General features: G+C 47.5%; 3 protein-coding genes across 7 annotated transcripts; 1 reads left to right on the top strand and 2 right to left on the bottom strand.

The window, feature by feature from the left end:
- The first annotated feature begins 10,570 nt into the window (after window positions 1-10,570).
- LOC135442461 (homeobox protein NANOG-like) lies at window positions 10,571-15,075 on the top strand. 5 transcript variants are annotated; one of them, XM_064702323.1, is made up of 5 exons: window positions 10,571-10,819; window positions 12,199-12,282; window positions 12,593-12,867; window positions 13,611-13,700; window positions 14,085-15,068. In XM_064702323.1, exons 2-5 carry the CDS (start codon window positions 12,204-12,206, stop codon window positions 14,505-14,507), a joined length of 867 nt encoding a protein of 288 aa, XP_064558393.1. In that variant the 5' UTR covers window positions 10,571-10,819; window positions 12,199-12,203; the 3' UTR covers window positions 14,508-15,068. The 5 variants fall into 5 exon arrangements, with proteins under 5 accessions (XP_064558393.1, XP_064558376.1, XP_064558402.1 ...); XM_064702306.1 differs by lacking the exon at window positions 10,571-10,819 and adding an exon at window positions 10,934-11,060; XM_064702332.1 differs by lacking the exon at window positions 10,571-10,819 and adding an exon at window positions 11,071-11,226 and having other exon boundaries at window positions 14,085-15,075.
- Window positions 15,076-18,839: 3,764 nt separating this feature from the next.
- On the bottom strand, window positions 18,840-26,331 carry LOC135442485 (homeobox protein NANOG-like). Its single transcript, XM_064702345.1, has 4 exons — window positions 26,143-26,331; window positions 22,748-23,022; window positions 21,339-21,428; window positions 18,840-20,930 (listed from the first exon to the last, which is right to left on the bottom strand). The coding sequence occupies exons 1-4, from the start codon at window positions 26,297-26,299 to the stop codon at window positions 20,568-20,570; spliced, it is 885 nt and encodes a 294-aa protein (XP_064558415.1). The 5' UTR covers window positions 26,300-26,331; the 3' UTR covers window positions 18,840-20,567.
- A 19,960-nt stretch (window positions 26,332-46,291) lies between these two features.
- On the bottom strand, window positions 46,292-57,113 carry LOC135451563 (solute carrier family 2, facilitated glucose transporter member 3). The gene is made up of 10 exons (XM_064720910.1): window positions 56,955-57,113; window positions 53,963-54,058; window positions 52,583-52,743; window positions 52,070-52,310; window positions 51,754-51,916; window positions 50,926-51,113; window positions 50,448-50,552; window positions 49,924-50,025; window positions 49,499-49,702; window positions 46,292-49,001 (listed from the first exon to the last, which is right to left on the bottom strand). The coding sequence occupies exons 1-10, from the start codon at window positions 56,967-56,969 to the stop codon at window positions 48,825-48,827; spliced, it is 1,452 nt and encodes a 483-aa protein (XP_064576980.1). The 5' UTR covers window positions 56,970-57,113; the 3' UTR covers window positions 46,292-48,824.
- Window positions 57,114-70,301: the final 13,188 nt, after the last annotated feature.

Here is a 70,301-nt window from a genome sequence, read left to right on the forward strand (position 1 = left end):
GAGTCCCCCACAAGGGAAGGCTCTGAGTTTTAAGTAAGAAATGAATACTGCCATAGCTGAAGGGACTGCTGAGCAGTCAGTGTGCACAATACACTGAGAATAGTTTGGATATCAAACATTAGGGTGGGAAAGTCCTCCTGCCCCCCCCGGGCTATGAAATCATAACTCTCAAATCTCACTCTGCTACAGCTGCAGAAACTTTCTGGGACCCTGTCATCCTTACTGTTAGGCAGCAAAGGACTACCGGTGACACTTTCCAAGAAACTACATATTTTGACACAAAAAAAAAAAAAAAAAAAAAAAAAAAAAAGAAAAATAGGATCAGCACACAGGAGAGCATAGAAACGGCTGAAAGTCAGAGATTAAAAAATATTGTTACTTTGGCTCCTCTGAGCACACGAAGAAACCTGATGCAATCCGTCTGTGATCTAGGAAGCAGAGCTGGAAAGCAGATGAAGCTGCCAGGCTGATAGCATTGCCTGGTTTGATTGGGCAGATTGTCACCATGCCAGAGAGGCTGTCACATGGCAGAAAGTTCTCAGCACTGATGTCCTTAATGGTGCCAGCAACATGCATGCTGAGAGCATCTAACCATCCCCACAATATAAATAACAGAGAAGGAGTAGCATAAAACCATGAGAATTTTCTCTCTCCATGAAAAAATAAATGGTGTCTGCATCCTTGCAGGTGACAGCAACTACAGTTGCAGCTGCAAGCAACTGGTGCTTCAAAATCAGCTCTCTCAGAGATTATGTTTGTCTTCAAATGAAGATCGCTTTGGTTACTGGCCACAGACTCCTGCACATCACACAGAATCAAGGAAATGTAACAAGGAGATACAGTCAGGAAGGAAAAAAATACAGGGGGATGAGAATTTGAAGTGACAGACCATCTGGAGAAGAAAATCCACGGGAAAAATGCAGGGGAGAAGTGAAAGCAAATAAGAAAGAGAACAAAAATAAGTGGGAAATCATGAGGGGAGATCAGTGATGTGCCAGAGATAGCCACACTTCCATCCTGACTGTGCAAGGGGAAGAAAATGCTGGATAATCTACAACACTACAAAGTTTATTCAGTCCATGCACAGGAGGGACAGACCAGAAGATCTTGACTGCTGGCAGAAGAAAAATAAATCCTTCTCCTACCGCGAGTGAAGCCCTTAATCTTTGCCAGACTGGATTCTGGCATAGGCTGCAGTCCTGCTGGGAAATGTTAGCAGCACCATCCTAAAGGAGGGGAAGTTCAGCCTGCTTTCATTTAGCCTGCTTGATTCTCAAACTAATGAGCCCTCCAGGACCTGAAGCCACATACCCCCCAGGGTTTACACCCTACAGATTAAACATCTTCTGAAACTGTTCTGGCTGAGGTGTTTATTTGCACAGGAAACTTCTCCCACTTGGAGCTCTTACTGTATGGGTCGAGTGGAAACTCTAGGCATGAGTCACTTGCCTGCAGCACAGGGAGCAAAAACATGCACCCATTGAGAATCTGAACGGCCTGCGGCAGAGCCAGGAGCTGGTAATGGTGTCATACCGAAACAAACACAAAAGGAGCGAGTCTCAGCTGCCAGCAGAACAGAACAGCCAAGACAACACCTGCACAAGATTCCTAGAGTCATACTGGAGGCTGGCTTGTCATGCTCTGCAGGATGCTAGTCCCTCCCTCTGTGCAAGCAGGCGAAGATGCGCATTTTGCAGCGATTAAGCTGGGCCAGCTTGCAGCCGGTTCATTTACAGAGGCTGCGCCTGGGGTTGGCTCCCAGCAGCAGGAAACCGTGTCCCAAGCACAGGGGCGAGCTGTGAGCCTAGAGAAGGGAAGTCAAGGGTGAAACAGATAAAACCTCTTGTTCGTTACACAAAAACCTCAGGAAATATAGGATGTGGTTAACTTGGATGTGGATCGTTTGTTTAACTTGCCTAGCTTGACAACTTGCTTGCACAACTTGTTTAGCTTACACAAGCGCGTGGTAATCATAAGATCTTAGCAAACTTTATAGGGGAAGAACCAGGGCTCTCCTACCAAATACGGAATTAGGTCAAAAGACATAGCCGAGGAAGACTACCAAGATCTTCATCTTCGACCACCAGGAGGCAGAAGAAGACCCCCTAGCAACAACAGACGCAAGCGCAGAGTACTTCAAAGTGACATGTCAGTCCGGAAGCACAAAGGACTTAAAAAGGGGGTCACTGGGGGATGAGGGTGCGGCAGTTGGTGGAGCGGAGACTGCCCTGTCGCCCAGCGCTGAATCTTTTGCTTATGCTGTATGCCATAAATTAATAAATTCAAATTGGAAATCTCACTCCTTTTGAGTCCATTTATAACAATTGGCAAGGGCCCTGAGAAGCACAAGAAACGTCGTGCTGGGCCAGAAGCTGTGGTGTGAAGCTCTTATTTTGGCTGCAAAACTGTGTAAACACAAATCCCTGGATTTAGGTGCTGTTGTGGCCGATATCACTGCACATCACGGTGGGGTTCACCACGCTCCCTGCATGTTGTTGTGACACGTCCTCGACAGCCATGAGGATGGCGCAGAAGCCGCTCGGGACCAGCGCGATGGGGAGGGGCGGGAGCTGGGAGGCGGGATGTGAGATGCAGGATGCGGGATACGGGATGCAGGATGCGGGAGCCTCCCTGCGCTGCGGGCGCGGCTGTCTGCTGCCGCTCGGTGGCCGCCGCACGGTGCAGCGCAGCAGGGCCGCGGTGGGGGGATGATCCCCGGCCCTGCTGCTCAGCCTTCCCGCCGCCTGTCCCAGAAAGCGGCCGTGCCGTGCCGTGCCGTGCCGTGCCGTGCCGTGCCGTGCCGTGCCGTGCCGAGCCGTGCTGTGCCGCGCCGTGCCGGAGGAGGAGGCTCAGGTTTCCCAGAAGCGACCCGACTGTGAAAGGCTGACCTCCTCCAGGGGTCCCTCTCCACCTGTTGGTGCGTCCCTCACGCCAGGGTCACTGCCACCGAACCCGGATGGCTCCCCGCTGCGGGCTTGGGATGCACACAGGGTTACCCCTTTTTCTTCTTGTCGGCTGTGGGATGGAGCTGATTGCATAATGCAGAACCCCCGAGGAGCCGAGTACTCGGGTCACCGCGCTTGCTCGGACTGATGTGAAGTGACTCATTCTCTGCCTGCAGTGGCGTTCCCTCGGAGGCTTGGAGGGGTCTGAGGGTGACGCCAGGATGGCCCCTGTCCCTGGGCAGCAGCAGCACACGGCAGGAGCACACCGTGGAAGCTCCACGGCTCCCTGCGGCTGTGGGTTGGGATACGAACCAGGCAGCTGCCACACTGCCCTCCTGGCAGGGCATATCTGTCCCAGCAAGGCTCTGTGGGAGATGCTGTCATAGCACGTGTGTGACAAACCCAGCCAGGGCAAACTCCTCTGTGCAGTGCCCAGGGCTGGGGCACAGACAGCAGCAGTGCCACAAGCCTGTACACTCCTTTCCCAAATACAAACGGCAGCCTGGCCAGAAGTGATGCCATGGCAAACCCTCACGTTACTAGAACAGGCATCTTCACTTCTGCTCAGCCTAAGGATGCAAGCTGCCAAAGATTTGTGAACTGCCTGATGCTTGCTCCAGGCCTGGCAGGAGGGCTGGGCCACCACACAGCCTCGTGCCTCAGTTTCCTGGCATGTGGGTGGGGGAGACAACAAACAAAGCAATTGCAATTACACACTGCTATGTGCCCTGCTGAGGGTGGGGAGGTAGGCAGGGACCAGTTTCTGTGAGTAATTAATTGAGGCTGTATTTTCCTTTTGTCAGTTATACTGAAAAGTTTATATGTTATTTTCAGTCCTTCCCCATACCTGATAATATGACCATTTAGCTCACACCAGACCAGGCCAAGGGCAAATTATTTCACCACAGAACTACTCAATGTCAGCCCATGGCATTTTCTTGCAGTTTTGACACCTCTCTTTCAGATCACTGCCAGAGTGTTTAACCAGCATCTCAGCTGGTATATTTTAGCTTCAAACTGTGCAAACTCCATCATTATCCATAACCAAACCACAGAGTTAAGAGATGGCTTGGAGATGTACCCTAGAATAGCAGTTCCTGGTAAGGTAAGGTCCTTCTCTAACATGGAAAGTTGCCTGGTGAACATGGGTTTGTGATGGACCCAGCACAGTGGAACAGCAGACATCCCTCAGTTATCTTGGACATTTACTGTATTCTAAGTATTCTACATCCCAAAATAGTGGATCAGACCAGCCGGACAACTGGATATTTCTGCTGACAACTCATATAAAGCTAAACTCTCCTCCGCTCCAACATCAGCTGGCAAACAGTGTAGGCAGCCTCCTAATTCAGTAGACTTCAGAGAGCACAAGGGCAGGGCTGGGAGTGTTTCACCCATCCCTGCTGACCTGCTTTTCCTTGTATCTGAGCTGTGTTTTCTAACTGAAAGAAAGAATTGGCCCCTACTTGCCGCACTGCCCAGCTCAACATCTTGATGCACCCAGTGGCCTCAGGCCAGTACGTGGAGGTTCCTTTACCTCTCTGAAGGTGACAGCTGACATCTATTGGTCTCAGCAGTTCCACTGTACTGATAGCAGGGAGCTCCCTAACCCTGTGAAAATCTAGTCTGAGCAGGAAGCAGAGGTGTCTCAGGGGTCATAATAAACCCGTGCTGCAGCATGCCCTGGTCTCACCGCTTCACTTCCAAATAAAAGGTGCACGTTTCCAACACACTCCTCAAATACAGACAGCTGCAAGCATGTTATGAACAAGCCCCAAACTCAGGCCTGCCGAGCCTAAGTCAACTCTTCCACAACAAGTGCAGCTGTCTCCCTGAGGAGAGGATGAGAAAGAGACAGAGAACCACATGTGGCAGATCTGAGTCAGGCCACTGAATACTCCACCGGAAAATGCTCAGACACCATAACGATGAAGGCAATCTAGGAACCTGGACCTAATAAAATGGTTTTCTGTTCTCTTTTTCTCTTACCTCCCCTCTACTTATTGTGGCTCAGCTTTTTCTCACTGTGTCTAGCTTTATTTCTTTGTCCTGGAATGCATGTATTGCCACATGTAAATAAAGGGCCAGTGTGCCCCCAGGTGCGCTATTTCAAGAACAGAACAAATCTCGAACTTCAGTGCTACCCAAGTCGAGATGTTTTGATTGTCATGGGACAAGAATCCCTCCCTGTACTCCTGGTTACACGGAGGGAACAGAAATCAGCACCTGTCCCACCGAGTGACACTGTCACTCCCTTTGGGCCTTGACTTCAGGAAAGACTGAAACAAGATGTTCATGTCTTTCACCATAAGGGAAGTTTTAAGGCTACAAAGAGGATGTTACATAGAACAGCCTGATTTTGAGAATTTGCTTCTCCTCCTGTTCCCTGGTGCCATAGCAGATTGCGGCTAAGCAGGCTGCCAGCAGCCCTTGGCACTTCCATGAGTGCATCATTCAGCACCTCGAGGACAGCTCCAGGTGCTCCAAGGAGCTCTCTCAAGACACAAGAAGGTCAGCACATGAAGAAGACAATGTTGAATCCCATGACCAGTGCACATGTATTCTCTGGGGATCAAATCACAGGGAAAGAGTGCCAGCACATTGGTTCACAGAGCAAGTGGTTACTGATAGAAACTGAAATCTTTGGTGGTTTGTGTCAATGTCTGTGAAGTGCAGTGGCTGAGGAGAGGTGAATTACACCTGACTTGACCATTTCTGCTGGAGAATTGGTGAAGTTTGATGGATGCAGTGAGTGAAGAGAGACATCTGAGGCACTATCATATCAGAAGGCCCTGCTGGATCACAACTGACACCTGCATCTCTGCACCAAAGTCATTAAATAGTCTGCAAGGTTACTTTGCATATGCAAGCACTTTTGACACTATTATTAGGCTGTTTATAATTACAGCAAAATAATATAGTCGTGAGTGGGATTAAGAGAAGTTGTTCTCAGGCCTGTCTTAACCCCAGACTTTGCATGAAAGACACAACTGGGGTTAAACAAGGAATTTTTAGCAAAATGTTTTTCTCAACACAGAGTCATGGCTCCATCATGACTAAGCTCTGCTGGAGAAGCATTTGTCTTTTGTCACAGTAGTCTGGGAGTCTGGAGCTCTTTCACTGTATGATTCTGTGGCTTCTGACCTTGCACCTCGGGAGAGATGCAGTCCATACCATGGTCTCTTTGGTGTTTTGTTGCTGTGCCCACAAGATGTGCTTTCACAGCCTAATTTGAGCTCTATGGAATTTTAAAAAGATGAAGTACAGGTAATTTTAACATTTATACCAATAATGACGGCAGTGTTCCCTTGCCCACTTTCCAGCCTTCACTGGATTTAATTCCTAGACAAATGACACCCAGCTAAGAAAGCTCCAGCCTCTCACTGTTCGTCTCTTCTTTGTCTCTCTCTCTTTCCATCTCAGCCAAGCCGGCCATCTAAATATTGTCAGACAAAGGCAGGTAAATCTTTTTCTTCCGTCAGGCGGCGCAGACAACATCCACTTGCAGATCCCATTCCACAGCCCTGGGCTTAGCGGCTCTGCCATTCAGATGTAGAGCGGGTGCCAGCCAGGGAGCCTCAGGCTCTAACACTTGCTAATCGCTCAGAATGCATGTGCAAGAGCCGGCCTTGGAGAAAAGCAGACGGTGCATAGGTGGGGGCAATGGGGGGGATCCCTGTCTCAAGCCCTGACAGATTTGAAAACTGAGCACCGTTTTTCCTAATACTAGCATTCGCTGTAATGCATCACAGGTGATCTGCTCCTTTGGGGACTTTCTGAGGCTTAAAAAAACACAGCACAGATTTGGCACAGTAAGCTGCCTGAAAAGTATGTGCTAACTTGGAAGAATTTGGTTGTGGGATGTGTTAGAAGCACTTCCACACTGAGTGCCCACTTATGGCCTGCACGAGTGTGATTACAGCCACCCACTTGGCACATAATCCTCATTAGCTCTGTCCTGACATTAATTTACCATGGGCACATACATGGGATCATCCTCAGGTGGGAGATGTGGGATAAAGCAGGTGCCATAATACCTGGTGAACTCGAGAGAGCAGAGATTGAGCCACCACTTCAGCGTCCCGCTTGAACTGAAGGCTCTGGCAGCACTGCTTTTTGTAGGAAGCTATCCCTAGAGAATGAGGGAGACAAAGAAGGCTCAGGGGAGGGGGGAAAAAACCCTTCTGTGTAATTTCAAAGTTCATGACTGGTGTGTGTTTGGAGAACAAAAGACCAAGTGCTGGATGTAGAGCAGCTTTTCGAGAAGAGTGGGGGAGGTGGCTCATGCCAAGCACGGGGCCTTGGTACAGCGCAAAACACGAGATTTGTCATTCCCCCCTTAGGGTGGAAAGCATTTGAAGACAGCTCTGTCTGTGCTGTCTGCTTTTCCTAACAGAGCCTATGGGAACAACCACACCAGGAAGGGCAGGGAGGGGGGAGGATTCCAGCAGAGAGGATGCTTGGAAGGTTTTTGCCTGACATGCACATCTCCAACCCATGTTCCTCAGGATTTCACATAACCCTGGCTCCAAGCTGCTTGCAAGACTGCTCCATATTCCAGCTGATGGGCGCTGGTAGGGGATGCTTCTTGAGATGAGTGCTCACAGCTACAGCACTCAGGCACAAATGCATGGCCGACATGGAAGAAGGGTGGTAAAGAAAGAACAGACCTATCAAACCCTAGAAATTTATGTTCTCGCTGCTTGCCACCTGCTCTATGACACGCAGCTTTCTTGCCTTTTCAGGGAAGCACTTGGCCTTGTGCCATGGATGGCCCGTGCCAGTCTGCCCCTGCACTGCTGACAAAGGGCCACATCACCCAGCAATTCTCAGGGCACTGAGAGACTGGGCTGCCAGGGGGAGGGAGGAGATTTGTCCTTTTCTCTACCTGCTCCCCTAAAGAGTCGGGAGAAAGGAAAACTGTATTTTAATATGAATGAGGGCCTAATTTTTGTTATTCTTTCTTGATTCCCTTCCTTCTACAGTCTGTCATCTTGGGTCCAGACTTCAGGCTATGACCATGCTACAGGGGACAGGCTGTCCAGAGCCAAGTGCTGGGCAAGCACTGAGGTCTGAGGGGCAGGAGTGTTTTCATATGCCTCACCAGGGGAGTGTTCACTTTAAAATAAAATAAAAAATAAACGAAACGAAACGAAAGTAAATTAAACTAAACTAAATTAAACTAAACGAAATGAAACTAAGCTAAACTAAAATAATTTTTAAAAAATGAAAAAATACATTAAATAAAATAAATTAAAATAAAATTTTAATAATTAAAAATAAAAAATAAAATAAAATAAAATTTCAAAAATTTGTAAAAATAAAATAAAAATAAAATTAACAAAATAAAATAAAATAAAGTAAAATAAAATAATAAAAATATAATAAAATTAATTAAATAAAATAATTAAAAATAAATTAAATTAAATTAAAATATAATGCAATTTTAAAAAATAAATTAAATTAAATTAAATTAGAAATAAATAAAAAAGAAAAAGGAAATAAAAAGAAAATAATTTTTTTAAAATTAAAAATAAAAGAAATACAATTAAATTAGATTTTAAAATAAAATAAAACTAATAAAACTAATAAAACTAATAAAACTAATAAAAATAATAAAAATTAAAAATAAATAAATAAAATAATAAAATTTCACAGAAATAAAATAATGAACTTGAAGGTGCCTGCTTGGGACGAAAGCTCAGACAAGCTCAACAGAACACAAGGCAAGGATTTCTTTTCCAGTTGCCTTCCCCAAGCACACACATCGCTGTCAGAGGACGGTGGCTCCCAGGAAAAGCTCCGAGGGGCAGTGGGGCTCTGGCCGTGGCTCCCCGTTCAGCAATAGCCAGCCAGCGCCCGGCTGCCCCGCTGAGCATCCCCCGCACGGGCAGAGTGGCACAGCGACACGCAGTGGCACTTCACAGCCTCTACCAAAACACAGGCGACCCACATCGCACCCAGCTGCAGGAGGCGGGAGAGCTCCTAATCTATGTAAAATTCGAGACAATCTCTACCGCTACAGCATCATCCTGTTGATCAAAATGAGTTTAGCGAGGCTCTGAGGTAGGAAAAGCCCAGGATTTCTGACCCAGTGGTGTGAGCTCCAGAGCTGGATTTATAGCATTAGCCAGCTGGTGCTTCCCCAGCCTCCATCTATGTAAACTGGAGGTTTTGCATCACTTCAGGGCAAGCTTGAGCTCCAGCCCTCTGCAGGTAGGGACCCTACTGAGAATAAGGGGAGATCCTTGTAGGGGGAACTTCCTGGTTGAAACACCTTCCAGCCACTGTCCCATCTCACTGTGCTTAGACAAAGAGGCCAAGACTGCTTTTGGAGCTGAGCTTCTGTCTCTGCTGCTGAAGCACTACAGAAAGGGTTTGTTGGAGCATGCTAAGCCCAGTGAGTGTCTGCGTTCGGCCCCACACACTTAACAGGAAAGATGTGTGCTGATGTCCTTACAAACAATCCCATGGATGAGGGTATGGGTGTCAAGAATTAGCCAACTTATCACTCACCTAAATAATGCTCCTCAGTACATAATGAGTGCATAATGAGCTGAGAACTGAAAAATAAGGGGGTAGCCACAGAATGAAGGGAGAGGGGGACACAATCCAGGGTCAAAACCCAAGTCGTTCCTGCTATTTGGCCCTGTTGGGAAAAACAGGATTAGACTAGATCTGACCTGTGTTGCAGTTTCAGCTGAAAACAGTTCCGAAAGAAACACAAGTGGCTACTTGCATCTGCTCTGTGAGTCATTCCCAACACTTTTTAAAAGCATGTAATCTCTAGAGATTTTAAAATTTTTAAAATTTTAAAAATTTTCCCAACATTTTTTAAAAGCACATCAGCTCTAGAGATTCATGGGCAGGATATTCAGTCTGAAGGCTGATGGTGCCACAGGCAGATGTTCCAAACCTGATCACCCCATGAGCTTCCCAAATGTCCACATCATGTTTCCCATACATCCTCTGTGTCTGTATGACTTCTGGATTTACCTTTGCAATATGTTTTCATGTGTATCATTTATTTGGGGGAAAATAAATGAATTTCTTTTCCTTAATAAATTCTGACTTTAGATGGTATGGTTTTATACATTTGCACAAGTCTTATTTCTCTCACAATTGCATTTAAAAATATATGTTTGGTAAGCTGATTAGAGGCATTGTTAGGGTGAGGGAGCAATTTATTCTCACTGGAAGGGGATATGTGGAAAAGCGCTTTGGTGGTTAAAGCATAAAACAAAGGGAATGGAGGACAAATTGGATGAGAAAATGAAAATATGACAAAGACTTAAAAAAAAAGGGAGGAGGGAGAGAATTAAATCAGCTGCATGCTCACTACAAAGCATGTCTGACCCTGGCACAGAAGCGGATATATACAAAAAACCATGATCTATGTATGAAAATTGCCGACTGCGAGCAGTCCTGCTGCCTTTCCAAGCACGCACACGCGGCTCTCCGAGGGAGGGAGGACTCGCTGGCAGAGGCGGCGTTACTCCGTCCTTAAAACTCGAATTCCCCTGGTTCCCCCTGCCAGCCGTGTGTGCTCGCACGGCTCGGGGCTCCCCGGGGCCGCCGAACGCCAGGGCTGGGCCATAAATCCCGTTGGATTTCCCGTCCTTGCCAGGGGCTGCCTCTGGCCAGCTCGGGGAGACCCCACGCGTGTCCCGGTGGACAGGGCACACGGGCACTGGCGGCTCCCGGCCCCGCCGAGGGCAGCGGGACGGCTTCGCCCCCAGGGAAAATCCCTTTGCGATCGTGCCTCTGCTCTGCGAGCCCGGGACCGGCCCAACCCGCAGCCCGGCTGCCTCGGCTTGCTTCGGGACCAGGCTCTGCCTCGGTATTCTCATCCCTCACACCTCGGTATTTTCATTGTAAGAGATTACAACCTCTTTCTCCCACACTCCTAACAGTCCTGACTGGCTCTTGTCCGGATTCTGAGAAACTAAATCATTAATTAGGAGGTGATCAAAAGTAAGGGCGGCAAGGACCCTTCCTTTCTGGCTCAGGGGACCAGCTGGGGCTCATTAGGAGTCAAGATAGGAGGCGGAGATAAATTGAAATCAAGGGAGGCCTTTCTCTGTCAGGCCCTAAAGACGTTTAGCAGTGCAGCAGGTTAGTAGCTACACCCCTGCCTGTGCCCGGTTTCCTTGCGCTGGAGGAGGTGGGGGATTTGCTTGGTGCGTCACGTGCCTTCACTCGTACTTTTTCCAGGTGGTTTTCCAGGTTTTGTAACTCCCGGGGTGTGAGAGCCTACCGATAAGTTTTTAATTTCTTTAAAGTAAGCAGTAATAGCTGGGGCAGGAGGGTGGCAAGGGAAACAATTTATTCTCCCCAAGAAGGCCATAGACCCTAACTTCAAATCCTCAAGATCTGTAAAGCTCTTTTACAGCGGCAGTGCTCTTGTCTCCTTTTGAATTTGACCCGGTGATTCCCATCCCACCCTGCTGAGTAACAAACTTTTTTTAAAAAATATTTTTTTGTTTATGATACTACTTTTTAGAAAGTCTTAAATGGCCGGGAAAAGAAGCTTGGGAAATGCGCGGAACAGGAGTGCCTGGCTCAGCCTTGGGCGAGCCGCCAGGAGCAGCAGCCCGGCTTTCTTTGAGCCCTGTTCCCCACACACAGACACGGCTCTGAGGGGCCATCCCCCTGCCCCCGTCCGGATTCACTCGCGGCGAGGTGCAGGGCTTATCTCTTTGCAATGATGGCTGCGATCTGCAATGCAGACGCGCAAAGTCTCCTCATGCCCCGCGGCGGGTTCCGGGGACATTCCCTCTGTTTGGGTGGAGAGCTGTGAAATGTGCGGGTGGGGGATGTCTGCCCAGCTCCGGGCAGCTCACCGGGCGGCTCCGCTCGGGCCTGCTGCCCCGAGGGGCGAGCAGGGACCTCCTTGGCCCGCCCCAGCAGGGAGTGATGTACTCATCCCCGCCAAGCTGGCAAGCGCAGTCCGGTGTCCCAGCCCTCCCCCGGTCCCTCCAAGACCCTTCCCCCCAATCAACCAGCTTTTAACATGACAATGGCCATGACAATACCATCCAGCCAAGGCCAGGCTGGGGGGATTTAAAGCATCCCCCCCATCTCCCCCCATAGGAGAGCCTGTCCTCGGGCTGCCGGCAGTCTCGGCGGTCACCTCCACTCATGCTTGGGGCAGGGACACCCGGCCCGGCCATGAGCGCCCACCTCGCCCCGCCGCAGTATGTGCTGTACCCGGGAGCGGCCAGGTACGGCGACTATTACTGGTTCTCCGCAGGCAGCATGGACAGCGTGCCCACCGAGGAGGCTCCGGCGCTGGACGCGCTCCCGCTGCCCGCGGCCAAGACGCCCAGTCCCTCAGGTACGTGGCGGGCCGAGCCGTCGGGCTGCCCTGGCCTGGCCTGGCCGTGAGCCCTGGGGCTGGGAGGCGATGCCAGTGCTGCGGGCGGGAGCCGGGTGCCAGCGGGGCCCTCTGCCCACACGGGACGGGGCACAGGGGCGCAGCGGTTCCGCTGCCATGAGGCGACCTGTGGCCTGCTGCCCACGGCTACGAGCCCCGGCGGGTCCCCAGGGTACCCGCAATCTCGAATTGTCCCGATAAATTGAACTTGCAAGGTGTTGTGAGTCTTGCCTGAGTTATTTTGTTCACCGCAGTTGTCTTTTCTCCTCAGTTGACTCTCCAGCTTCCTCCAGCTCCGGGACGCTCACGCAGTACCACACCCCCGACTCCGCCACCAGCCCCACGGCAGCGGGGAGCTCCTCTCCCCACTCCTCCCTGCAGAAGGCCAAGGCGCAAGGCAAAGGTGTGGTGAAGTCGGGCAAGAGCCGCACAGCCTTCTCGCAGGAGCAGCTGAAAGCCCTGCACCAGCGCTTCCAGAGCCAGAAGTACCTCAGCCCCCAGCAGATCCGGGAGCTGGCCGCTGCCCTTCAGCTCACCTACAAGCAGGTGAACATCTTGCTTTGAGCAGCACCTGATCTGGGGTCTTTTTTTTGTTGTTTTTTTTGGTGGGGGTTTTTTGGTGTGTGGTTTTCGTTTTTCTTGGACCCCAGAGAGAAGTTACTTTCATTGTCTTGCAAGTGTTGCCTCTTAGGTGAGAGAGCAGAGGGTGTGAAAATCCATGACTCAGTGTTACGTTTGGTTCCAGCACTATCCACCCACTGCGTGCGGGTGCTTGGAAGGCCCTGCAGAGCAGCGGAGAAGGGCTGTGCAGAGTCAGGTTCGTGTTCTGCATGGACATGTGTTATCTCTGAGTGTAGAAAGACCTGCGCTGCTCTGCAAGTGGCCTTTCCTGGCCGGAGTGGCACCGTGAGCTCTCCCTAGAGGAAGGAAGGGTCCTTGCCTCAGCAGCTGCGTGTGTGTGACTAAAGGAGCTACCGGCTCCTGAGCCCTGACCATGGCACAGCAGTGAGACGGTGCTCGACAACCTGATTCCTGCAGTTGCCTTAGCCGGTGTTTTAGGTAGGGATTTTGAAGTCGGGAAAGATCCAGTGGTGATCTAAGGAATAGGAATCTTAGTTTTCATGTCTCAGCTCTGTGATTTTACAGCCACCTGCATCTGCTGCATGTTGTTATCTGCTGAAATTATTTACAGTATTAGAAGTCAGAAACGGGATTGTAACAGAAGTAGGGATGTGTAGCAAGCTTTTTAAAATTAATTTGTAATTTATGTCCTTTCTGCATCACTTTAGGTGAAAACATGGTTTCAGAATCAACGGATGAAATTTAAGCGTTGCCAAAAGGAGAGCCAGTGGATGGATAAAGGGATGTATTTACCACAGGTGAGTAAACTCCCCCATCACCACCAGTCATGGCTCCTCCAGTCTGCGGGGAGAAGTGTATCATGCCCAACCTGGTAATTTAAACGAGCCACAGGACTCAATATTACCGAGCCAGTTGTATTCCTCATAACAGGGCTTACAATGGCATCTCTTTCAAGCTGGTTCCCCCCCCCCCCCCCGAGCGCGGTTGGTCCTGGACATGTTGAGCTGCAGATTACTAACCGGTCATCTCTGCTATTAGTGGTCTCTTGGGAGGACAATGGGCCTGAAAAAGGCGCTATTGTTCGGCTTGGAGGGGGGGCTGGGGGAGAAATGAGGACCCATCCGAAAGAATGGGCCGTTGGTGTGGTTCTGCACTGCTGAACGACTTTCTTTGTCTCCTAGAATGGGGTTCATCAGGCTGCATACCTGGATATCCCCCCCGCGTTCCACCAGGTCTTCCCTGCCGGTTCCAGCAGGAACTTCCAGGCCGCGTCCAACGGGCACCAGGCTTACAGCAGCGGACAGACGTACGGAAATGGGCAGAACCTGTACTCATTCCCCTCTGTGGAGGATGAGGGGCTCTTTGGAAAAGGTGGGACGAGCTGCAATACCCAGCAAACCATGGGTTTATTAAGCCACCAAATGAACTTCTATCACAGCTACTTTGACAATATAGATTATGTCAGCGTGGAGGTTGAAGACACCTTCAACTTCCAGAGCTCCTCCGACACTGTCACACCATTTTCGAGCTCTCCTATACAGAATCAATGCCAGTTACCTTGGCATCCCATGGGGACCCAGAGTGGGTATGAGTCTCAGGTTTGAGTATTTTTTTCTCCCACCTCTTGTGTTCACCCATGGGATTTCCAGGGTTTTGGAGTCATGTTCGATTTGTTGTTCTTGCCCCTCCACTAGTGGTGTTTTATCTAATGGGGGGGCTCAGCACCCTGCTGCCTGGAGCTAGTTTCCTATTTAAGTGTGCCTATCTGTTCACAGCTAACCCTTGGCAAAGATGCTTTGGGTATTGATGAGTTTTAACCTCATTCGTTGAGGCCAGTGTGCAATGTTGTAGCTGTGAACAGCAGAGGTTGTTAAGGTCTGTTTGTTGTTCAAGTCTCACCTTCTTTGCTGCCTCTCTAGCAGGTGATCTCTGATCCTTGCCCCATGTGTCTTGCAGCAGAGCCGTTACTGCAAAGGAGGTGAATGTTTGTTGTTGCTGAATAATTTTCCATTAAGTTTGTTTTTTACAGTGTTACCAAGCATGTTTTATGTTATATTCATGTTGTGTTTTATTGGTTTTTCTGGTTAATGTTCAATGTTCTTAATGTTAATGTTCTTACAAAGTTGTTTGACTTGAAAATAAATTACTTTATTTTAATATTGTGATGCTGTCACCAAGCTTGCATTTGAACAGCTGGCTATGAGAGTGGTTGTGCTACAGTACTGAGGAAAGGGAGGGGGAAAATAACCCTACCGTGTTTCTCCCAGAGGTGGGATCAGGTAATTGTTTAAAAGAAGCAAGTCACAAAAGTCTGTCAGCCTGTTTTTAATATGCAGGTGTGTAACCTGCTGCAAGGAGGGTGGGGGAGGCTCCAGGGCCAGGCGACTGGACAAGCTGCTGGCTTAAAGTGATGTGCAGCCCTGAAACGTGCATATATCAGCCCTTAAACAGCAGTAGTGCTTCAAAAAAAAGCATTGAGGAAAGATGGAGCAAAAGAAAGTGTCCTGGAGATTGTGCGGCCTCCTGCTGGTGCTCCAGAAGGTCACAACTGGAGGTCTGGAATCCTGCTTAATTAAAAATGCAGCTTTGTTGGGGTTCTTGTGCTGACCTCAAATGGCAACAGAAGTCTGCAACTAAGTAACTAAAGCTCCTGCCTCCAGCGCTGCAACAAAACCAGAACCAAGTTGCTATTTAGTCATACTCCCAACTAACAGATATAGTCGGTAGGTTTAATGCCTTGTTTCTCAAAGTACCCTACACCACTGAGGCCCTTCACCTGTCCAAAAGGGGTAATTCAATGGGTACTCCCACTGAGAACAATTACTGAACCGGCAGCTGACTGCTCAGGCTCAGACTGCTGCAGGTCCTTTGCTCAACAGACCCTGCTTGTGTGGGCACAAGAGCATATCCCCTCTTTTCCTGTTGCAACGCTGCAATCCTCTGCTCCCGAGGCAAGGTACAGTAGATACGGGAAGGAGAGAGGAGCAGAGGCTTGAGCCTGTATAGAGAAGGACAAAAGAATGAGTCACTGATATGTTTGGGCTGCCAAGCTTAAAACAGGAGAAAAAGGTTAATCTGGCCCGGAAGAGGGGGAAATGCTGCGTTCACCTGGTTTTCTGTATTACAGAGCAAGAGCTCCTTTCTCATCTGGATGGGAGATTCATATCCCAGTAGCAATGAATGAATTCTGGGTAATTTTCTAGCAATAGTATTAATTTAAACAATTGACTTAAAAAATAGAGGTGAACCATAAAAGTTACCTGTACAAGTCATACATACTATGCCTTGTCTTTCAGCTTTAGAATTAGCAGCTTATGATTTTGGGGTTCTTTTAAGATGCAGTCTTTCAAGAAGTAATATACAGATCTTTGCAAAACAGCTGCAGAGGATGCCTGCTGCAGTTTACCTGTGCGGCTCTGTATGTTTTATTTCCATGTGTCTGCTGCAAAGGTAAGGAGATAGGCAGAACTCTGCTGGCAGATGTCTTTCTGCAAAAACAGATATTGTTGCTAAAACAGCCCTGGGGCTGAAAATGATTGCTCTGCGTGTTGTGGTTTGTTACTCCATGTACTGTGGGAGTGTTCTGTGGAAATTGAGTGTTCCCTCGTGGCTGTGTTATTCCCCTGATTGCTCAGCCTGGGTTGTATGCAGGTTTGGCGAGCACGTGTAGCTGGAGGGAGCATGCGGAGCAGCTGTTCTTTGAGTTATGAAAGGTGGGCTGGAAAGGACTCACAGCTGCCCAGCAAGTGTTTCTAGAGCCTGTGGAATTAAAAAAACAGGACTCAGTCTTTGGTTACCTTCACATGTCTGAATCCCATCACCATGTGAAACAACTGCACAGGTAATTGGGCACTACTACCAAAACTGGTGGAGATGCAGGTGCCTCCAGCCTCATCCTTGTAGAAGTGTTGGTATTAGTTCCTTAGAGGAAGAAAGTGCATGCCAGAAAAAGCTTTCTGCTAGGATGCATTACATCTCTGTTAGGACTGCTGCTTCTCATGACTCTGCTGTGTAACAGTGACTTCTGCACTGCAAACATGATTTGCTTGCTAGCAAATCTTTTTAGGATTAAGCTGTAAGATGATTTGGAGCTCTTCATACATGTTACAGCATGTGGGAATGCACTCCTCATTTACAATATCTGCAGTGACAAAAAAGCTGCAGATGTAGTTCCAGTGATGCAGAGAACTCCAACTAAACAGAAGAAATTTGCTCTGGTACAGATGTTGCAGACCAGGATTTTATTCTGTAGTTCATTGAGTTCCAGCTATCCCACAGGGAAAATACCAAGAGCAGTGGAATCAACCTCATTCCTTGCTCTCCATGTCTGTGTGGCCTGCAGGGGTTTCACAAGCTACATGTTTCTTCTGAGTGATCCAGGAGCAAGGGCTCACAGCTCCCCTTGTCTCTCCAGTGCAGATAAAAGTAATGATCTTTGCTTTAATAGGCTCTTCCCTAGAGGCATATGTAAGCATATTTAGCTATCTAACTACACCACATGACCCGAAGGCTGAGCTAGCAGGGTTTTGGAAATTTTCAGTCAGGCATTGCCACATGTCTCTTGCCTGGCCCGTCATCAGAGGGCAGCAGCATATTGGCTGATACTGAATAGTCATGAGGCATAAATTATTCTAAATCATTGCACTTAGATATTAAAATAAAAGGAAAAAAAAAAAAAAAGAAACTAAAAAAAACACCCCAACATCAAATCACCAAAACAAAAAACCCAAGAAACCACAACTTTCCAACCTGTGAGGGTCCACAGTTTTGAAGAGTACCCTCAGGTCATATCTGAGAATCTCTTTCATAACCAGGCTAGAATTAATTTCTCATAATTGACAAAAGTCCATCTGCTGTCTAGCAGCTGGAGAGTGTCCAGGCCATTAAATCTTTTACAAATTACAACACTGTGACTTCTGCTTTAGGGGAGCCCCAAGATCCAGCAAAGTCATTGCTTAGATACTAGAGAAAGACCAGAAAAAGCATTAAGTCCCCAGTGTCCCTCTGGCTGGCTGGGACTGAGGTCCTCCCTCTAACAGTAGCTGCATTCCTGCTGTTTTTACACAGAACATTGGGAATGCAGCTCCTGATACAGCAGACATCAGTGATCTCCCTGGAAGCTGCTTACTTGCCCGTTTGGAATTGCTGCAGGCTTTTGGACTCCATAACCACCTGTGGCAATAAGGTCTATCTGTGGATGTTACCTCTGAAAAATTGTGTCTCTGAGGAAACCGCAAGATTTGGCACTGTTTGTTAGCACTATTTTGCTGAAGGTCAATAGCAGGGAGATCGCAGCTGTTGCTCTTACAGACAGCAGCTTTCTGTAAGCCAGTCCCAGAGCCTCCACAGCAAAATCCTGCCTGTCCTAAAGCATCTCTGAAGGAGCAGGGCATGACATGTGGCTCCTTTGCCAGAGAATTATTTGTGAGGACGTGCTGCAAGCTCAACTTTTTTCACTTACAGCGGCCTTTGATGGGTTGGCATGGAAAGGTTTTAGGTTATATTCAGGTAAGTAAACAGAACTGTCAGCTTGAGAAGAACTGAAAAATATCTTCATTCTGGTATGAGAGCCTTGATAATTGCCGCTATTGTCCACCCTCCCATGCTAGCCAGCACCTTTTCAGTCGACTTAATTGTTCCCCACCCTTGGTTTCAAGAACAGTCTTGCCCATCCTTAGCCGCTTGATGGTTGCAAGAGGAGAGGGCGGGGGCTGTGCCAAGACTACGTGACTCACCATCCAAAATGCTTTATCTTTTCCCAAATCCTGCTGGCCACGTGTTGTGGTTCAATGCCAGGCAGTAAATAAGCACCATGCCGCCACTCAACTTGATCACACCCCATCACTGGAATGGGGGGAGAGAATCAGAAGACTAAAAGCGGGAAAACTCGTGGATTGAGATAAAAACAATTTAATAGGTAAAGCAAATGCCGCACACACAAACAACGCAAAACAAGGAATTAATTCACCCCTTCCCATAGGCAGGCCACCTTCAGGACAACAGAGCCCCATCCTGTGTAATGTCCTTAGAAAGACAAACACCATCGGTTCTGCATGTCTCCTCTTCCTCCCCGCAGTTTTCTACACTGACCCCAATGCCATATGGTATGGAATGGAATATCCATTTGGTCAGTTGGGGTCAGTCTTCCCAGCTGTGTCTCCTCCTAACTCCTTGTGCAACCCCGGCCTTCTCGCTGACAGGGAGATAATGAGAAGCAGAAAAGGCCTTGACACTGTGCAAGCCCTGCTCAGCAATAATGAAAACATCTCTGTATTATCAACTCCATTCTCAGCACAAATCCAAAACACAGCCCCACGCCAGATATTATGAAGAAAATTAACGAACACAGCCAAAGTCAGCACACCATACAGTTTACAGTAGAGTCAGTGTCTGCATGAGGGAGTGAGAGAGGGAACAAACAGCTGTGAGGCACAGGGACATAAATCAGCTTTGCCAATAGAATTCCATGCCTCTTATTACTCCAGTCATAGAAATCACTGCCTTCATTTCATGCTCTTTTCTTTAACCATGGCAGCTACTTCATTGCATTAAGAAAAATTCGTTGTCATCATCAAAGTGATAAAGTGTATGACTCAGGGAACTGGAGGCCTGTTATTGCATATACTTTGCTACACACATCTGGTTTTAGGTACTTAGACACTTACATGGACAAGTTTAGAAATTATAGTACCTCTGTGACAGTCCCCCTATTTACTACTGCTGGATATGGAAAATTCTTAAGGTGGGTGAGTTACTCACCTATTCCTTTGACTTGAGATATCTGGCATTGCCAAGAGCCATGAAGCTGATCCACTAATAACACAGAATAATTTCTGTTTATAGTTTCAGCATCAAATAACAATGGCATACAGTTGCTATGGCTATTTATGCTCCATCTGGTTTTTATATTGCAATGCTCTATTGCAGTGGGAAAAAAGAGATATATAAAAATACATAATGCAGCTTTAAAAGTACTGTTTTTTATTTGCCAAATTGAATGCACTGTTAGGCTTTCTCAGGGGGAGGCACAGAAAGATACAGACTAGAAGGAAGGGCTTATAAAATCATCTTACCAGCCTTTCTGCAAGCTACTTGTCACAACTCCCTTCATTAGACACCTTATCACTTCACCTCATGGCTGATATACACAACTGATGGATTACACTTCAAATGGATAACTGGCATGTGGCAATAACTTCTCCAACTTAAATTAAAGGTAAGTGACCAGCACCTCTCCATACAGCTCCTGGCATCATGTGCTATGTACACACAACTGAACAGTAATACATAGAAATGAGATTCCCAAAGGAATCTGTGCTTCCCCTTAGACAAGTTACACAATCCATAATTAAGAAGATCCAGGGCATAAGCTGTGTAGGCAGATCTTGGGCTTTGCCATAAGAGAGCTTGGTTGTCTGTGCCAATCAAGAAAGTAATATGTGTGTGCACACGTAAGAGCATAGAAATGAAGGGTTCTGTGTGCAGGTACCTGGGCAAATGGGTCTGGGTCTCTGCACAGCTGCATGCCTGCAGGCACACATCTGGATGCCAAAACAGGTTTTAGCTACAAGGTGTCCCTGAGGTGGCCAGCACACGAATAACAAAGGGAGAGATGAGAATAAGATTTGATTCCTGGCTGCCCAAGTACCCCACATCCACAGTGCTTAGGAATGATAAAGATGATGGCTGGCAGCAGTTGGGAAAGGAGCCCCCATGGTGGCTGAGTGGTGAAAATTACAGCCATCGCCTGTCTTGGAGCCTGGAAATTCCACACTGCCAGGATAGCTGTGGTAAAAGTCTACTTTGTGCTGAGCAATGAAGCCCACTGTCTGCTGGACACTGCAGGTCCCCCCGCCTTTGCCAAAGACTCCTCCATCCTCGCTGGTCAGGATTGTGTAAGCGTTCTGCCCTGCTCCATAGTGCTGACAGGGGGCAGGCATGGCTTGCATGTTGCCAGCTGTGGTGATGGGGTAGCCCTGGTGGAATTTGGGGTGCACATCCAGGTAAGTTCCGCTCTGGAAGCCACTCTGAAAGGGAAAGGCAGAGAGTCAGAACACAGAGCTTCTCCACTGGTGTCCACAGGCCTGACATGTACTGGGGCTCTGTCCTTTCATATTATTGTATATTGACCAGCAGCAATGGCATGGAGGGCAAGAACAACTATGTCCATTCCCATAGTTCAGGGGTGGATACACAATCATATATACGTAAGAGGAAAAGAGCTTTTCCCTGGAAACGTTTCTGTGGTACAGCCAGGCCACTGCTGGGCTACCACCAGTACCCATGGTGTGGCGCCCAGCCTGTGCCTCTGTGCTGAGCTAACCAGAAGGCCGGGTACGCTTACACTCCTATGTTTCAGTTGCACCCATGGAGGAAATAGGGGACTGATCTGCCCAGACAGAAGAGCCATGATGAGCCACGCGCTGTGTTCTTACTTGCGTGAGACACTGAGCCCGTTCGCTCCACAGGCTCTGCTTCTGGCACCTTTTCAGCTTCATCCTCCGGTTCTGGAACCAAGTCTTCACCTGGGAGGGGAAGGGAAAGCAAAGAAAATGTCAGCAAAGGAGAGAGAAGAACAAATGTAACCAAATTCACAAGCAGGAAGAACCAGAGGGAGTGACCAGATGGCAGAGATACATGGGCAGCAGCAGATAAAAGCCTTTAGGAACTCCTGGGGGGTGTTGCCACGGGGAGAGTCTGTCTAGCAGCCTCAGCAGGTGGCTACTGCAACTGTGTGATGGGGGAGGGGGTGGCTCGGTGTCAAGAGACAGGGATAGTTGGGATAAATGGACTCATCCTGAACATGGACGTGCATGACTGGTGTAAATCAGATCCACTGACACTTCTACAAGCCCCTTGAACTACAGGCAAACTTCTAAGACGCTGTTTCTGTATGTTTGGGAACAGAGAAGGGACAAACCTGCTCCTTGTCCCTAGCAGTTCCCAAATTCAAAGCTGCTTGCTGAGGCGAATTCCAGGGCCATTTCCCCCCAGGCTGTGTCTGCACTGTGAAAGCAGCCTTTGCAGGGATGTGGATTGAAGGAAAGAGCAGACTGTCCCACCTGCCTTGCTCCTGACAGAACCAGTTCAGTGCATGCACTTACAATGCACCTACAACTTCTTTAGTCCCAGGGCATCCTGACCGTAATGCCCAGCTCTGAGATTCAAATTTCAGGAAGATTTTGGACTTGTAACTGGGAGCTCTTGTGCCCCGTTGCCCAGCCCCCCCTGCTTTAGGAAGGCATCATTGGAGGCAGCATCATTTCACTACACACAACCTACCTGGAGATCAGCAGAGACCCTAAAGGGCAGTGATGTGTGAACCTAGCAGCACCCATGGGGAGGAGGGAGCACATGTCAAGCAGCCAGGCAGTGCTGAGTGTGGGGCATTATTAGATAGTGGACAAGATAAGACCCAGGAGACACTAGGAAGAGATTTCAGCATGTTGCAGCAGCCCTGTGATTCAGAGAACAGATGCATGCCAGGGTTTCTGAGAAGTTCACAGCACACGAAAAAAATCTGTGAAGTGCTGCAAAGCCCAGGGTAGAGACTGTTTGTGGTGAATAACATATTCATCACTGGGTTTGCAATTCTACCATGGGTGTTGGTAACAGAACCCTTGACTGACCCCCGACTTGGGAGGCCCAAAGGAGGTGCCACTGACCCCTCTATCTGCAAAACTGCTTCTGATGTCTGGGCATGAATAAGCAGGGGAACAACTGTCAGCTGGCACCTTGGCCTCAGTCTCTGCTGGGGACTCATCTTTCCATCCTGGCACTCCCTGAAGTGACCACTCAGCCGCTGTGAGATCGATACACTGTGGGTCAAAGTCTCTGTGCTCACCTGCTTGTAGGTGAGCCCCAGGGCAACAGCCAGCTCCCGGATCTGCTGGGGGCTGAGGTACTTCTGGCTCTGGAAGCGCTGGTGCAGGGTTAGCAGCTGCTCCTTGGAGAAAGCTGTCCGGCTCTTAGTCTTCCTGATCCCCTCCATGCCATATTCTCTGCTCTTCTGAGACTTAGCTGAAGGCTGTGGGGATGAGGATGAGGAATGTGGACTGGTGGCTGAATCTGGTGTGAATTGGCTGAAATTCCCAGAACTGGATGAAGCTGGGGACACTTCTATAAATAAAAAGAAAATGAGAAAAGGTCTAAGAGACAAAATGTTTAGCTGTAAGGGTATGAGAATGCTCCCTGCCTGCTGTAGAGCTCTTTGGCTACCAGACAGGAGCTTTTTAGAAGCAAAGGCTTGTGTGACCCTCCTTTCTTCACAGAGCTGTGAGCACAGACAAGCACACTGAGAGCAAGCAGCTTCCCAGCTCAGTCCCCTCTAGGATGTTCATGACTCCCTTCTGCCAGGCAGAAAAGTGAGGGTAGGGAACAGTGCAAAAGCGTGGTGCACATTGGTTCACAGTGAACTCTCCTCCTCCAGATGGCCTCAATAATATTTCAGTCTGATTATGGTGTAAAAAGGCCTTGTCATGACTGCAAGCATAGCTCTGGGTTGTTGGCTGGGCTCCCCAGAACTGCCTGCCCAGCAATACCAAGGCACTCAATAGAGACAAAACAGCCTCTGACCAGGTTGTACAGTGGGGCAGAGCAGCCAGGGCTCACAGTGAGGGCAGCAGGTGGAGAACATCAGGCATTGGATATTGGCTCAGTCCTGCTTGCCCTTGTCTCCCACCACAGACCGTGCCACTGCTGGAGACACTGTCGGTGGAAGGAGCTATTTGTCTGAGAGGGGCTTTTGGCAAGAGAAGAATGAAGGAAAGAAATTTCACATGGAAAAGGAGAGGGAGAGGAAAGGTGGGTATGTGAAACGGGTGAAAAGAGGCAGCAATCCTGTACCAGGGACATAGGGGACAAAATTCAAGAGTGCAGAGGAAGGCATTCAAGCCCCTTCTAATTTGTCCTGGTACATGTCTTAAGGGATCTCTGTCGATGGCAAAGTTGAGGTAAAGACCTAAGGGAAAAGTTTCCTGAGCAATCTGGGCTCCTAGTGAAGACAAAACCTGCTAAGATGCAAAGTCATTTAGGCTGCAGGAATAAGAAAATGTGTCACATGCCACATTATTGGGGTCTGAGAGAGGCTGAGACCTTCTCAGGCCAACTTGACTGAAGGGCTGTGATAGCAGTCACTCCTCTTTTCCCCAGCTACAGTGATGAATCTGCCCACCACTCCCTCCTCCAGCTACTCCTCTGCAAACTGTCCTGCATGGTCCAACCCCGCTCCTCCTACTGGGAGTGCAGTGAATGGGGCAGTGCCATTTCAGGGCACACCTTCTGACTACTGAGCCCAACCAATGTCTCCCAACCTCCTTACCAGTCACCCTGAGAGCTGTGACACTGAGACACCCTCCTCAATCACCAGAACACATGTCCAGAGCAAAGCACTGATGTCCCCCGGAGGAATGGGCTTCCCACCCATCCCATAAAACCTTTCCCTCTTCTGTCCTAAGCTGAGAGTCTACTAAGCAATCACTGAAAAGCCTTGGAGTCCTGTTGGACCTCAGAAAGGTGGCCACATCTGTGGTAGTGCGCCCCTTGTAACTCTCCTGACAGAGGCATGCCTGTCTCTGTGGTGCCTGCCCCTCAAGGCTTGCCTGCTCTGGGTCATTTGCTATCCTTGGGAGACGACAGCACCCAGAGCAGGGGCTGGTGAACAGCCAGGGGTGTGGTGGGGCAGGTTTCCGGCACTGGGGAGTGGGGCCATGAGGATTGCAAAGGGATTCTGTCTGCAAGCAGGAAGAGGCTGTCAGCAGAAGAGGTGCAAGGGCCTGCAGTGTTAAGTGCATGGAGCTAGACTGCAGAGCCTTGAGGAAGCTGAACATCAGTGACCTGGCTGCATGGCAAGCTAAAACTTCATGTGGTGTCACAGGATGCTTGGCTCCTGCAGGCTGTGCAGTAAAAACCTTATAGGGAAGAAATGAGTATGCTGGGAACATGGGCCTGGAAAACAGGGAAGTCTCCTGTTAGACAGGAACCATAGCGAGACACTGTAGAACCAAAGCTGACCTGTCATCCCAAAGCCCCATGAAATGTAGCGTGTGCAGCTTGAGCTCAGGACAAAAGTGCTCCTTCTCCCATGAGAAGAGAGCAAAGGAGAGAGGAAGCAAGAAACACAAACAACAGACACGAACATGAGAGTGCAACAGACATGAACATGAGAGTGCAACAGACATGAACATGAAAGCCTGTGACAGACCCACCTCCTCAAGGCCTTGACATCTGCAATCCTCGACTTCCACTACAGAGGTTCTCTCTGAGAGAGGCATGAGGGTGTTTGAAGATGGGGTTAAAGGCTATGTACCAAACCCAACAGGGGCACACAGAGTCCATTTGCCTGCTGCCTCTGTTGGGCAGGCAGCACGCAGAGAGGCTACATGGCAGGCAGCCACATGCGAGTAGCCATAGGCACTCTGCCTGAGCCTGGAGCTTTCCACAGCAACTCACAGCTCGAAAACGGCACCCCAAAACCTGGCTCTCCTCCTACCCATTTACCTTGCTAGGGTGTTGCCCCGCTGACCACAATGTGGGGCTGGGCGAAAACCTGCTCTTATCAGCTCTTCTATTGCCCCTCACTGGACTGGGAGAGGAATGGCAGGAACAGAAAATGTCACTCTGGTGACGCCTGGGACCTTTTGGTTCAAAAGGGAAAGGCAAAGCAACCAGAGCACAGAAATAAGAGGGAAATAGACGGAAATGGCAAAATGAAAGAAGCAGTGTAACAATTTAAAGGAGTAGATCTTCCAGCACCCAGTGATTCAGAGCAGGCCTTGGCTCCTGATTAATAAGTGCATAAAGAATGCAAGGAGTTTGTAAGAGGATGAAGGATGCCACAAGAAGTATCTCCAGGATCTGTTTCTCTCTACGGCACAAATGACAGCATTTAACTAAAAGGAGGCCCAGACATCCCCACACCAAGAACCACGAACTTCCATAAGACCAAGTTGTCACACTGCCCTTCAGCCTGGAGAACAGAGCTGACAGTGCCTCGACTCTTTCAGGCTCTTTGAGGTTTAGGAAACCGGTTGGCAGCCACCCAAGAAAAGTAGCATGGAAGAGTGGCGTGACTGGCCAAGGTCACCCGTCCTCCTTGCCTACCCCAGCACACTCTGCCCAGGTCACGCACTAGGAAACCAAGGCAGGGAAAGAGAAAAATCCGCTCAAAGTCGTTCGAGCCTGACCTGGTAGCAGGGTTGTCCTGGGGGTCAGCCCCAGGATGTAGCTGGAAGGCCTTACCTGCCGTGTGCCTCCCGCCCGCAGCCTGCGGAGAGTGCCCGGCCGCTGTGGGGGCCTGTGCTGCGGCCCCCGCCGCGCTCCAGCCGAGCTCCAGGCGGCCCCGGGCGGCCCCGCCGGGGTACGCGGGGCACGGCGGCAGCGCCAAGTGCGCGCACATGGGCACGGCCGCAGGGGCGGGTCCCCCTCACGCCAGCTGTCACCTCCACCTGGGGGCAGGTCCCACCACCGAGCTGAGGCAGCCCCGGAGCGCAGACAGGCCTTTATAGCCGGCCATTGCCTGCCCCGGCCCGCAATATCCACCGCGGCCCGCTCCTCCGGGCTCTTTGTCATGGTAAAGAGGCCGATCGGTGGGGTGGGGACGGGGCAGGGGGGAGGGAAAGCAGAGCTCGGAATGGCATCAAGGCTCAAATATGTCCCCTCTGAATTCTTCCCATTCTGCAGGTTCCTCAGTCACACCTGAGCAGGGTCTGACCCAGAGCCCCAGGACAACTCCTCCCCTTGCCTCTGTGGGCTCTTGTCGCGGCTCAGAACCCCATGAGTGCGGATGTCCCGCACAAGACAGCTGATCCCTGCATTGGGATAGCACATCCCGGTCCCTCTCCACCGCGGCGAGGGCACAGCAGCTGAATCTGGTGCTGAGCCGCTCCGGACCGTGCCGGCCAAACCCACACCCTGCCCTGGGCTGCTGGGGAGGGTTCGGAGACCTGAGACCTTTGCTTTGTGGCTTGTGTGACACTGACACCTCCCCAGGACCCACCGACACCACAGACACCCCCTACTGACCTGGCAGCACCTCCCATACTCTTGGTGCAGATGTCAGAGATGGGAGAGGGGGGGAAATGAATAAGAATTAGAGCTGGGGACTAGAACACACCTTTTTTCTTCTTTTTTATTTTTCTTTTTTTTCTCTCTTTTATTTAACTGAGAAGGAATTTCCTTTATACAGGCCTTCGAGAGAGCCAGCTGAAAATGTGTTTGGCCCATCTTCAACAAGCCTGTGCCAGAGCAAACTCAGAAACACTGGGCAAGGCACATCCAACAGCAGATCTCACTTTGCAGAGCAGGCTCAGAAATCTCAGCTGGCTGGTCTCCAGGGGGACAACCAGCATAGGCATTTTCATTGTGGAGCTAGGAAAAGATCTAGTGTATGTAAGGTCCACAGCTATCAGATTTGCTTGCTCATGGCCTTTCAAAACATATCCTTTTATTTGTGTAGCCTTGGCTGTGGCCTTTGTCAGGCTGCTGCAGGTTGTTTGGAATAAAGGAGATGAAGAGTTTCCTTTAGGACAGGGTTAGCTGATGTTTCCTGACAAATGGCCTACCCAAGGGGGACAGGCACCTGCAGAGCTGTTCATTAAATAACTAAAGATAAGCGAGTGAGATACAGAATTCATCTCTGGGCCTGCAGATTGGGTTTGTTTTGGTCTCCTCTCTTCAGCAGGTTTTCCTCTATCTGTAATTAGGTAAATTTTATTGGTTTCATTTCAAAAGACATCTCACTAATGTCCATTTCTCAATAGAGATCTAGAAGTCCCAGAGTTTATTAAAATACTTCTTGCTAGAACCAGCCCTGCTTTGGCACCTGGACACTTGCATGCCTCCTGTCAGAAGCTCAGATCTGAAGGTGCTGATCTGCAGAAGTGTAAAATGATGTCAAATGGACAGTCCTTTCACTCCTCTGAACCTCATTGCTCCACCAATGCTTGTTGCTGCTTTTATCCCAAGCCTGTGCTAGCATCCCAGTACCTGCCAGGAGAGGTGCCAGGAGGGGCACCTGCTTGCTGTCAGTGCTCAAGTACCAGCAGGGAGAAGATGCAGACAGGTGGAGGAAAGCAACAGAACTAGGAAGTAGAATTTAGATCAGTTTAAAAGGACATGGAACACCACTTTTAGCAGAACTTGTGCTGCTGCTCTGTGCCCCACGGCAGGTCACTAGTCCTGGCTTCCCTGTCCGCAGAGACACTTTCCCATGAGGTGCAGACTGGAGGGAGCCAGGGACCTGGCTAAAGTCTCTTTAACTTGGCACTGAGTTTTATGTTTTCTATTTGCATGAAACGTTTTTTTACTTTACAAACTGCAGGGATTGACATATCTCTGCACAAGAACAGCACATTTTAATGTTAAATTTACTTGAAAAAACAAAAAGAGGGCTTTTGAGCACATCTGACTCAATAGAAACACAAGAGCATCCTGAATATGTCAGTTATGTTGCTACAGCCTCTAAATTTGCTTTGGCTCATGTCTCACTTCTGAATCATTCTACATTTCAGAGCCGCAGTGCCACAAGAGCTGATATCACTGTCCCTCACACCTGCCCTCAAGCCCTAGCTAATTAAGCACCAGTGACATGAGTTGTTCAGAGCTTGGGACCCCACTGGGCAGCTCCAGTGCCACCAGTCAAGGAGGATGTTATGTTCTCCTTACTCATGACTGGCCTCTTACCGTGTATTGGTGTTCAAATGTTCATGGCCTTAGGTGCAGTTAGGATATGAAACCAAGGCAGCAGACCTGGAGGATATCAACATCTCTCTTAGGATTGTTGAACCTGAAGACCCGGCAGAAAACACGGTGTGGGTGCTGGTATGTGTGGCAGTGGGGCTCTGTGTAGCTGTTGGGAGTTTCACTGGCTGAGCACTTCACACTAGATCTCATTGATTTCAGCTGCCTCTGAAGGTGTCTGGGATCTTTCCTACAAGGTGCCCAGAGGCCATAATAAACCAGTGTAGTCACTTGCACTACAAAGTCCCTCTGGGCAGCAGCTGGGGAGGAGGGTGGTGTCACTGCTGGGAGCAGAGCCACCCCCATCCCCCGGCTGGAGCCCTGAGTGGGGCAGCACTAGGGAGTCACCTCCCTGCAGGCAGGAAGGGCACCCAGGGCAGAGGAGCTGAGGGAACCTCAGGGCCTCACTCCCTGTGGCTTCAGAGCAGCAGCGCCTCTGAGGGAGCAGCTTGTGTGCCCCACAAAACATGTGGCACAGATGTGGCTTGGCATCACACCAAGCCTGGCTGGTTTGGGACTGTTTTGTTCCAGACTGGGCCCAAACAATCACTGCTATCTGACAATGCTGAGTATGGTTTTGGTTAGTTACTCAAAGATTGTTAATGCAGTTGTTTTAAGAAAAAGGCTTTGATAGTACTGTTTTATAATATTTCTCCTTTTTTTTTTTTTTTGAAGCTTCAAACAAATGCCCTGCTTTGTTTAAGCATTTGTAAAGTTGTTGTGACCGCTACTATTGATACTAATGGCTTAATCAAAAACATTTTAAGAGCAAAAAACTGGAAAAATAATGCAGTTTGAAGGATAAGAAGCAAAGTAGCTAAAACATTCCCACACTCCAACATTACTGCTCTGTTTCCCCTTTTAACCACTTTGTTCAGCATGTTAATTCTTTAATCATAACTTGAATTTGAATTTGCCTCTCTTAAAGCACCATACTTTTCTCAGACTTTCCTTTTGGTGACTTCTTTTGGTGTTTTTTTACATTTTTTCTTTGCTTTCTGTGAGACTGTGCTGTAATCTGGTTAGATCCCTGTGCTTGCCTTGTGTCACAATGACCTTGTACTCTTTATCAATATTGTTAATGAGTCTGCAAAAGAAAAGGGTTTTTTTCCCTGCTAACACACATGGCTTTGCTGAACTGGGGAGAGGAGAATTTATTCTGAAAAATCATAAATGTGCTGCCACTTTCTGGGGCTTTTATATGTGTCATACTGGGCTGAAAAATTCTGAAAGGAGTAAAATAACTTCCCATTGAGGGAATATAGCCAAATTTCATTTGGGTGATCATAAAAAGAAAAAAAAAGGAAAAGTATTCATTTTTTGTTTTTCCACTGTTCTCAGCCTAAGGCTGGTCAGAACTGGTACTTTGCTGTACATAGCAGCCATCCAGAGCCACAAAAAAGTAAGTTAAGACCCCTCAGGGCCGAAAGTTGTAAGGGTATGGTGTAACACCTACCTAGAAAGGCTAGGGGAGGGTCTAGAAAGCTTTCAAACCTTAAATAACATTCGTAAGTGTTTCCTAGCTGCCTTCAAATTTTCCTTCTGTAAATGTAATTTAGGACACAACTTCACATGTTAAGTGATTTTGCTTCATAAAGGAAGGGAACAGAGGGCCCCTTCTCTTAAATTACTCAGAGTAATAAAAGCTCAACTTATTTTACTGTGCAAAATTTTTCAGTAAGATCAGTGAAAGGTAAAAATTAAAATCTGTGCCACAGCCATAAATTCCTTTCTCCCCTCCTTTTTTCTTTTTTTTTTCTATTTTTTTTCTTTATTTCTGTGTAGTAAAAAAAAAAAAAGAGTAAGGGTCAATAAATGAATGGGCTTAGTTTCCAACAAAGCAGTTTAGGACAAGCTGTTGATCATTATCGTGAGATGGATTTTTCTGGTCATACATCCTTCCTGGAGTCCTTCACACAGTCAGGCCCTCAAAGAGAAGTATAGTTTGACACATATGCCAAGAGGAAGATCAAACTGGAAAAAATGATCTGTCACTGTTGCCAGCACTCCCACAGTCTCCTGGGTCTCATTTGTAGGATTTTACTTCCCATTTTGGCAGAAAAAGGTGTGATCAGTGTAGGCAGAAGGGCTGGACAATCTTACCACATCTACCACTTTTAGTCTCATTCCAACATACATCTCTTGGAATGTAGTAGACTCCTCTGCTCTCACACATCCTTCACAAAGCCCAGTCTAGCTTCTGTCTCGTCTTCAGGTTTAAAAGGCACCTGTGGTTGCTAGCCAAAACAATTTCTCTGTCTGTATGGCTACAAGTTGTGGCAAATACAGATAATTCTTGTCCAGCCTGATGCTGCTGTACATTTCCCACTTCCCAAAGTGTCTGTCTGTGCCAGGCATGTGCTACCAACTGAAAGAGATGTGAGACTCCAGCATCAGAAATGGAAGATGGAGTTTTCCCCTTATCCAATATGAATTTTCACTTTGAAGAAATAAGTTTGCTTATAAAATTACAGCAAGGCTGCACTCCAGATCCACCATGTCTAAGTCCCCTGCAATAAAGGGTCTTAAATGCTGTTGATGTCATCTGTGGGATATTTTCTCCCAGAAAGGGAGAGGGGAGGGTTTTTATAATGCTTGTTTCTTTTTTGGTACTTGAACTGTTTCCCCTTCTCTTTAACAAAAGCTATGAGGATTTTTTATAGCGGCTGTTGCCACAGCACCGAGCTGTCTAAGTCTTGAAATCTCAAATCATGTTTAACCAGTTTGGGTCATGCATAGCATTTTAATCTAAATGTGCATATGGAGAAAACATTCCCCACCACTGGAAAACTCATCTGGTCCTACAGAGATGTGGTCCCTGTGTGACATTCCCCAAACTTGCTCCTGGGAATTTTCCAAAGAATTCCTACTTAAGTGTAATTTAGAAAACCGCAGGTCCCCATGGCTCCTCTACCAGTTCAGTTGTCAGTACCTGGGAATGCATCCCACTTATCCAGCACTTTGGTATTAAGTTTTGACCATAACATTTGGGTTGGACTAGGCTCAAGATATGTTTACCATGCTCCTTCCATGGTTTTCACTCATCTTGCTCCACGACAAGTGGATCAGTGCGCAGTCTCATAGGGAATGGTGAAAGGGTCTTCAATACCTTGTGAGGATGTGGCAGAGGAGTAGAGGGTGAGCTGGCAGGGAAAGCTGCCCACAGAACAAGGCACAAAGAAGCTGTTGGGACACCTCTGCAAGGGTAAAAGTTACAGAGAGAGCAGGTGATGGATTTTGGCAGGGGGGAAGAAAGTTAGAGGTTTCCCAGTTGCATTAAATGCAGACAAAGGCTGCCTTAAGGGGGTTATAGGCCTGGAATATCAAACCTTGAAGACTCTTTGACATGTCTAAGGCTGGAAGAAGAATGTAGTGGTCTCCTTTTCCAGTCACCGGCTCTGGTATCTGGGATTCCACCAGCCCAAATGTGCCAGGAATTAAGTCTCCCCAGACAGAGATAACATAGCAGAGCTCTGATCAAGGGACTGATATCAAAGGAGCAAATCTTTCAGCCCCGGGGATGAATCATCAGAGCAGTTTATTCCAACCTTTTCTCCTCCTTTCAAGTATCAGGTTCAATTACAGCAACGGCAGCACAAAAGGCTTCGTCATTCTAGGTGCTGAAAAGGCAGGGAAAACACAACCAGGAGGAATGGAATTCACAGGTGATACAAGACTGGGAGTGTGCTGCAAATACCACAGAGAACAAAGAAGTGATGTAAAAGGATCCTATCTTGCTTGGGCAGGGAGGAAGAAGAAAAGATGGGGGCTGGTCATGCACCTGAGGAGAAAGGATCCCCAAAGTTAAGTATTCAAAGGGACATATCTAGAAAGCACAGCATGGGAGGAAAATTTAAAAAAAGGTAGGCAAAAGAAATGCACGTTTGCCAGCTGAGGTACACCAAATTCAAACAACAGCAATATTATTTTGCAGACATTCAAGCAGTTGACAAAAATCCTTGTAATCTTATTTTCCTGAATGAGCAGACTGAGGCTGCATGTGGACCCAGGAAAGGGCCTGTAATTGAACAGCACAGGCCACTCCTTGGCTGAGCAGAAACAGTTTGTCATTGCAAAAAGCCTGTGCTTAAAGCTAAAAGGCATTACTAATACTGCCCACAGTTATGGTGAGGTTACACAAAGAAGGTCACATTCTGTTTTGCATGCCCTGCAAGATGTGGGGATGAGGAGGAAAGAGAAGCCCCAAGGAAGAGCAGCAAGCACAGGAGTTATAAACCAGCTTCTCTCTGCCAAGCCAGTATCAAACCAGAATTGCAGCACCTCAGCCTCTCTGATTCTCAGCAATATGTGGATCTAATCTCTGTTTACATACAGGGGGAGATCTGTCTTGTCTGAAGGCATTCCCACTGCCTGTTCCACTCAAATTGTCCTACCTCCTACGACACAGGTGAGGACAGGTGGAAAGGGCTGAACTGGAAGGCACAATTCTGGCGACTCTGATGGCAGTAGATGAGGTTGTGTGTGTCACTTCAGCTCCACCAGTTATTCAGAGTCATCTCACCTGTACAGAGATGAGCTGGAGGGCCAAGCTAGGTCTAGTCCTCTGTCTCATCAGTGTTGGTTATGTCAGCTGATCATTCAACAGGCTTTCCTGGGACATCAGTCATATCATTGCTGGATCTCAATAAACCATATTGTCAATGGGTCTGCTTCCCTTATGAAGCTGAATTAGTTCTGCTGGAAAAACAGGAGCAAGACCGTTGACTCTGCAGAAAGATCATTTATCTCTGAAGCCTGTAGCTCAGGTGCATGCCAGGAGCCACAGAACTGCTCCTGATCTGTAGTCTGGCTTGGGCTGCGGTTTGGTGCATGGGGATTTGGGTGGGAGGGAAGGAATTGCTTGTTTTGCAGGTTTGTGGCATGGCACTCATATTTCAGAGTGCCCTGTGCTTTGGCATGGCACAACTTACCCCTGTGAGTTGTCAGCTGCCCTAAAAGATGCTTACTGATAATTGCATTGCAGGTGAATCTAAGCTTTGCAGGAATTGTGGGTGCAGGAGTGAATATCAGCCATACGTACATATACATACATAAATACACATATATACATATACATATATATACACACACATATATATACATACATACATATACACACACAGATATATATATATATATATAAGTGTATATATATGCACACATATACACATATGGCCTCTTTCAGCTATGAGGCATATGAGGCATCTGGGAAACACATGCTGCCAGCATGTTGCCACATAACCAGGCATGTTTCCATGTTTCCATGCCTGGAAAACAGTGTAACACAGAGTCAGCACACTCCAGTGAGGCTGCACTCAGTAGCTTGTGTTTCCCCCAGGGCACTGTGCTGTAGCAGGAATGAAGCACCTCAGGAGCAAGGAAGAAATTCATGGCTCAAAGGTAATCAGCTTGTGGGGATGTAATGTTAAACTCATTGAGAAGGCAAGATGGTGGGGAAGGGGGTTGGGGTTGGTGGCCTGTGAAAATCTCAGCATGAAAAAAGGCAGGAAAGATTTCTTTATGAAATTATGGTATTCTTTTGGGAAAGTACCACATAGTAGAAGGAAGGACCAAGTGTGTTCAGGGGCAGAAGAAAATTATTGAGGTACAAGAGAGGACCCAGAGATGGCCAGGTAATGCGAGCTCATCTTCATTCATACTTTCAGTTTACCCATTTCTGTGCTGTTTTGGCCCCTTTTTTGTGATAGCTGTGCCACTGATGCAGACAAATCACCCAAAGACAGTGTTAGCAAGGAGTATTCAGTCTTTTCAGCTCTAGTAATAGAGGCTTCCATGTACAAATACAGTCTCAGGTCTCTGGCTGCTGCTGGAAGAGATCTTGGTGCTGCACTGCACTCTTCCTGCAAGGCACCAAGTATAAACCACAGGCTCAGCAGGAATTTTGTGTCCCCTTTGCTACAGAGACCACTGAGAGTTTTGTGTGGGGACTAGGTCGTTCAGGGGATCTGGGTGAAAACCTTGACTCTGTCTGTTGCAAAGCTGGGTTTGTGTGCATGGCTGTATGATTAGAGTAATTCAGCTTTTGCCCTTAGCTTCCCTGCAGAAGGAAGGAATTTGCAGATCTGCAAGCTGTGATCCAGGCTGTTAGAAGGCCTCCCTAGATGAGGCTGGGTGTGTGGACATTCTGTACCTTTTCATAACACTACTGGCAAGGATCAAGCAGTGTCTGTGCAACCAGAGTGCTCACACCCACAGCTCACACATCACTCGTGTGCTCAGCATGGCTGCGCTCCAAACCTTCCTGGCAGCCCCCGGTTCAGAGAGACTGGGAGCAGGGGCAGTACAATTGCTGTGGCTCCCAGACCTTCCAGCCAGCTGGCCCTGCAGCTGCCCAGCACTCCCAGTCCTGCAGTGCTTTGCACTCTGCAGGGAGATTATAATCCCCCTCCCTTGTGTCCCTCCATCACCTTCTTTCCCTTTCATGTCAGGCATGGTAAGGAGATGAGGAACCAGTCTGTGTTATGCCTCTGCAGTGTCCTTCATGGCAGGGCACTGCACAAGCAAAGGCACCCAGTGCTCTGCACATCCAGGGTGCATCACAGCTTCCCAGGAGCTTTGCATTTCCATGGTCTCTATTTTTAAAATGTCACTAATGTGTCCTGACCCCACCTTCAGCAGGATAAAGCATGCTCTATCAGCTCAGTTTAGTTGATAAAAACGTTAAGTCCCAGTCAAGGAAAAAAATTGAAAATGTCTTTTCAAGAACCAACACTGGGCACTAAATCTTTGCTAAAGCCTAATTTCTAGTCAGCCCTGGTGTTTGTGCTTTGGCTACTCTGTCCTCACACACAGAGTCAGTCAGGAAGTGGACTGTCCAGTCACAAGGAAAAACGTTTCTCTTCCTTTACTTCTACTTTTCCCCCCCATTTTTATTTTCTTATTTATTTCCTTTTTTTTTTTTTCCCAATTACATTTGGAAAAAGAAATCAGACTTGCTCACAGAAAAAGATGACTCTAAACAGTCTTTTTGGAAACACCAAAACTATACACTAATATGATGCTTTTAACTTTTCTTTGTTTTGTGTGACCAGAGCATGCCAGCACACACCATTACCTATGAACTACATATGATCTGTGTGAATGTCACCCTTGGGTCAGAATGAGAAAAAGGAGGAGCACAAAGGTGGTGGGGTGCTGCTCCACAAAAGCTTTGTCTCTTTCACAAAATAAGGAAATATACTGGCAAGTATTGCTCTCAACATTCTGCATGGATAAGTTTTTCTGAGATGCACAAGCCACTGCTGCAGGTTTCAGCAGTGGTGGTGTCTGCCCACACTGGGCTTTGCTGACATTGGCTTTGGCCAGTTCTGTTTGGATCTCATCCTGCACTACCTACCACAGGTAGGAACAAATCTCTGCTTTGTGCTTATGGCCAGGCTGCTTCTGGCTTGCCACTGGGAGCCTTCAGTGCAGCTGAGCCAGCTGTATCTTGCATGCCCATCAGGTTTAGCTGCCTGTGGCACTTAAAAGGTCCTGTGCATATTATCAGTTTCCACTGAGCCCTTTATGCAGGTTGCTCTGAGTGGCAGCTGACAATAAATTCCAGTGGCTGATGCTGTGTGTAAAATGCATGTTTTGGTCATGTTTCTCTTTGGGTTCCTGTGAAAAATCTCATTTTGCTGACAATTGTGTGTACTACTTTCTGTTGTTCAGGATGTGAGTAACTTTCTGGACATGATTGCTCACATCCTGTGGGGCAATTGCAATCTGGTCTACATGGATCTAAGACACAGACAAACATGCCACTTTCATAACCCAGAGAAAATACCTATGGTGTTCTTAATTGAAATTTTCAAAGGCCACCTGTCATCTCTCACCACCCCCAGCTCCCTCCCTGTGGTGGTGGTTACAACTTGACAGTGCTGAATTTACCAGATCAAGTGCAATCTCTGTGCTAATACGATGCAGCTACATGGCTGAAAAACTGCTGTGATGCAGCTGGAGACAGCAGCAAGACAGGTCCCTACTAAAAAAAACACCCCACAGTTAATAAGTACACGTGGGTGTAGAAACTCGGTAGGAAATACTGAGGCAACATTTGTCCTTCCTGCTCTCCTCCAGCAGTGACTGTCAGCCCGAGTGCAGCCCTGCACTTTTATTTGACAGTGTGATCTCACTCAGACGGGCGTGAACTTTGCTCACCGACTTCCCTCGGGCCGTCCCTTTGCTAATGAAAATACCCAGGTGCAAGGAGGGGCAGTGTTAAGCCAGGATCACGCAGGCCGTCAGCAGGAGAGTGGGATGCGAGCTGCTCCAAGCGCTGCTCTGCCCAGGAGGTGGCACTGCCAGCTTGGCTGCCCGGACCTGGCGCTTCTTGCGCAAACACAGCCCGGCCGTGAGTTCCTGTTCGAACCCCGCCTGCCAAGCACCACCCGAGATAAAACCTAAGTCATCTACCCTGTTCTGTTTGCTCGGCTTTCACCCTGATTGTCCCTTCTTCCAGCGAGATTGCTCAGGTCAAAAGCCCAGACAAGACATTGCACGCTGGCACAATTTCTTGCTGCGCCCAAAACGCCCAGCCATCTTTCCTCTCCTTTTCTCGCCATCCCCCTCCCTTTCCCGTCTTTCCCGTCTTTCCCTACCTCTCAGCTCTGATCTGTCAGCAGTGAGTAGATGCTCCAGACATGTGCTGTGTTTTGCAGTATTGCTGTCTCTTTTTAACTTGCATATCCAAAATTTTTGCAAGTGCACTGGTGTTTTCCCAGCCTTTTCATCAATGGCTATCAAGCTCTGCTTTATCCACAGGACAGAGAGGCCCAGAGCACACCAAGTCCTCTTTCTAGCTGCTGAAGCAAGATTAGCCTTCAGCATGCCACGTATTCCAAAGCTGTCAGCATTTTTTGTTCATTCCCACCACCTCAGTGTGCTTGGCAGCCATCTCTGTACCCACAGAACAGTCTTGGATGGACATGAAAGAACTCTTTTGGAGGGAGCATGGTGACAAAAAGACAAAGGCTGCTGGGTGACAGCAAGTGCTGAGCTGCACATTCTTGGTGGATATAGGCTAGAGTTTATTTACCTCCTCTGCCTCATGGCTGCCTGTTCCCTGCCCACCTTGCAGTCATAATGCCGTGACTACAAAGTGGGGTTGTCACCGTGATATTTTCTGAAAAATCCCTTCGCCAGGATTTCTTCTCCTGGGAAGCTGGGAAGCTTCAGCTTCTCCCTGTTTTGCTGCTTTGGAATGTGATTTGGAGAATTGTTGACCCAGCATGTGAATTGTTTTAATTTAATGACCAATCCCAGTCCAGCTGTTGGGACTCTGGTCAGTCACTGGTTTTTGTTATTCATTCTTTTCTAGCCTTCTGATGTATCCTTTCTCTTTCTTTAATATAGTTTTAGTATATAATTTCTTTTAATATAATAGAATAGAATAATAAATTAGCCTTCTGAGAGCATGGAGTCAAATTCTCATCTCTCACCTCATCCTGGGGACCTCACAATATCACATGGGGTCTCACACCAAGACACCTAAATAGCTAAAACTACCTGATGGCCATTCTACCTCACTTCAAACAGGTCCACTCATAGCCACACCACTTTCAAGGACTCTTCTTTTCAACCACTATTGCCTTCAGAGATCTGACCACTCTTCTCTGCATACTTCTCTCTCCTTATTACACACAGCTCCCTCCTGTCTCCTGCTGTAATGCCAGACACACAGCCAGCAAGTTTCCCAATGCTCTGGGTATGTGATAATCCTTCTGGCTACCTCACTACAGGGACCGTTTCCAGTCCAGCCCTAGGACTCCCTTCCAGAGTCACTCACTGTCTCTGCCACATCTCCTGCTGTGTTCATCACTCAGTGCTTCACTCCATTCCATCCTTCCTTGGCTTCCTCTCACTCTGTTCCCTAAACATCATCTTCTGTATCAAATTAACCACCATCAAACTGATCCACCAGTGCTATGCTGACTGCTCTGGGATGGCAGCAAATGTTTGCTGGGCTTTGGGAGTGCAATGGCCTTCTGCATGGACAGCCTCCCTTGTGTCCACATTCATGTAACACCAGAGAAGGAAGGTAGGCAACTATTTGTGTGCCAGAAATCCAGAGCTCCAGTTGTGCCCTTAGTCACTCTTCCACTGATTTACAGCATCAGAGCATTGTAAAAAGGCACTGGCACAAGACTGCATCTTCAAACAATTTTTTTTCTTTTTTTTTTTTTGGTGCAGCAGGTCTGGTAATTTTGAATGAAACTCATCCTAACTAAGGAAGGAGCTTCACAATGAATTCACGTGCAAAAAGGATGCATGCAAGAGCTGGGAAAAAAGATAGGGTATGGAGAAGGTGGATGGAAGGATGGAAGCATTGCTTGGGTACAGAATGATGAAATCAGAAAGGCCTTAGAGCCTAGCTAGAGGAGAAATTTACATGGAACAGGATGGGTGACAAAGGGATTATGCAACTATCCTAGTAACTAGTCCAGGGAAATGAGGACTAGTCTGCTGAGGAATGGGGTGACAAAGTAGTGACCAATTGCTCAGCCTTAGATGAGGATGAAGTACTCAAAGCTTTCCTTGCTATAGTCTGTAGAAGCAAAGCCTGCTCCCAGATTTCCAAACATATCGTAATGGTTTGTAAAACTGAGGGACAGTAAGGAGGGGGCATCACCAGGCTTAATATTACTTAGGGAGGTTGAATATATTACAGCGCATGAGATTGAATAGAATACACTCTAAGGGTGCTAGGACATTTCTGAAGCTGCTGAAAAAATTGCCTGATGTGATTGTGAGACCAGAGTGTTTCATCTGTCATCCCTGGCAGCTGGAAAAAATACTAATGTTGCATGCAGCTGTGCAGACCAAGCAGGATGAGTCAGTGAACCCCAGACCAGCCATCCCTACCTCAGTGCTGTGTCCTCTTGTCACCCAGTGCCACATGCACCAAAGACAAGGATGTGGTCAGGAAAGGGTGGTGCTGGTTTACCAAGGGCAAACTGACTGCCTTTGGAAATGAAAGGACTGGCTATATGGATTAGGGGAGAGTGGCTGATGTGATGCACTTTGACAGGACTGTAGGCACAGCATCCTCCTTTGGAAGGAGGGGGAGGTATGGCAGCAAACCACAACTCAGCATACTGGGAACAGGGAAGATGCAAAATATCCCAGTGATTGTGAATGATGCCACCAGCAGCTCCTCTAAACTCCAGGCTGGTATCCTGTGACATTGCCCAAAGATTGCCCTGAGCAACCTCTCATGCTCTTCACGCCCTGACACATGGTAGAACACATCAGAAAGAGTAAATATTGCACCTACACAGACTGGTTGCACGACAAAATATTCTGTACCACTGAATGTTGCTCTGGAGACAGAGAAAAAGCTTGATCAGAATTAATTGACCAAATTTTATCAAATTTCCCCCAACCCTTTCATGAGCAATATCTGGAAACAAAAGAGGCATCCCCCATCTATTACAACCACATACTTCTGATGTTCTGCTGATGTTCTACATCCACTGAATGTTGCTTTACTCAAGCACGTAATTTGTAGATGCATTTGCCCATGAAATAGTTGGCACCTTCAAGAGGCCAGAGAAGATGTCAATGGAAAATTCATAACCAGGGAGACAGAGTGAGGAAGAAAGTTTTCACACTAGTTTCAGCTTATGCATAATGGTTATCAGCTATTCCTTACAAGCTATCCAAGAGTGTATCTATGTAGGCAGGAGCTGCTGGGCCCACATGGCCACTGCTCTGGCAATGCTGGGACAGCCAACAGGATGCTTCAGTGCTGGGGGCAGGAGTTAAGAGAGCAGGCCATACAGGTTGCCTGCATTTTTCTGTGCACTGGGGCGTGGAACTGGCTGGAACGATACTGGGAGAGCTGGGTCAGACACTAGAAGGTAGAATGGCAAAGTGCAGCATGCCAAAATCTGCAGGGTAATATGGATCTGGAGTGGCTGGAGATGAGATCCCACAGTAGCTACTCACCCATTTTCTGCCCCATGTGACAGGGTGCTTCCGAGAAGGCATTGGTGTTTCCTTACAGCAAAGAAGTGCCACATTCAGATTTCTGTCCCAGTCCACTGGGAATGAGGGGTTGGCATTACAGGCACAGACAGGAAACGTGGAAAGGAGGGACCTTATGGCTTCCAGTTCTCAGGCGATCAAGCTAGAATGGGAAATCCCAGGTAGCAGGACTATTTTGGAGGAACATTTGATTTTAATGGGTCAATAGAGAGAAGGAGATGGGGTAGAGCCTTGAGAAATTCTTCTCCAGTATTGACACCTTCTCACAATTCATTCATAAAATCCCACCACCTGCCTGTTCTAAACTTCCCTTACAAAGACACTGCTTCTCTTCACTGTGAGCACAGGCCAAGCTGCTAAGCTTGCTAGCTGCTAAGCACTCATGTTCAGTCCCTCATCACCACTCAGACTCCAGAGTTCTGTAAAAAAGGCAATAAAAACTGTTCTGAGGGTTTCATATCTGTCTGTCAAGGTTTCAGTGTGAATCAAGGGGGCAGACATGGGGGACATAATTTCAGGTTATGTTGTTTTAAAAAATGGGAGTGATAGGAAGTCTGGCTTAATCACAGAAATATCTTCTATCCCAGCTGCACTTTTAACACTGTACTACCTTGAGCAAGCAATGATATCTGTGCAACCAAAGTGTTCGCACCCACAAACCACACATCAGATAAGTTTTTATTTCATAAGAAAGACATGGACTCTAATATGAATCTCAGCTGGGGTTTGCAGTGTTAGTGGGAAGCCACTTCAAACATGGTTTTTATGGCTGTGCTCCAAAAACCTTCCCAGGAGCACCCAGTTCAGAGAGTCCAGGAGCAGGAGCAGCGTGAACCCTTTAGATCCATCCAGATCTTCCAGTTACCTGATCTTCCAGTCCTGCAGTCCATTGCATTTATATCAGGAGATCATCTCTTTCCTTTGTGCTCCCCTTTCCTCACCTTGTCCCTCCAAGTCAGGCAAGACAAGGAGATGAGGAGCCATGCCAGGCCTCGGCAGTCTCCCTCACCTCAGAGGCCAGCACCAGCAAATGCACCCAATGACTGCACATCGGGTGCCAGGTGAGTGCATTTGGGACCATTCCTGTGTCCCTTTTGGCCTCCAGTCCAGAGAGGGCTGCCAGGGAACTGAGATGTGTCCAGCCTGCCCAGTTCAAGTTGCAGTGGCTCATTCTGGCTCCTAAGAGCTGTCAGCATTTCCAGGCATGAGTCCCATCCTTACCTCCCTGTCAACCCACTCTGCAAAATTCACTCCTTTAAGTCTTCCCATTGAGCTTTAGATTTCCTCAGTCTCTATTTTTAAAGTGTCACTAATTTGTTTTGAACCTGCCTTCAGCAGAACAAAACCTGTTAATAAAAATTAAGTAGCAGTCAAGGAAAAAATATGAAACTGTCTTTTCAAGAGCCAACACTGTGCACTAAATCTTTGTTAAGGCTTTATTTTTAGTTAGCCCTTGTGTTTGTTCCTTTGGCTGCTCTGTTCTCACACAGCCAGTCAGGAAGTGGACTTTCCAGTCACAAGGAAAAATGTTTCTCTCCCTTAACTTCTATTTTTTCCCCCTTTTTTTTTGGTTTTGCTTAGTTTTCTTTTTTTGTGTATGTTTGGAAACACCAAAACCATACACTAATACAATGCTTTCAACTTTTTTGTGTATATGTGCATGACCAGAGCATGCCAGCACGCACCATTACCTATGAACTACATATGGTCTGTGTGAATGTAACTCTTGCATCAGAATGAGAAAAAGGAGGAGCATAAAGGTGATTGACTGCTGCTCTATCACTCCATAAAAATTTGGTCTCTGGCACAAAATAAGGAAGCTGAAAAGTATTCCTCTCAACATTTCTGCATGGATAAGTTTTTCTGAGATGCACAAGCCACTGCTGCAGGTTTCAGCAGCGGTGGTGTCTGCCCACACTGGGCTTTGCTGACATTGGCTTTGGCCAGTTCTGTTTGGATCTCATCCTGCACTACCTACCACAGGTAGGAACAAATCTCTGCTTTGTGCCTATGGCCAGGCTGCTTCTGGCTTGCCACTGGGAGCCTTCAGTGCAGCTGAGCCAGCTGTATCTTGCATTCCCATCAGGTTTAGCTCCCTGTGGCTCTCAAGAGGCATTTTTAGAGCCATCTTTCAAGCAAGCAGAACCCAATCTTTGTGGACCAAGAGGTGAGGTCGTACTGCAAAGAACACTGTGACTCTGACATAGCAGTTTGTTTCAGCTGCAAAGATACTTCTGGACACATGGTGAAGGTGACACTTCTATTTCTCTTTCCCTGAAGAACCCATGACCTCTTCCCTGTGATTCACTAGCTTCTGGAGTACTATTGGGCTTCATTTTATTTTGCATGCAGATCAAGGGCCCATACTTTGGTTTCACTTCCTCAGTATCTCACCTGCTTCTTTTAAAGTTCATATTCCTCTCTTTTAGATCCTGTTCCACCTTTTCATACTTATAAACATCTTATCTTCCTTCCACATCTTGGGTAATTTTATTATTTTTTGTTTCTTTTCCCTCATTCTCCTGTTACATGGCTGTGTCCATGTCCCTTCACACCTTCACCACTTTTCCTAGGTTTCATCCTCTTCTGGTTCTGCATCCTTAGGCCTTCCTCAGTGGAAAATTATTCTGGTGGCTTTCCTCTAAACCTTAAGGACTCTTTAGGTCATACACTGGACTCAAAGCAGAGTTATTACCTTAAGACTTTCACTGTGGGTTTTGATCCATACCAGAGAGGAGAGCACTTTGCAAGAAATAAGCAGAGCAAAGGGGAGAAAAAGCTAGTCCAGACCTCAAAGAATTTAATGGGAGTAACAAGGTAATATGCAGTCTGAGTGACAATAGCACTTGGTGATAGGAATATAAAGGAAGTAATAAACATCTGAGTTTGTTTGCGTTGGAGAATCAAATTTGTTAATGGAAGGCAAATTTGTTCATGATGGAAAAGACTAAAAAACAGGATGAAACAGAGACCAGAGATGGAAAAACAGGATGCTGTTCAATCAGGTTGATCTAGTGATAGCTTAGTTTTAACATGGAAGACCAGTTGCTGGCTCAGAACAGGATCTGCAGTGGTCCCACAATGCATGTCACAGTGACTGGTGCACCAGTATGACTGCCTTACACAAATCCATGTGACCTCTTGCTAAACAGAAAATGGTTGTGCAACATAAGCAGAAAACAGACTTAGCAGGTCAGTCATGTGTCTGTCAGGCCTGCTGAAACTCATGGAAAAGGAAGAGACAGTTCTTGTAAACACTGTGTAATTTAGTGAGGTATAGCATTGAAACAAGATATATCACAGCAAGTGAATTGTTTTTAAAAGTTACAGCCTGCCTCCACCAGAAATGGAATACGTTCAAGTAACACCATTAAAATTGTCATAGCAATATAAATTTTAGGAGGCAAAATCATATTCTCTTCTCGTCTGACAGCCTGAGTGCTGCCTTTTCCCAGCAGCATATATGAAGACAACTGTCTCTTGTCTGGTAACTCACATTGTAAAGACAGAGCCAGGCTAAGTGACAGACCAGACCCCAGGTTTTCCAGCAAGCATCTCACATGTCTTCTGAAAGTGAAGAAAATGTTAGAATTGTGTCCTTGGTCTGATCTGCAGGAAGTCTGGAAAAAAAGGCCAGAGAGACATAAATTTTCTGTGCAACAAAATGTGCATTTGATTTACCTGCTGGCAAGACCTTTCTCACAATGTGTGCAGTGGGAGAAAATGTTGTGGTGAGTCACTTCTTGATGCTGCTCCACCGTGGCCCATCACAATGACATTGGCAGTGTGTCCACACCTTCCTTCCTCTCAAATGGAAGCAGTGATGGCACAGTCCCCCACCAAACTGGCAAATATTCCTTCTTGGAGTAACCCTTAAAGAAGGGGTTGGTGACTTTGCTCAGAGGTAAGACTGCAGTCTCCTGCCTGTGCTCTCACCCAGACACCTTCCCAAGGGAGAAGTTGCCCCATATCTCCCCAGCTACTGAGGTGTCTAAAATGCATCCTCTTTTCAGTACAGAAAATCAAATTAAAAGATTTTTGCACTGGACATGGAGTAGGGAAATGTACCTCCAATAAAATGTTATTTGCTGGAGGCCTTTTTCCCACATTTCTTCTCACAGAAATAAACTGCTGTTCTTGGCTGGTATGCAAAGACATTAATCAGAAATAACACAGGCAGAAAGCAACAGATGTTGGCAGCGATGCTGTGACACTTTATTGTGCTCCAGCCTGTAAACCAGCACTGAAACCTTTGACAAGGCTGACGTCACTTGAGACCCTCGGGGTTCTTCTCCTGTCCATTCAGCATCAGTTTCATTCCAAGAACTTGCCAGTAATTAATTTCTGTGGGGTAGTGTGGTGGCCCAAAAGTACTGCCTACATGCTCATTTGGATGGGATGAACACTTCCAGCTGAAAACAGCCCATCCTCAAACCATTAAATTGCATTCAAACCATTAATTGGAAACAGGTTTTCCATTTGAAGCTCCCTTACAATTTTAAGAACCAGATCTAAACCAAAGCCTTGTTCCTTAACCCAGATTTTATCACAAACGCTACACAAAAGATTAATTTAGGGCTCAGTGAATCACATGCTTTGGCCACAAGTGATTTTGTTCTCTGCATCCACTTGGACAAAGAAGACTGAAATGTTAAGAGTTAAGTTTGAGCTGGATATGCTTATGAGTTTGGATGGCTGGGCTTTATTTTTGTAGTTGAGCTGGAATTGAAAAACAATCCTAGACAGATTAGCCCAGGGCACTCCCCAGCTCCAAGGCTGGTTGCATACCAAGCTTAGCAAAACACAGGCGCGAGCTGGGAGCACGCAGCAGCCAGCCACAGCAGCTTTCAGAAAGGCTTCATGGGGTCACTGCTCTGCTGAGCTTTTCCAGACTTTACATTGCTCCCTACCTTCTCCTTGTTTCAGGCTTTGAGCAGCCTGCTGACTCTGGAGTTATATTAACCATATTCCTGCTCTAAGGTACTCTGGGTCTGCCATCTTTTCCTTCCTTTCACTTAATCCCATCCTCTTCTGCTGAAGGATATTCTGTTCACATATTTTTTAGAGCAGCCCAAAGACCTGAGAGTAGTCCAAGGAATGTTGCAGTCCCTGAGCTACAGGATCAGCTCCTGAGGCAGTGGGTTTTTTCTCCATCCCTCTGCTCCTTTCCAATATTCACTGCAGAGTGTACAGTGGCACAGTCTCACAGGAGGACATGAAGGTCACATTCCAAACAGAGGGAGGAAAGCAGCTACAGGGGAAAGGGGTCCTTCTCCCTCCTGGCAGAGAAGGTGAGGAGTGCAGTGGGAACAGAGCAGGGGCAGAAGCCTCACCTTCTTTAGCTCTGGGCAAGATTCATATCCTCCAGCCACTTCTCCTCTCCCTTCCTGTTACATTGGAAAAGTATTTGCACATAAACAAAAAGGATTTGGGCAAACAAGAAGCAGAGAAGCACATCTTTAGTTTAAAAATTGCTAAGAAATGGTAGTAAGGGAATTATAGGTGATTTGCATAGAAGCTGAGAGAAATTATCACTTCCAGTGATAAAACAGTAACTCCAGAGTACCTAGCGACCCAGAAAGGTTGCAGCGTAGATGCTGATAATATCTCAGGATGTAGTCCCAGGCTTTGATAAAAGAATAAGAGAAGACCTACAGGATAAAGGTAAAATCCAAATCAGGTATTTATTTCATATTTTTTATTTCAAAACCAGGAAACAACCACATTAATAAGCATATAAAATCCATCAGAAATATTCACAATGCCGTTACAGAAAAAGAAATTAAGAAAAATAGGCCTACACATTTCGGTCCAAGCCAACACACATCTGATGCAAAGTATGGAATGCTCTTATGCACAGCTGTGAGGGGAATTTCCTAACATACAGAGACCCATACAGAAATATCATGTCTGGATGTGCTGGAGGGCCAAAGGAAGGGCACAGAAATCTATGTAACTCAGCCAAATATCAAAATTGGGAGAGACATCTTATGTAATACTTCTGTGAATAAATATCTGGAATGTAAGCCTCAATAAAAAGCTTGGGAAAACTGGATGTAATATGATTACATTGTGCAAAGCTGGGGAGTTTCAAATTAATTCACAGGAAGCATTTAACAGCAGCAAATTTAACTGATCTTTGCAACTGTTTCTCATTAGGGAAGGTAGAAATGTCATCACTAGTTACTAAAAATGTCAGACAGACCCCCCAGAATATACATCAATGGGAATTTCTCTAACCTGCTCTGAAGCACTATGTTGGCAAGAAAGCCTGGGCTATCCATGCTGCAAAAGTCTTGCTGTCATTCCAACCTTTCTTCCTTTTACCACCTCAGAACCTGGGGGCCTACCTCTTTTCTAGGATATCCAGTGATGAATTCCTGCAGGTCGACCCAAGTCTGACCACATTCAAAAACTGCAGCTTGATCTCAGAAGAGCAGGACTGTAAACTGGACCTACCTCTGTGCTACCTTTAGATATTTTGTGCAGGTCTGGACAGGCACGGGCCTGGAGCCTGTCACAGAACGCTGCAGGGATTAAAGCTGCCCCTCCTTGACTGCAAGTGTACCCTAGGCACTACTTTTTGCCTGCCTGAGCTAGCTTGGCAGCAAGGGTGGGGAACACAAACTCAATTGCCCATGGAATGACAAGTAAGGAGACCAACGTTTACTGATGAACAATTACTGCCTGCCACATCTCTTAGAACAGAGGCACTATAACAGAGCTGTACACATCTACAAAGCACACTGGTGAGCACCACAACATCATGCAGACCTTCCAGAGAGGATATATGGGGCAAAAAACACCTGGCCTTCAACCAAGCAGGGGACTGAGCACTACAGACCTTTTGCACTGCTAAACCAGCAAATTCCAGTAGCTCTGGCGTCTAGTCCTGCATCTCTACTCTCATGAACTTAAATGTACAACTGACCATGCCTGTGTCCAGGAAGGTCATGCTACATGACCCTCTGTAATATTTATAGGAACAACTGCTAAGAAAATACAGCTATGAAAAATAATCTTTACCCTTGCGCTCCTTTAAATGACAATCTGCAAGTTTCAGAACTTATGATGTACTAGACTATAACAGAGAAGCCAAAAAGAAATAAAATTAAGAGAAGGCAGGAAAAATTACTTTCTGGTTTGCAATCACCACCCTCACTCATCCATAGAATGCTTAAAACCATGTCTGAAAACATAATCCAACAAAACCCATTTTAAGATGCAATATCACACTCTCATCAACACTTGAGAACAATTATTTAAAACAGCCACCAAAAATCCCTAATAACAGAGATTTTAGTGCAGAAACATACCTCTTCCCAAGAGTACAGAACTCCTCAAATTTCTTTCCAGAGGGCACAAATAACTTCAAGGCGATGTGCATAATTGGCTCTGCTGTACATACCACCTAAAATGCTCAATCTCCTTTTAGTACATTTCCCCTTTACAGTCTTATTGCACCTCAAGTCTACAGCATCTTTTGTTAGAATAGCTATTTCTCTTAAACCTCTCCAATTTCTTTATCTGTACATTTTTGTACACCATTAAAAAAATAAATATTTACAAAGTGACATACAAATAAATAAACTGAAGTAAAAGTATGCTTTCAGTCTGTCTATACAAAAAATAAAAGAGCAGGAAAAAATATGCATGTGACTTGGTCCCCTTTTTCCTGAGGCTAAAAAGAGTGCACACTGGATAGGAAAAAGCACAATGGCTTTTTGGTAAGCTTGCTAAATTCCAGTGTAACACCATACACACACACACAGAGTAGACTCAAAGGGCTGGGGACTTGTTTAGCAGGTCACTTCAGCTCACTACAAAAATAGTAATTAGGGTCAAATACATAAAGGTCACTGTGTGCATAAGTATGTTAACCCCAAATGGCAATTTTATGTGAGAAAAGTAAAAATATTGCCAGCTCTTCTCTGTTCTCCTGATGTTTGTGGCAGGAAAGATGAGATTATTTTTGCAAGTGCCAGGTGCTTTCCAGTATGGCAGATCACCCATATCAGAATTGCTTAATGCTGTCAAGCCTGGCAGAATGGGCGAGCATGTGGGTGAAAAGAAGAATATAGCAGCAACTGAGGAGGGGAAAAACGTCCCAGTTCTCATGGTTTTCTTTGCTCATTCCTTTAATGACTCTTTAAGCATGAAAGAGTTAAAGAATGGGTGCATCATCGTGGCTCTTAGGCAGCTTTGTTCATCTCCATCTTCTGGGGTGAGCCGGTTCCTCGTCCTTCAAAGACTCTGGAGATCTCTTCAAAAGTCCTGCCCTTGGTCTCTGGCACTTTGAAGAAGGTGAAGACAAAGAAGATGACCAGGAAAACAAGGAAGATGAGGAAGACATAGGAGCCACATAGTTTCTGCAGGGAGAACACACACATTTTTTCATATTACATGTAAGGTCATTTGCTGTTGAGAGGTTAAAATTCCAACACCTTTCTCCAACAGTGCCCTTACTGACTTTTTTCTCACCACAGCATTTTAAAAATTGAAATCACATTCCTATGGGCTTCTAGAAGTCTTTAATCTTCCTGAGGGTGACCAAAATTGATGCTTTTAAAGCAAAAGCAATGATGTGCTAAGATGGCTCTTGCAAATATTTGTAAGATGCAACCAGTTAAAACAGCAGAATATAAGGTGAGCAACAGCCTCCAGTAACAATCATAACAGACTCAGAGACTTCTGGAAGACTCAACAGCCCTCTTCCCAAAGCAGGGACAATTTCTAGGAGAGGCTAAGCTATTAAAGGTCCTATAGTCATGTGACGAAGTCTTCAATGACACAGATTCTACTGCTTTTCTGGACGCCTCTTCCAATGGTGCAGTGCTTTCACACAGCTTCATAAACCAGGACTTACCTCTGCATAGGGGAAGAGCATTCCCACCAAGAAATTGGAGGTCCAGTTGGAACAACCAGCCACTGCCACAGCTGCAGGTCGTGGGCCCTGGCTGAAGAGTTCTGCCACAATGAACCACGGGATAGGGCCAGGGCCAATCTCAAAAAGAGCCACAAAGCCAAAAGTGGCAACAATGCTGATGTATCTGATCCAGTCCACGACGTCCTGCAAGGGAACAAAGAATGATCAGCACAACACCATCTCTAGCATCACAACTTTCTCAGCTGCACTGCAAACGCTATAGCAGTTCCCAGAGTTATAAAATTGCTCTTTCCATTGCACACTTGGCTCTACCTGCCTACAGGGCAGTATTGCAGAGAAAAGCAGACGTGTTTTCTTATAGTTTCCTGCTGGGGTCAGCCTGGACAATAACACCCATCACTCACCTTCAGAGCCAAAGCCACAGTCATAATAGCAGCACACACAGCCATGCCACCCAAACCAGCTAAATGGAGGGTCCGGCGGCCAGCACGCTCCACCAGGAACAGCTGGAAAGGAGAAGGCAGAAGGAAAAAAATGTCCATTACTTTGGCAGCAAAAGCAGAACAGACCTCCTCGCTCAGTATCTCCTGCATCTTCTCCTTATCTGCCCATAAACCTCAGAGACCATGATGATCTCAGTGCAGGTCACCAGGCTGCTCCATTGTCAGCACAAGTTCTTCCACTCTGGTTCTTGCTGCTGCTCCCTCTCATCACTCTTTTCCCCACGTGCACTCCTTTTCTACATTCTCTTTCATCTAAGATAACATCTCTTTCTGCCCATCTCTCCTCCCACCTCACCTTTGATGCACGCTGGTCTTTGCTCCCACAGGTCAGTGCACAGCCCAGTGCTTTGCCACCACCTGGCTACTTGTCTGTAGTGCCACCAGCCAGGGACACACCCAGGCAGACACAGCCCTGTCCCACTCACCGACACCACAGTGAAGACTGTGTTCACCACACCAGCTCCAATGGTGGCATAGACAGGCTGTGTGATACCAGCTCGTTCAAAAATCCCCGTGGAATAGTAGAATACCTGGCAAGAGAAGAGAAAGTTGGACAGAGTCACGATTCCATGTTTGAGAGCATGTCCCTCATCCTCTGCCTACCAGCTTGCACTCCCATCAGGGAGTTTCTAAGCAGCACTCCACACTATAAAACAGCATGCTTCCAGTCAAGGTTCATTCACTTGGTGCAAGGCTGCAGTGCCTCACCAGGGTGCACGTGGGCAAAGTGAAAGCCACAATATCCACTTTCCATCTCAGCATCTTTGCCAAATGACAAAACAGTGACCTCCAGTCAAGGCAAAAAGATGTTTTGGGACTTGGAGTTCTCTCCACACCAGTAGCAAGTGCAAGTTTAGCCAGAGATAAGGGAGGCCCAGAAGATGGGACAGCAAGATAACTCACAGCATTGATGCCTGAGAGCTGCTGGGAGAGCTGCAGCATGATGGCAATGATAATGGCTTGACGGTAGTTTGGAGAACGGAAGAGCTCAGGCACAGTTACTTTCTTTTCCTGGGACATTTTAGCACTTTCTTCTTTCATCTCCTCGATGTCTTGAGATACATCTCGATCGCCACGGAGCTTCTGGAGAACTGGAGGGAAGAATCCAAAGACACCAGGCATGAGATACACACCTACCGGCCAGGGCAGGTGTGTGTCCCATCCTGCTGCTGCAGGGAGGGTACGGGAGGAAGACTCAACACCCCCAGCTGGTGTTGAGGCCTGCTGCATGGGAAAGGCCAAGCCTCTGCTGCCAGCCTTGCTCTTCTTTTCAACCCAGAGGTCAGGGTGCTGTGAACAGCACAGAAACCAGGCCCAGGTCCTGCTCATGTTTATTGATCTCCAAGGTTATGTTTGATCCTGAATTTCTGTTCAGACTCTTGCCAGAGCTGATCCCAGCCCTCCAAGCTCCTGTTAAATGCCAGCCTACTTCCTGCCTTTCAGGAGGAGCTGGGAGAGTGGCAGCAGCAGCTGGTCCTGCTACATCCCACCAGGCTAGGTGCCACTCCTCACATCTTGATCCCACCTGCAGCCTCTGTTGGGATGCCAGGTTTCTCATGCTTCCTGGCACTGGTGCAACCTAAAGGATGGGAAGGTAGGCCAGGCCTGATGCCCTCCGGGAGCCACACCCTAATTCACCACAGGCACCAGGATCAGTCCTGGCCTCCCACTCAAGCTCAGCGCAGGTTGGGAGCCAGAACACTGCCCTGCCCCTTTGAGATGAGTTCTTACCTGCTTGGGCTTTCTCCTCCTCCATCTTGTTGATCAATAGGAAGCGGGGGCTTTCAGGGCAGAACAGAAGACCAATACACTGAATGATTGCTGGGAGGATTGTGAAGCCCAAAAGCATTGGCCAAAGACCTTCAGTGCCCATGATCGCCTCTAGTCCAAAGATCTACACCAAGGACAGCAGAGAAGTAAGAGTGACTTCAAACACTTCAATTCCTCACCCCCACCCCAGTACGACAGGATCCACACTTTGCCCCTGAGGGCAAGTAAAGCCCTCCTCACCCCACGTGAGGGCAGGATCAGGTTGTGCCAGGCCTACCTGAGCCACCAGGATGCCCACAACAATTCCCAGCTGGTTGAGGGTGCCGAAGGCTCCTCGGAGACTGGTGGGCGACACTTCGCTGATGTACATGGGCACAAAGCCGGTGCACAGGCCACAGAAGGTGCCAATGACAAAGCGGCCAATGATGAACATCTCCACCGATCCTGCTGCCTTAGAGAAGGCCATGAGAAGGCCACCAGCAAAGGCCAAGACATTCACAAGCAGCATGGAGTTCCTCCTGCCAGGGTAAAGATGTCAAGATTGAACTTAAACTGGCAATACAGCAGGAAAATCATCAGGAGAGGGGTAAATGTAAACCTGCCCATGATCTCCCATCTCAGGGGTGGGAACAGAATGGAATAATTCTCATTCAGATCCTGCCTTGGCCTGCAATCCTTTCTGCAGCCCACACAATCTTGCCTTCTCCCCACCTCGGCCCTCATCCTCCCACCACTCCTTTTTAAAGGGAAAAGTTCTCCAAACGCTTGCATCCCCCGCTTCCCAACTTACCTGCCAAATCTGTTTACAAAGAGACTGACTGAGAATGAGCCAATCATTCCTCCTACTGAGAAGATGGCCACAGAAAGTGACCACAGGGAGGTGAGTAGTTCTTGGGAGGCCGCCGACCCGCTCCTTTCTGACAGGGTTCTGTTGAAAAAGCCCCGGATGATCTGCAAGAGGAGTCAGGTAGCAAGAATTACAATCCAGAGGGGGGCATTTTACACGTGGGAGAGGGGAGACTGCCTTCCTTCTGCTTCCTGCTGCCATAAGAGAGACCCAGAAAGGCAACAAGTTATACAAGGGAAAGACAAGGGCACAGAGGTAGCTCAGTATGATGAGGGACAGTGCTTCACTGAGTGGAGGGGCAGGCAGGGTAGCTGCAGGACAGCAGTGTTTATTAATGAGAACAGGCTTATCTTCTGAATATTTCAGATGAGTCACTGGTGGTTCTTGGGAGTTGGGAATGAAAGGGAACAAGAAAACATGACCAGTGAGTGGATGGGAACATTTCTGGCAATACCAAAACATTGACAGCAGGGATGGGATTTCTGGTATAGAAATAGCTGGAGACACACAAGGCTTCACTGAAGTAAGCCTGAAAAATTGTTTATTTCTTACATAATGCTGTCTCAGAGGGGATGTGACAGGGCCATGTTGCTGATTTCCCAGGCATCCTCCTAGCTGGTGAGGTAAATTCTGGCATGGGGGGGGGGGATGGAGTGTGTGCCCCCAGCAGATGGCAGCAGGACATTAACTAGGGAGGACTGACCCCATCCCCCATCCCGTGGTGAACATCTCTTCCCGGAGAGAGGGTGGATGTGGTATTCGTGACTCAGTTCTTGACAGAGGAACCATCTTAAAGTTACATGAAAAGCACATCTCTCATTTTCTTCACCTCTTAGGCTACAGTCATGGGACGATTTGGTCAAATGTCCAAGTCACAACCCTTTTACAAGCACTTAATCTATACTTAACACAAGGAATGAATAAACAAGTAAAATAAACTTGAAATAAACTAAATTAGGGCAGCTGTAATTCCTACCAACCTTTAACTGTTTTCTGCACACTGCTCTCTACATTCCTTCTGCCGTGGTTGGTTTATTCTGACTCAAAACTGAGGCAGCTCACATTCCTCCACACACTACGTATTGCAGATGGAACCCTACTGCCCTTCCTGTGCCTCTAATTAAGAGAATGAACCTCTCTGTTTGCTTTCTCCCCTCCCCAAAACTTTGTTCTTCCTGTTCAATATTGTATTTGAACGGGGGTTTTAATACCTTACTGACTTCATAAACCAAAACCAAATTACTTGGGAGACAGTCCCTCTCCTTTCTACACCATTGTGGTCCCATCAGCAACTCACCCATCCCACCTCTCCCTTCCTCTCACCTTCTCAGGGGCATTGATGACACCGGTGTTGTATCCAAATTGGAGGGATCCGATGGCAGCAATGGAAACCGCATAGATGAGAGGGGCTGTGAGTTTCTGTGGCAAGAGAGGGAACAATTATTTAGTTAATTTGGCTGTCTACACAACTTGAGCTTCTCTTCAGCATAAAGAGCAGCTGCAGCTCAGAGGTGCCCCATGCAAGTGCTCTGAGGGCAGGGAATGGGCTTTTATCCAGCGAGGGTGAGTACCAGTTGCATCCCTCGGATCCCCTCCCTAGAAAGGGAGATGCAACTGTACAGCATGAAAAGTTCTGCCGCTACAAGTAGGAGGGTTTGTCAGGGCCTCCCCTTTGTTATCTCCTGACCTTCAGCAACTATTCTCAGCTCATCAGTAACAAATACACTGCCTGCATTAGTGGCTGTTATTTTGGGTTGATCTGCTTTACAGCAGCTTTTGCTGATCTCTGGCATGTCATGAAAGAAAGGTCTAACTCTTCCCTGAGCCAGCTGACAAGTTCCCATAAATTGAGTCTCAGATCTGGCCATGAGCTACACTGGCAGTCACTCACAACAGTTACAACACGCACTCTCTTCAGCAACAGGCTTGTTTTTCCCAGGCTAGGGCTTCCCATCCCTGCCCCAGGGCACTGGCACAGCGGCTGCATCAAGAGGTGGCAGCAGTTGCTACCGAGCTCCCTGTCTATTTTTCTTTAAGCTGTGGCAATAGTTGGTATCTTACATGAAGCACACTCCCTGAAGTTTCAGTGTACCCGAATCTCTAGTAAATTAAAATAAAAACTGCTGAGCCCTTAGACCCATAGGGAAAGTTTAGGGACCAACCTCAGAAGTCCCACAGAGAAACTGAAGTGTCAGCAAAAAGCATCTGACATTTTATTCATTTTTAAAGCTTGTGGCATTTAAGCCAGCTCCGAGTGAGGGAGGTGTGGGGGAGCAGGTGACTCAGGAGTTGGCACTTAGGCAGCCACTGCCTGAGTTGGCACAATTCAGAAAGATTGTGTTCCTTCCCATCTCAGGAGGTTTGGAAGCTTTTCCAAAAATATTAACAGTTCCTTTTCCAAGACTTTCCAATTATTGTAGTTAAGCCTGGCAGAGTAAACTACTAGGTGGGGCCCACTGTCACAGCTCCTCCAGTCTCTCACTTTCTAGCTCAGCTCCAGGAGTAGCAGCTCTCAAAACTGCCCAAAGTTTTGGACAATAACCTTCTGTTATACAGTGCTTGTGCCACCTCCACCAATCTTTCAAGCCAAGCATGTATGTGCTTCTGGCCTGCACAGCCCTCAGACACAACCAGTTCTGCCTCAATAAACAACATTTGGGGAAAGGACTCTCAGGCACAACTTCCTCCACCGACCTACATCATGTAAATGTCCTCCTGCCCAGGTCAGTGGTGGCGACAAAATGGACACGGGGCAGATGAGCACGGAGGTGAATTCAAACCTGAACACACCCTAGGCAGGCCAGGCATTCTCCCTGGCACCCTGTGACCGCTCCCCTCATTTTTATCTCAAGGAAATTTGGCACAGAACCACAAGGACACAGCTCTTCCAAAGCAACTCGATGCCTGCAAAAAACGCATTATAATATCTGAACAGTTTTGGGACTCCAGGCCAGGTCATCTCTATCCAGCAGGTATGGCAAAGCTGCAGACAAACCCCAGCTCTCCACATGGCTCACAGAGGAGCACCTTCCCTCCAGGACTCTGCTTTGTCATGGCTAGCAGTGACCACAGCTGGCCGTCTCCTTCTGGGTGCTGCAGGGACCACAGGGTCCCTGCTTTGTGGGTACCCCTCACTTACATGACATATAAATGAGCTGCAGGGTTAGTTGTTCTACCCTCTTTCATGCTTCCTCCTCCTGGCTGCTGCCTGCTATTCATCTTCTGCCCAACCTCCCACCACCTAGACATCACACGGCATGACCCATCCCCTCCAGCGAGCCAGACCGTGATCTAATGTATGGATCATTTGTTCGTGCTGTAAGTGCCTCGCTTCCCAAAAGGCAAACAGGGAGCTCAGAAATAGTACAGCTACACCCACTCTATCCGAAGGCTCAAGACTGAGGTCTGTGCACCAGCACGGAATTCAAACCACCACCCCTCCCTCCGACCACAGGCGTCGGCAGCATTCGTTTGCAGGAGATGCTCCTCACCAGCTCCCCTCCCTCGCTGCCTCCAACCCCAGAGCTGCACAACTTGTTGACCCCGGCAGGAGTGGCCTCTCCCCGCTGCTCTGAACGACCTTGACCAGACGCTCTCTCTGCCCCATCCTCTCACACTACCCTCATCTCCCATCAATATGGCGATGAGAGCGCCGGCCCTCTCCAATTCTGGTTGTTCCCGTGTAATTCCCCGGCATCCAGCCCCAGGTTCAGGCGGGTTATGCGCTGTCTCCTTTAGTACGTTCAAATACACGCAGTCATGAGCTCACTCCGCCGCTGCAGACCAGGAGATGCCGACAAATATGCCCTGCTCTCCATATGAGAAGAAGGGGAAGGACACTCTCTGCCACCTTCTTGAAATTTTAAAATGCCTTTATAAGTCATACTGCCACCACTCAAAAAAAAAAATCTTTAGCATCAATCTCCCGCTTAGCATCCTAAACCCAGGGACCAACCGAGTGCGGCGCCGCCAGCGAAGCAAACCTCGTGACCAATATCCTACAACGCGGACAGCATCGTGTGCATCATCAGGCCACGCGCACGGAACCAAAAATCGATCGCGCGACCTGCGACAACCTCTCCCGAACCGTGCGGTCCCCATCCTCCATCCCCCATCCCCCCCGGGGACAGAGCCGCCGAAGGGCCGAGCAGCGGCCCCGCCGAGCCCACCGCCGCATCCCTGCCCACGCCGAGCCGCAGGCGAACGCCGGCCGTGACCGCATCCCTCCGCCCAGCAGCCCGGGGAGCCGAGCGGCGGCGGCAGCAGCAGCAGCGGGGAGAAAGAGGGCGAGAGGGATGCGCGATGGCCCGCCTACCTTCTTGGTGTCCATCGTCGGCGGCTCCCGGTGCCCGACTGCCAGCGAACGGCCGCCCGCCGCTCCTAACGGAACCCGCGAGAGGCGGCGGCTGCGCCCGCCCACACCCGAGCCTGCCCGAACTGCCCCGCGCACGCCGCCGCCCGCGCCCGCCGCCGCTTTATGGGCCCGGCCGTGGGAGGGGACACAGAGGGGCGGGGCGTCTGCCCCACGCCAAAACACAGCAATCACGGAGGGAGCACCCCCCAAGCTCACGCCCCTCGGTGACGGGAACCTGCGTGCGGGGCGGCCGGGCGGTGATGGAGCGGGCCCGGCGGCCGTGGGGTGATGGCCCCGCGCTACCCGCGCCCCGCAGGGACCGCGTCAGGAGCCGCCACAACTCGGATGCCACTCGTGAAGCTTTCGCGAATGGCACAAATCGGGTTTTTTGGGCGGCTTGCACCGATGGCGGCTGCGTGACGTAAAGCGACGTCTTTATTTATTATTTGTTGTATATAAAAATAAATGTCTTTGTTATTCGGTCTGTAAGATAAAGCAGCAAGGTGGGCAGTGACGGTGCAGAGGCAGGCACGCAAACAGCACCGGCAGTAGCATTAAGTCTGCGGGTGCTGCCACCACCTCTCAAAGCTGTGGATGAAGTACTCTTCTGGGTAGCTGCGTTTCGGGGATTTTTTTGTTTGTCTGGTTGCCAAAGATATGCTTTTCATGCTGGAATCTGCAGGCAAAGTTGAAGCTGGATCTGGTCCCAGACTTACCCCTTCCTTACAAGGGCATGTAGTGACAGGATATGGGGGAATGGCTTCAAAATGACAGAGGGCAGGTTTAGATTAGAAAACAGGAAGAAACTCTTTACGGTGAAGGTGGTAGAGTATTGTCAGAGATTTCCCAGAAAAACTGGGGATGCCCCATCCCTGGAAGTCCATAAGGCTAGGTTGGATGTGGCTTTGAGAAAAAAGTAGAAAGTGTCACTACCATTTTAAAGGTCCTCTCCAACTCAAACCATTCAATGAGTCTATAATTCAATCAAACGCTACTGTGCTCCACATTTACTGTCCATCCTTCAGGTCAAACAATTGCCAAACTCTTCCAGAAGAATAATGAAGAGCTGTGCTTTGAATCAAGCAAAAGTGCTGCCAAACAGTAAAAGTCTCCACTAAATTAAGAATCTGTCAAGGACTTTGACTTCAGAAAAAGCAGCAGCTGAGGGCTGGGGGCAAGGACAATGGGAAAAAAAAGCTGACTTACCCTGGTTTTTATTGTTAGGAAAAATACCTTGAGACCAGACACCACTTTTGCCATCAAATTCTGGGGAACTGGAACAATCACATTTTAAATTCGATTCTGCTGTTTATTTGTTGTCACCACCCGGCCACACGTAACTAAATTTACAGGTCAAGGCTTTCCTTCACTCACCCTCACAAATACCTGTTTATTTCATGGCATTTATGAGGGTGATGGATAAAACACCCTCATGGGACGTTTATGTGTTATATTTATTTGGTAAATATCTCATGGCTATTCTGTGTGTTGTTGTTAAAATATTATTTGCTAGCAGAAGAAGTGTGTAAGGGCACGGGATGCCTGCACAGTCCTCCTTCCGCAGCTGTGTGACAAGAGCGCCTGTTCACACCCACAGGGGAGCACCGAGGGACAATGGCAGAAGGAGGGCCCCAGCTAACACTCCGTCCCAGCTACTCCCCGGCCCCTCACAGCAGCCATTAGCACTTCAAAGGTTCCATTTTCATACACCAGGAGGAAAACAGGGACACAATGCCAGGTGAGGACCCGGATTAAGGACACCCTGCCTGGGCCAGCAGCCCAGGAGAGCCATCAGCCCAGGTGTGAAATTCATCACAAAGCCAAAGCTGGAGCACCTTTCAAACTGCGAAAGAGGAGATGCTGTGTACAGGGGCACGGACACCTTATAGGATGTAGGGGAAGAGCATTTTGGGATTGTAGGAGATAAACTATGGGATGTTTAGGGGAGGAAACAAAGAGGGGAAAGGGAGAGATATGGGGGAAGAAGGTACACTTGCATGAAAATTCTTGGCTGACCTGCACTTGGTTAGCACGGTTTGCCCTACCTCGTTATTAAATCCTGTTCTTAGGGGTGAGGTGCTCTCTGTAGGGGTGAGTACCACTGGTGTCTTGTCTCTGAGGGTGAGTCCATGCCAGTTTGGCTCCTGGGGGGACCAGGAGTGTCCTGGCCATCCGTGCACACACCTCTGTGTGTGTGTGCCAGCAACGGGAGCGGGGCTGCAGCCTTGTGCCAGCACCAGAGAGACTGGTGTCTGTGGTCAGACTGCCTGAGCCCAGCTTCTTGGAAGGATCCACCTTATCATATTTATATGTATTTTCCCCACTGCTGGAGCTCCCTCCTGCTCTTCCTCTGAGGTCGCTGGTGCTGTTTGTGTAACTGCACCGTGTGAGTTTATGCACGTGCCTCCAGGAAATACAGGGTCATCCTTGCTCCTGGGAGCAAGGAGCTATGTCAACCTCACCTCTGTCCAGTTTGAGTACATTTTCTTTTTTCCTAGCTTATTTTCCATTTGTTTGCAAGCACAGGAAGCTCCACGTTGAATCTGATCACCCATCTGTCCCAAACTGGCATTAGCTCTGGAAATATTAATTTACTTGTTAGTGTGAGAAGTTGGCATATTTGTGGAGGCTTTAAGCATATTCACATTTCAGAGAGACAATCTTTGGACTGCTATTCTCATTTCAGAGAGACAATCTTTGGACTGCATTCTTCTGAAATGTCCTCATTCGTTGTTTATTCTTAACACACATAAGTCTGTTGCAAATGCTGAGCAACCCGAACTTCAAGATTAGATTAAATACATACATAGCTACTAGTCCAATTTAGAAGTAATAAAAGTGTAGCTGAAAATTAAATCTCTAACACATAATGCAGAACATAATGGGTAGCAGGTCTTTATTTAATAGAGCTGGAAAAGTTAACAGCAATAAGAAAGACGGTTTCTTTCTCAAGCTCAAAATGCATCACTGAAACCCCAATTTCCCTAAGGAATGTGCGGGAAAATACCCATTTCAGTGAGCTTTGCCCCTGTGTGCCGATGCTCAAATATTTAGGTTTGAAGTTTGCATCACAGCCTGTTCCTCCTAAATACCAGTTTTGTTTCTGTCCCAGGACACACGCCTACCTCCCACATTACTGCTAATTCTTCTGAAGATCGGCTGCTGGGGGAAGTACCTTAACACCTCCTTAGCAGAGCTATCTGATACCGCACCAAAACCATCCATCTTTTGGGGAATGCAATACTCGCGTATTGTGCAAAGTGCAGTAACTGTGCTGGGATGGAGGCCCATGGCATGTGGGCAGCCAGACTTAGGGTTGCTAGGGGAAGGGCCAGGCAGAACCGGTCCCAAGCAGAACCTGATGCTGGCTGCCCCACATTAAACACCGGTATCCTAACCACAGAGCCGTGGGGATTGGGAAAGGCCTGTCTTTTGCTTAACAAGCTTTTTTCTTTTTAGCTTTGAGATCACTTGCATGTCTAAACTAGTGCATGCCAACTAGCATTTCACTTCCAGGGAGCTTACATTTTCTGAGAAAGGCTGGTTTAATCAGAGAGCCCCTATCTAACATTAATCAAGAGCTCCAACGATGAGCAAGCCTGTTCTTATTTTAATTTATCTCAGAGACTAGAGCTGGCATGTCACCTCACAGAAGCACTCTGCTGTGGCTTTTTGAGAATGTCAGTGGAAATCCAGCAGGTACAGTTCTCTGGCAAACACATTCCATATACACAAGGCCTTGGCTCAAGGCTCAAATGAGGAGAAGGTGCCAAAAATTAGGTGCTAAAAAAATTTTACAACTAACATTTTTGGTCCTGTCCATGCCTCTACAACCTAATGTGAGCACAGACTGATCAACAGGGATTGATCAACCACATTGCTGTCTAAACTCCTGGCGAGCTATATTTCACCTACTTTAATGAATCTGCCCAAGTTGCAGTTCAGTGGTGCTGCCCCATATGATGAAGCTCTTTCCAGTCTCTCTCGCCTCCAAATTTGGCAAATCCTATCTCGTGTTTCTTCTTATTTTGCCTGGAGAACAAATTCTTCAGAGATAAGAGGAGCAGGGACAAGGAGGATTATTATGCAGTGTTTGCCTTGAGAGCTGATTTTGTGCTTTACTGTTTGTTGTGTTTATAACAAAAGAGCATTCAGAACAAAGGAGAGAGAATGAGAGCCAGCATGGGCCAGATGCTTCCCCCTCAAGCCATGAGTAACTTTTATTGTTGAGAGGAGGTTAGGAGGAGGGGGGGAAGAAGGGGAGGAAAGATAAAAGAGAGAAACAAGATGATGGGTGGGATGTAGGTTGGCCTGTAAACAACAGGAGGTTAAACGAGTGAGAAAAGAACCAATGGAGAGACAGAAGCCAAAAACAAAAGGACATAATGAGGTGAAGAAAGAAAATACTAAAGCAGATTAGAAGGGCAAGGCAGAAGAATAGAAGAGAAAAAATATCAGAGGAAGAAGGATAACTTGGGAATAGTCAGAAAAGATGAACAGAGAGGTAGAGGAGGAAGCTACAAAATTGCCCAGCTAAAAAAGCACAGACATAGCACTGGAGTGATCACAGCAGTAAACCCAAGGCACCTTTAAATTCTGCCCTCAACCACGGTGCAGTATAGGCTGAAGCTACTGTCTTAAAACTTTGGTCATTAAGCTGGCTGGTTAGTGTGAAGTAAACCAAAGTTAAAAGTTTTAATACTTTCCCCATTGCTTTCAAAAGGGGAAGTATCTGTTGTAAAAAAAAAAAAAAAATCAGCGGAAACCAATTTTTATTGCTTTAACAATGATTCACAAAGAGGAACTAACTTTATTAAAAGAATGAATAGTTCTGCAGAAAGAAACCTACATGCTGGAGAGGAAACCAGCATCCCCTTGAAAATTCTGTCCTGGTGTATGTGAAAGACGTGACAAGCCCCTGGAAGTCCTCTAAGGTTTCCTAGTCCCATTTCCTATAACGCTTCAGGCCTTGTCCTCTTCTTTTGTTCTGACTGGAATAAGACTCCTGGTCTGCGTCTAGGCCACAAGCCTGCTTTTTTTCCTGGTTGATTTTGCCTTGCTAAACCAGGCTTTCTAGCAAAGAGAGGAGCTAGATACCTGTACATTTGCCTTTCCTTGTGCTATTTATTGATCTGATTTTATTCTAACGCTGGTTCGTACCTCAGAATAGCAATAATTAAGTATGTGCATGTGACTCACAGAGAATGTTATAAGTATACATTTTTTTTTTTACCACAAGCAAATGCCCTTCTGATGATCTCTCTCCCTTTTTGCCTCCTTTCATCTGGAATGTAGAGGTGAATTACAACTGAAACTGCCCCAAAGCCCATGTCCCAGTCGTGAACTGGGATGCTGCAGCTTCTGGGGTGGTGGAGACAGCAGCAGAGCTGTGATGGGAGCTCAGGGCTGAGCTATCAGGAGGCTGCAGGGCTGCAAGAGCAAGAAGCTTTGGCCAAAACATTCGTGGTGTGGGGTTTTTTTTGTATCAGTCACTGCATCACACTGTGGTTTTGCCCACCCTGAGCAAGAAACTAAATTTGAAGGGCAATGTAAGAAACCAGCCTGGCTAATCAAGTTCAATTAAAGCCCATCAGCATAAGCAGAGAGGGAAACAAATTGTACCAAGATGTGAAATTACAAGGGGAATTTCCTGGCAAAGTTTCCTAGCAAACTGGAGAAAGATAAACCCAGGTCAGGAGAGGTCTGGGATACAGGAAATCAGGGTTGCCAGTTATCTTAGCCACCCTTGCTTCCTCCCTTCTCCCAAAGGCTGAGCAATACATGCATAAAGACTGGGTTATTTTTGCTAAGTCTTCACAAAACTAATCTTTACTTCATATTGGTCAAGAAGTGACTATATTCAGATGGTCAAATGTTATGTGTTGAGGGTGGGAAACATTCTTCTCTGAAGACATAAGAAGAAACTCTCTTTGGTACGTGCGGGGCACTGTGCCAGCCTGAGGGAAGGACGATGGGATGTTTGACGAGTGCAGCTCGACAATGTGCTCTAGCTGCCTAACCAGCTGCAGGGTTTCAGTCACACAGATACTGATCAGAAGGCACAGGCTTCCTCACAGCTTTTGCCCGGCCTGGTGAGTCCAGCAGCAGTGGAATGGGTGCTGGGGAATGCTGCCTGCTGGCACGCAGAGCCAGTCTGGGCCTGCACCCGTGGCACGGAGAGGAGGCGTTTCGTCAGGGCGAGCGAGCGGCCTTATCTCACGTCCCCTTTTGGCGCATTTCTCACACCCCAACATTCGTAAGAGCAGCACATACACACACACACACGGAGTGGGCAGAGCTGAAACCACCCACTAGACCCACACACGCCCCAGCAAACACACACATTAACACGCGGATCTTGACAGGGCAGCTCAGACATAGCACACAGACACACACCGGGCACGGCACAGCCACAAACGGAGGCATTTCTCAGCAAGCCCTGCTCTGCTCCCAGGTAGCTGACCCGAATCACACCGCATTTTCCAGCAACACAGTGAAGGATGGTAGCCTGGGGCTGAGGGGAGCAGAGACTGTGAAAATGGCTGGGATCACAAGTAATTACAGCAGCAGGATTCCCAGGCAAAGAACAAAGCCCCTGGCCAACCCTTCTCTACTGCCCTCACTATTGTAATCTAAAGTTAGCTGTAAACACCCAGCGGGACCCGAGCCTCACCCTTATCCCTCTGCGGGCTAACAAAGGCTAAACCAGATCAGCGCACCCGGGTTTATCATTCCTGTCCCAGCAGGAGATGCTCTGAGCTGCCCCGGGGCACTGCTCCCCTCTCCCCCAAGCACAGCACCCCTTGCTTGCTGCTCAGTCACCAGGAGCAGCCCATGCAGGTCAAAAAAGAGGGTGATGGGAAGAGTGTCCCAAAACCCCGCACACTGCTCCTGTGCTGAGATCCAGGCAGAGCAGATGAGGAAAAACGAGATTAAACGGGTCTCCAGGAAGAGCTGCCTTGTGCAGCCAGTCCTGCTCTCTATTGCCATCAGGGTCAACCACCAGAAAGGGGGCAGAAGGGATTCTAGCATGCAGCCTCATCATCCCATCCCATCTCATCCCATCCCATCCCAGCAGTTCTGCCCCACTCCCCCTCAGTAATGGGTGCCAGCAGACCAGGGTGGGTATCTCCCCTAAACTGCCCCTCATACTTCTTCGTTTTTAGGGCAATACCACATTGCCTGATCCATGCTCCCTTGTCTCTTCCCCAGCCTCCTTTCTCACCCTCCAGTGATGCTGCCCTGCTCATGTAAACCCATCTGGCTCTGGTATTGCTCCCTCTGGGTGCTCCATAGGCCCTTTGTCCTCCCCCAGGATCATTCCTTCACCCTTTCATGGCTCACCTGCACTCCCACACTCTCGCATGTACCTGCTTGCCCGTGGCCTTCCTCACCCCTTTGAAAACCAGAGGGGTTGCATTCAGCCAGCCTAGCTGGGCAAGGATGCTGTGCACAGCTGCCCAGGTGTGTTTTCGTGGGCAGGTGGAGGATTCTTGGGGCCTGCTGCATTACAGTTGCATTTCTATACAAAATGTTCATATCTGAGTAACTTTATGTTCTGATACATAAACAGACACATAATGTGGGACATTGCAAATGTGTACAAACATTAGCATGCCTGAGATTACCAGTGCATGAATTCATAATATCAATAATATCACCATATTAAAATTTGTACATATTGCTTTATGTCCATATATAATGCTTTTATTTCTGAGCTTACATTTAAATACCTGAAGATATTTGCATACATGCTACTTTGTACATACAAAGGTATGTAGATAAACACATGATCATGAATGTATACATTATATATAACTGTATTTTTGTTTCTGTTTTCATATCTCTGCTTGCATTCATATATATATATATATATTTGTTTTTATATATGTGTCCCTGTGAACTGGTCATCACCTGTTCCCTCTCTGAAAGCCTTTATTTTTATTGTTTATTTCTACTGGGCAAAGTTTACCCAAACTCCAGCTTCCACATTTATAAAAATAAAGGCAAAATCCTACAGGGGAACTTCTGTAGGTAATGAAGAAGGGGTTTTTTTTCCTTCATATTTTGTTTTGCAGGAAAATATCACTCCTTACAGCGATAAGGTCTCAAACCCGGAAAAAGGGAGAGCTTGAACAGTAAAGATAAGATTTTGCTGAAAGCATTAAGAAAGTTAATGCTATTGAACAAATCCTGAAAAGAAATCTGTACCTTTCCAACCAGATGTGAAGGTCAATACTTTTAATCTTTTACATGACCATTTGCAAAGGGTAGGTCACAAGTGCTGCTCTGCACAGCTTTACAGTGAAGTGGAAAGAGAGCTCCTTTTTACTCTCCAGTGGCAACTCCCTGCAGAGGTTCCTGGGGGACTCACACAGGAGCTGTGGCTGCTCTGGCCCAGACCTCTCCAGAGAAAGCTCTGGAAACTTGGAGAGGTCACAGACCTGGCTGCATGGCCTCCTCCTTCCAATCCAAGTAACTGCAGTGAGTCCTCTTCCCATCACAGTTGTTTGCTCTGAAACAGCTCTTGCAGTGGCCCTGTTTCTCAGCGAGGTACAGGCCACCTGCTCAGAGGTCAGGGACCAAGAATAAGCTTTGACAAACATCTCCAGTACTGGGAAGCTTTGGATTCAAGTTCCCCAGAGACAAGACAGCTTGCAGGAAACAGGCTCAGCACCACTCCATGAGAGTGCTGAGTGTTGTGAGAGCAACAGCATCCCCGAGAAAGCATGGATACCACTTGTTCCAGTAGGGGCTTCGTTCAGGCAGGCTGCACAGGGATGTACTGCAGGGAAAACACCATCACAGGTGCTTCTGCCCCCACTGCAGTCTGCCTGAGCAGGACAACAGGGATGAGCTGCCCATCCCACAGCCCCAGGTAGGGCTGAGGTGGTGTTCACAGGGGAAGTCACCACACATCTTTCCAGGAGGCAAAGTGCTTGGCCTCAGATCAGTGCTTCTGCACAGATTTGTTCCGGTTTAATTGACCAGGTGGGAACAGGGTGCACTTTGTTTGAAAGACATTATACTGCTGAATTAGCTCTCCTGCCAAGTGCATTATCGCTCTACAAACAATGTGAGTATGGGGAAATGCACCTGGGAAAGCAGAGACTAGATGCATGAGGAAGAGTGTAGATTCCTCTGTTGATGACACAGATAAGTAGAACTGGCCATTATAGAACTAAACTGAACTAAAGAAATGAGATGGCAGATCTCGGATAGCAAGGAGCCACAAGGCAGGGAGTACACAGCGGCCAGTCCAAAATCCCTGGCAACTGACAGAGCTATAGAATGGTAATCAGGGAACATATGGGGGAAACCACCCACATGGAAAGACTGAGGAACCCACACAGCCTTTGAACTTTGTATCTTCAGCCAGTGGTCTTCTCCCCACCAATTTTAAACATCAGTAGTTTCCCTTCTACAAAACTTTGCCCCAGGCAGGCCCAGGTGTTTGTAGCCACTTTCCAAGTGCCTTGGTTTCAGTATGTCACATAACAGTTCGTCTAGCTAGCTCTTGGCACCTCCTGTATTTGTGCCTTCATCCTCTTCAGGCTGACTGTCTTCCCCTTCTTTCTCTTTCCTCAAGTCTGCTTCCATCTCTTTCTTGGTGGATTCTCCATCTGCTCTTTCTGTCCTTTTCCCTACTGCTGTGTCTGTTTCCAAGCAGGGTACATCTTTCTATATGCTCTCCCTCAAGATGCATTTCCTTTTTACCCTTCACATCAGTGGCTCCTCCTTTCCCCAGCCACACTCCCTCTCATCATTTCCCCCATCACTTTTCATTGTGTGTGCATCCCTGTTCCTCCTCCAGCCTCTGCTGCTGTGATCCCTCACTTGCATCGCAAGGTGAAAAGACATCATGGTCCCCACAGGGTTAAAAGCACAAGTGGGGGTGGGGAGCTGCCCTTCTCTGTCCTTGGTTAGTGCCATCAGCCTTTTGGGAGGCAGCAGGTGCCCCAAGGGAGCTGGACTGCATCCTCATGCAGGCTCTCACGTCCTCAGCACTTAGGGGAGTGCAGCAGCCCTGCTATCAGCTGGGCCAGTGCCAGGCTGCAGGGAAGGAGGGAGGCCATGTAAAGCAGACTTTTTGGCAGACACAGCCCGTACCACATGTGGAAACCTCAAACACACAAGGACTGAAGAGGATTTATATGGTGAGTGACTGTACTTTATGCAGCCAGAGGATGTTAAGTGTCATTTTCCTTGTACTCAGCTGCTCTGCAGAGGCCCCTTGGTCCCCAATGCTACTCCTGTATTCCTCTGGGGTGCAATGAGGCTCCTCAAAGCCTTCCCACATTATACCAGGAGTCCCTCCCAGTAATCCTTATTCTGACCCACTATTCACACATTCATATGTGCATATCTGAGATCCCCAAGCAGCTGAATTTCTAAAGAAGGGAACACCTCGCAGCAGTCAGTCTGACAGACATCCGCCTGGGAAAACCCAACCTCCCTGGCAATGGGACTGTGAGGAGACAGACAAAACAGAATTAGATTTTTCAGAAGTAAGAGCAAGGAGCAGGCATCTCCTGTGAAGACATCCATTCCACTCAGAAACACAGCAGGAGAATTTAGGGGGTAGAAATAAAACCAAAATAAATACCAAAATACCAAAAACAAAGGGGACCTGGCTGAGAGAGACAAAGCATTGAAATTTAAGTGTGACACCAGAGATTATGCCTTTGAGCTAAAGTGCCCCAGCTGAAGGACTGCTGTGTTACTTCTACTTCTGGTACAGCCATTTGGAACCTGGTATGGGGTAGGGCAGCATCTTGCCAGATTCTCAGTCTTCAGGGGATCACAAAACAATATGTTAAGTGCTTCAAAATATGTCACTAATTGTACACCCTCTCCCATCCACAATGCATATACTCATTACACCACTCCTGGAGCACTGAGAGATCTGGGCATCTGACAGTCTTGATTTTTCACAGCACCCCACTGAAAGGAGTAAAGAGCCTTTATCAGATGTAGAACTGAGACAAAGAGAAACAAAAAGCAGATCCCAGTCTGAGATGCCACAATGCTGAGCACTGCAGCATTGGGACTTTCTCAGTCCCTTAAATGGAAACCAAGAGCCCAGAAGAAGAAAAAAACAATACCCTGGGGAACCATAATACAAAATGACACAGAAGAAAATAGTAAATCCCAGCACTCTCCAGGTTACACTGCAGAAGTCAGAACTGCTGAGAGGTGCCTTCCTTCAGAGGGGCAGCCTGCAGTCTCTGCTTTCCTGAACCTGCACTCACCCCTCTCTGTACTTCTAAAAAAAGAGCAGATTCTTTAGTAGCTGCTTTTTCTCCACTGACAGGGTAGCTCTATGGTTGGTGCAATACCACAGAACAAGAGACCAGTGTTCAGCTTCTCCATTAAGGGAACCATTTTTTACATTCCTAGACACTAGACATGGTGTTCGTGGATCCACAAGTTGCTGTGGAAGGACAAACCCATGCTGCTCTGAATGCCGTATTACATCTCAAAACCACCTGCTGTAGTCCTTAGAATATACATGTGCTCTGCCTAATGAATTTGAACATGCTCATGGTGAAAAAAGACCAGGAGCCAAGATCACTGCTTTCTGTACCTGTGCCAGGTAGGGCAGGAATCAGGCTGCCTCATACCCAATGCATCCTTAATTATCCTTTGTATGGGGATGTGTCCCACTGTCTGACACAGAATTTGCAATCACTAACTTCTGAGGGTCTCCAACATTCCAGCTGCCTCCAGTGGTGAGACAGGCTTCCTATGGAGGCTTTTTTAAATGAAAACACACTAATCACCACTGTGTTTCATGCCATGTCTGATCTCTAGCAGGGATTTAAACAGTATTTTCAGAAATAAAGCAGTGACAAAAAATTGCCTCCAGCACATGAAAGTCACTGAGTGTAGCTTTTTTTTGGAACGTGTTGTTTTAGGTGTAGTTGCCTAAAAGCTGCCTCTATCCCTCTTCAGATCCATAAGCCACTGTATTGAAGTCTGCCTTAACTAACAAGCACTGCAGTATCTGTCCCAAGAACAAGCAATGGTGGAGTGCAACCTGTTTACACCAAATTCTTAGCTCCAGCCAGTGTCCTGGCACTAAAGCCACTGTTACACTTCTTTTCTGCAACTTTAACTCATCTGTTTTTCTAGACCTTGTGGTAGCACAGTGACTGAGACAATAAAACAGAAAAAGAGATTAAGAAGAATTGAAGCAAAAAAAATAAAGAGGAAGGAACTGTCTTACACAAAATGGACAGAAAAAGAAAGAGAAAACCAAGGTGCAGGTTAAGACAATGTGACAAATAAACAGCTGGGCAAAATAAATATGTATGTGAAAGAAAGTACAAGGACATAATAAAAATTAATAAAAAGAGAAATAGAAGAAAATGGCTGATGTAGAAACACATCTCGAGTAGGCAATAGATATTCTTCTAATTCTCAGAAAGTTTCATGACAGTATAAGGGAAGTATGTTCTTGCAGCATTTTTGTGTCCAGTGAAGCAATTAGTGCAGCACTGGGTGACAGGAACAGAATGTGTGCAGGATTCCTCCAGTGCCCACAGAAGGATTTTCTTGCTGGGTGAAAGACCACGACATCAGCAAGTCAGTAATGTTCAGGTCTTCAAAGAGTCCCTTGGTTAAGTATCTCCTGCACTATCCCTGATGTTAAGTGCAGACTGTGCAGCTCTTTCTGTCACAAAGGCACAGGGCACACTCAGCTACCCTATGCCAAGAGTTCAGGTTTCCCTGGGAATTTGGGACCCTGAGCCAAACCACCTTTAACAGGTCCAAAGACTTATCAGATAACACATTCTTTAGCCTTTCAGAAGAATCACTGGATCAGACAGAGAAGACAATGTGCTAGTCACATGAGACCCTAAATCCTGAACTGACCTAAAAATGCAGTGAAGCTTAAAACTCTCTGAATAACATATTTATCTGCAACTGATTCCTGATCAAGCATTGATGCAAGATTTCTGGGAACACCTTAAACTGCAAAGTGAAATGTAGTAGTAAAATAAACGTCTGACCACTGCTGCCATTATCTGATGTTCATACAGCAGATCCAAGCCTCCCCAAATTCCACCCCATTCTGTGCCAGGCTCAGTGAAAGATCTGGAATTATTTTCCCATGGCAGCCACTCCTCTGATTCTTCCAGAGTTCACCCCACAGAGCTTAGGATATTGCAGAAACCAACAAATGAAACTACTGATGACATGATCTTCAGAGCTTGGAGCCAGCTAGAGATGCATTATTAATAGGATTAATTAGTCCTCCTAAAGGGTCCAACTTAAATCAGGATGACACTGTAGAAAGCACTG

This window comes from Zonotrichia leucophrys, chromosome 1 (assembly GCF_028769735.1).
Source record: "Zonotrichia leucophrys gambelii isolate GWCS_2022_RI chromosome 1, RI_Zleu_2.0, whole genome shotgun sequence".
NCBI classification, from domain to species: Eukaryota; Metazoa; Chordata; class Aves; order Passeriformes; family Passerellidae; genus Zonotrichia; species Zonotrichia leucophrys.

Coding starts and splice junctions, on each gene's coding strand:
- LOC135442461 (XM_064702298.1), top strand. CDS start 12,087: ATGCTTGGGGCAGGGACACCCGGCCCGGCCATGAGCGCCCACCTCGCC. Junction 12,283..12,592: donor CAAGACGCCCAGTCCCTCAG/GTACGTGGCGGG, acceptor TTTTCTCCTCAG/TTGACTCTCCAGCTTCCTCC. Junction 13,701..14,084: donor AAGGGATGTATTTACCACAG/GTGAGTAAACTC, acceptor TTTGTCTCCTAG/AATGGGGTTCATCAGGCTGC.
- LOC135442485 (XM_064702345.1), bottom strand. CDS start 26,299: ATGTGCGCGCACTTGGCGCTGCCGCCGTGCCCCGCGTACCCCGGCGGG. Junction 23,023..26,142: donor GGGCGGGAGGCACACGGCAG/GTAAGGCCTTCC, acceptor TTTTATTTATAG/AAGTGTCCCCAGCTTCATCC. Junction 20,931..21,338: donor GGGCTCAGTGTCTCACGCAA/GTAAGAACACAG, acceptor TTTCCCTTTCAG/AGTGGCTTCCAGAGCGGAAC.
- LOC135451563 (XM_064720910.1), bottom strand. Junction 51,917..52,069: donor TGGGCATCCTGGTGGCTCAG/GTAGGCCTGGCA, acceptor TCCTTGGTGTAG/ATCTTTGGACTAGAGGCGAT. Junction 49,002..49,498: donor TGCTCTTCCCCTATGCAGAG/GTAAGTCCTGGT, acceptor TTCTCCCTGCAG/AAACTATGTGGCTCCTATGT.